At 35.2% G+C, this 71,395-nt stretch overlaps 6 protein-coding genes across 7 annotated transcripts; 4 read left to right on the top strand and 2 right to left on the bottom strand.

Annotated features, from left to right (window-relative positions):
* Window positions 1–12,764: 12,764 nt before the first annotated feature.
* On the bottom strand, window positions 12,765–13,568 carry LOC142610497 (uncharacterized). Its single transcript, XM_075782310.1, has one exon. The coding sequence runs from the start codon at window positions 13,566–13,568 to the stop codon at window positions 12,765–12,767; it is 804 nt and encodes a 267-aa protein (XP_075638425.1).
* Window positions 13,569–36,161: 22,593 nt separating this feature from the next.
* On the top strand, window positions 36,162–39,494 carry LOC142610189 (elongation factor 1-alpha-like). The gene is made up of 3 exons (XM_075781932.1): window positions 36,162–36,298; window positions 37,658–38,139; window positions 38,213–39,494. The coding sequence occupies exons 2-3, from the start codon at window positions 37,678–37,680 to the stop codon at window positions 39,092–39,094; spliced, it is 1,344 nt and encodes a 447-aa protein (XP_075638047.1). The 5' UTR covers window positions 36,162–36,298; window positions 37,658–37,677; the 3' UTR covers window positions 39,095–39,494.
* Window positions 39,495–42,317: 2,823 nt separating this feature from the next.
* Window positions 42,318–48,087, top strand: LOC142610823 (beta-1,4-xylosyltransferase IRX9). Its single transcript, XM_075782763.1, has 3 exons — window positions 42,318–43,238; window positions 45,975–46,203; window positions 47,679–48,087. Exons 1-3 carry the CDS (start codon window positions 42,565–42,567, stop codon window positions 47,847–47,849), a joined length of 1,074 nt encoding a protein of 357 aa, XP_075638878.1. The 5' UTR covers window positions 42,318–42,564; the 3' UTR covers window positions 47,850–48,087.
* Window positions 48,088–53,101: 5,014 nt separating this feature from the next.
* LOC142610644 (protein IQ-DOMAIN 3-like) lies at window positions 53,102–57,727 on the top strand. Its single transcript, XM_075782518.1, has 6 exons — window positions 53,102–53,516; window positions 54,223–54,322; window positions 54,414–54,734; window positions 54,930–55,151; window positions 55,568–55,687; window positions 56,626–57,727. Exons 2-6 carry the CDS (start codon window positions 54,248–54,250, stop codon window positions 57,334–57,336), a joined length of 1,449 nt encoding a protein of 482 aa, XP_075638633.1. The 5' UTR covers window positions 53,102–53,516; window positions 54,223–54,247; the 3' UTR covers window positions 57,337–57,727.
* A 2,684-nt stretch (window positions 57,728–60,411) lies between these two features.
* Window positions 60,412–63,660, top strand: LOC142609568 (mitochondrial import inner membrane translocase subunit TIM14-1-like). The gene is made up of 3 exons (XM_075781183.1): window positions 60,412–60,594; window positions 61,927–62,105; window positions 63,221–63,660. The coding sequence occupies exons 1-3, from the start codon at window positions 60,592–60,594 to the stop codon at window positions 63,375–63,377; spliced, it is 339 nt and encodes a 112-aa protein (XP_075637298.1). The 5' UTR covers window positions 60,412–60,591; the 3' UTR covers window positions 63,378–63,660.
* Window positions 63,661–65,293: 1,633 nt separating this feature from the next.
* Window positions 65,294–70,514, bottom strand: LOC142610572 (uncharacterized). Of its 2 annotated transcripts, none has more exons than XM_075782413.1 (6): window positions 70,063–70,514; window positions 68,425–68,616; window positions 68,094–68,333; window positions 67,152–67,369; window positions 66,539–66,793; window positions 65,294–65,891 (listed from the first exon to the last, which is right to left on the bottom strand). In XM_075782413.1, the coding sequence occupies exons 1-6, from the start codon at window positions 70,460–70,462 to the stop codon at window positions 65,634–65,636; spliced, it is 1,563 nt and encodes a 520-aa protein (XP_075638528.1). In that variant the 5' UTR covers window positions 70,463–70,514; the 3' UTR covers window positions 65,294–65,633. The 2 variants fall into 2 exon arrangements, with proteins under 2 accessions (XP_075638528.1, XP_075638529.1); XM_075782414.1 differs by having other exon boundaries at window positions 68,425–68,610.
* Between the last annotated feature and the right edge of the window lie 881 nt (window positions 70,515–71,395).

The raw sequence follows: 71,395 nt of genomic DNA, 5'->3' as shown, positions 1-71,395 counted from the left end.
TTGGCTCGTCAGGAAAAGTTAAAAACTTAAGTTTGGTTTGAGCTCGTGACAAGCGTAAAAATAATGTTTGAACTTGAGCTTGTGGAAAAGCTAAAAAGTTTGAGCTGAGCTTGGCTTGACTTGGCTTAGCTTGATCAATTAGTTGAGCCAAACTCAAGCTTAATATCAAGCTCAAACTGGAGCTCAGGTCAAGCTTTTGAGTTTAAGATTTAAAAATATTACATTATCAAATGTTTAAATCTCTAAAATTAAGAAAAAGAAAATATTATAATTATTTTATCATGCTTCATTGGCACTTTTAGTAGATGAGATTTTCTTAAACTCCTAGTTAGTCATAACACTAAACAAAGCATTCAACGCTCTACTGTTGAAATTCGCTGCTTTAATCTTGTCATCATCCCAAGATGCAGGTGGATCAGTAGGTTTGGTCCATCCAACAGCCAGCTATACCTTTTCATCCAAAGACTGCAAAAAAGATCCCATATGTACTTTCCAATATGCATAGTTAGTACCATCAAACAAAGGAGGCATAAGCAAGGATTGTCCACGATCCATGACAACAAGGGTCAATGGATCACACAACAAAGATTAAAACCTAATTAAAGATTGTCCACTCTAATACCACTTGTTGGGTTAATATAACTTGACCCCAGTTAATTAATTTAATTACCCAAGTTCATTAATTAGGTCAAATTACATGCAAATCATGGAAGCACCAACAAATCTATAAATAAACTAACTGCAACGAAAATTAAATTGACACGGTAATTTGTTGACAAATGGGGAAAACCTTTCGCAAGGCAAAAACTCCACCGGGTGAATTTAAGGTTGCCACTCCTAAGAATCCACTAATCAATAATCAAGCGGTTACAAGTATGAGGAATCTTACCACTACCCTGGCATATCTTAAAATATCAACCTACAGTTGAACTTTCGCTCCAATACCCAATTGGACTTGATCTTGTAGCAACCTTCTTTCCTTTGGTGCACAAATCTTCAATCTGTGACTAATCCTTATGCATGAATCCCCAAATGTGACTAACTCTAGCAACTTGAATGATTGTTGTTGGCTATAAAGTTCTTCACTTCAAAAACGATAAAGATCAGGAAATACTTAGTTACAAAATCCTATGATGTACAAACGCAATAATTTCTCACAGAGAAAATTAAACTTTCGGTCATTGTATCTGTATGTGACGGCTTTTAAAATAAACCTTATATATGTCTAGAGTTGTGAGAAAAGAAAGCCTAAACAAATACATCAACATAGGCCGAAATTCAGATCTAAAAATCCTGAATTCGTAAAGCTCGATAAATCGAGCTTGTGTCGAGTTGCCCAGTAAATCTTGATAGTAGCTTTTTATCGAGCTATTTGTCGAGCTTCAGTAAACCAACTTTTCTTCACTTTTTTCTTGGATGAATCTTCATGTCTTTAATACAACTACTTGATATGTATCAAACCCAACTTAGATCTACCTAATTTACAAGTAAAGTGTGTTTTGTCAAAAGATTAGTCAATTACATAAAAGATATGACCATAACAAAATAAAATATAAAAAAACTCAAAACTGTACCAAAAATTAATAGCCTTTACACTTATCACAAAAAGATTATATATTAAAAGAAAAAGAATAATAGCACTTTCATGTTGTGAATCCGAAACAAATTAATATAACACCTTAATTTGGGCCTCAAAAAGGAATCATTGGGCATAACATAATTTCTTCCAAAATAATTCATTTTACTCTCCATTTTTTACATGTCAGACATTAGTAGGGATAGTCACCTTGTGATTGTCACTTTAAGTATAAAAACTAAAAATAGCTCTATTTCAAAAGCTTTAAAGAAGAGAATTCATAATAGGTGAGAAATATACTTGATTTTAATAAATGAAGTTTCTAGCCGACCTCAATTGCCGCTCATGTACAAAATTGAAGACTTTGAATAACTTGACTAAAGAGTGACTTTAACTGCAATACTTTGAGATTTGTTTGTAGTGAAAGATGCTAGTGGTGCAATTTTTGTTACAACTTGTCTGCGCGGCGTGTTGTGAGTGGTCGAGAAAAAATGGTGATTCTATGTGGGTTTACTACTCCAACACTCATAACTCATAACATATAGGAGTTGTGAAAAAAGTTGTATCATTTGTTGTGATTCTAGCATTTTTCTTTGTTCATTAGTGGTGACAAGCGTGAACATGAGCTATATTTAGTCCGCTGTGCACAAGCCCTAAAATAACATGAACAAAATTGAAGACTTGGAATAACTGGACTAAAGAGTGACTTCGAATGCAAGACTTTGAGATTTGTTTGTACATAGTGAAAAATGCTAGTGGTACAACTTTTGCCACAACTCGCTTGCATGACAAGTTATGAGTGATCGAGAAAAAATGGTGAGTTTATGTGGGTTCGTTACTCTAGCACTCACAACTCATAATGTAAATGAGTTGTCGAAAAAGTTGTGTCATTTGTTGAGATTCTGGCATTTTTCTTTGTTCATTAATGGTGACAAGCGTGAACATGAGCTATATTTAGTCCACTGTGCACAAGCCCTAAAATAACTTGAACAAAGTTTGCTTACAAACCTGGTTGTAAACAATGGCTACAACATTACTCAATATATTTTTATTAAATAAGAATTTTGACAAATCAACCATTAGATAACGTTTTCTTCATAGACTCTCTATGCTTGCAAAATTTCTAGAAAATCAAAGATTCGTAGATATGTTATCAATTAAATATTTAAATTTCAAGTTTTTGTAATATAAAATTATCTATAAAATATAAGTTCATGGATTGAATATTGAATAACATTCTATTGGCGCAAAATTTCACATGAGTGTTAAAAACATAAAAAACATGAATCCAATTGTTAGATTTTCAAACTAAGTAACCATGTTGATTGTTTAGTGAGAATTATAATCATTAATTACAACAAAATTTGTAACCAAACTTTGTCCAAGTACGTCCCTTTATAGGCCCAATCCTAGCTCAAATTGGCTTAACAAGATCACAAAATCCAGCTACAACCTTACAATCCTACATAAATTGTCATCCTGCCCTTGGAATGTTCTTTTGGGTTTCATCTTACCAAAAAAAAAAAAAAAAGAAGATTAAGAAAAAGAGACAACATCTTTTACCCAAGAAAAAGAAGCCCACAATTTTGTGATAAAAGTTGGCCAATTTAGATGAATTCAAATGTTTTGGTCACACACTAGCATAATCAAATAATAACAGTATACGTTTTCAGTAAAATGATAATAATAATAATAATAATAATAATAATATATGTCGACGCCCCCATGCATGATAAAAACGATACTTATATTAAGATTTAAGCCACACCTAAGAAAATCACAAAGTTTTACAAGTCGACACATTACAAAACAAGAAGTAGAGCTACTAATTTCATATTTAGACAGTTCTTTAAAAAAAAAAAAAAGTAATGAGATTACATTTTATTCAAGGCCTAAGAGCACTAGCATTGGGTGTAAACACCCCCAATTGCTATTTTACAACCAAAACATAAATAAAATAAAAAATGCTCCATTCAGGGATGGGTTTATATAATCTTTTAGAACCTGTGAACAATTGGTTCTCATATATAGGATCAACTGTAGCAGGAAATGTAAAAGAATATATATTATTTTAAATAAAAATATCTGAAGTTTCTTTCTCTTTCAATCACACACCATGATACTCTCAGTCTTCACCTATCATTCTCATTTCTCTTCTTCCTTTCTCTCTCCCCTCTCTTTGTTTTGGTGTCTCTCTCAGATGAGCCTCTCTTACATATCGGCTTCAACGGCGTGGTGGTGGTGTCAATGACAGGTAGGCTAGATTGGCGTTAACGACTAGAAATTAGCCTGTGATGACGGTTACTCCAACGAAAATGTCGTCGTTTGGTGGTCGCGGCATTGAGTATTTGATTTCTTCGTCGATTTGAACGACGAGCGGTGGCTCTTCTTCATTGTCCTCCACTTGATTTCTTCGTCGATTTGAATAGTGAGTAATGCTCTCTTCCTCTCTCAGTCTGTTATGATGAGGATACAGTTGAAATAATTGGGATTTTGTGGTTGATTTTGGGTGGTTATGGGTTGAAACTTGAATCGGTGGCTGCATTCGTGGTGGGTTGCGATTTTGTGGGTTGCTGCTGGGTTTTGGGTGATGTGGTGGTGGCGTGGTTGTGGTGGCATGGAGGTTGTGGGCTGTGGATCACATGGGTTGTGGGTTTTTGGGTTAGTTGATGCTAGGTTATGGGTTTTTTATGGGTTTGTTGAATGGTGGTGGGTTGCTCGGGGTGAGTTTGGTGAATGGTTGTTGATGATGACGAAAAATCACCAATTAGTCACACGGTCCTTACGTGCTCGAAACAACACCTGCACAAAAAAAAAAAGAAGACCTAACAGAGAGCACCGGTGTGGTGCCGGCCAAAAATCCTCCGAATGTCAAGTTAGAACTTTTCACCACTCTAGAGTGTCAGAGCTGGGATGAATTATACGTACCTTGTATTCTGAGGGTTCATGGGTTTTTATAGTAGAGTAGGCATCTGTTTCTTGCGCACCTAGATCTTCATTAATAAGCGTATATTACGGAATCCTTCTTAGTTAGAATTCTATCCGCATTAGAACTCTATGAGTTAGAGTTAATTGTGAGACGCAAGTTATTTCCATTTAGGAGTCCTTGGAGATTAATTAAATCATATGGATATCACGTGACCCTGGATCCGTCCACCTTTTATTCATGCATCTTGGATCCGTCTATTATCAACCTGCCAATCCGTGCATCTTGAATCCGTCTACTATCAACCTGCCAATCTATCAGTGTTGTGTTTACTCAAACGGATTCGTCATCTTTGTCTTTTAATCCTCTTCAGTTGCCCCCTCATTCCATGGATCCGTCACCTATTTTATGTGGACCCATGTAATGACGGTTTGCCTCTATCCTTGAGAAGTGTGTTTTGACTGACAGGCTACCACAGAGTCATTAATGCGTCAGGGACATGTGGCAGACTTTGATTGATTGTTTACTTGGATCGAGGTGTCCCTTCGTCTTCCGCGTCGTTCCCTCTATATATATACTGTCTGTCCCCTTCATTTTTATGTTTTGGAAAAAATTTGGCTGATCAGAGTGCAACCGTCCACTTTACTCGATCCGTCGCCTCAACAAATCGATATTACCATTCTTTTTGTTCTTTCGTCGCCCTTATCGTACCATCAAGCTGTGAGTATTCTTTTCTTTTTCTCAATTTTTCTTCTTTCTTTATTGCGTACGTTGGTCCGTCGTCAATGTAGACCTAGAGTCTTAGGTTTTCTTTATTCGTCATTTGTAGGTGTCAGATGTCTAGTGAGGCGTTAAGTGGTCAGTCGTTTGTCCGCGAGGGAGCGGGCTACGATGAGGTGTTTCCGTCAAGTCAAATAGACCTAGGCACCTCTAGCGAGGAGAGGAAACCGTCAGCCAACTCTCCTTCCAAAATGGAGGATGAGGTGTAGGATGAGGACAGGTCCGGGTATGACTTAAATGATGACCTAGACTGCATAGACCCTCCTATCTAGTTCGTCATAATTCTTGATGGGTTCAGGGAATTCATCATTCTCCCTTTGTGGACGGTGAATGACTTCGTCTCTACCATTAAGCAACCACACTTCAATACACTTAGGGAGAAATACCAGATTCCCGACAACATATCTATTTGTCTACCCTTAAAGTCAGAGAAATGCTATTATAGGGATCTTGAAGACGTTGGGGTGTACGAGCAGATGTTGAAAGCTGGGCTTCACTTTTCGTTGAGTGCTCTTTACCCTCATCTTCTACAATATCTGGGACTGTCCGTCTCCCAGATTTCTCTGAACGCCTGGAGGGTTTTTCTGGGTGTAGAAGTCTTGTACGGGGTGATGTCAAATGGTGCGCGACGGTTGACAGTGGAAGAAATTTTCCATTGTTACCGTCTTTCTGAGATTTCCCAATCAAAAGGGATGTATAGTTTTCTCCCATGGAGCTCGGTACTTAGGTTAATGTGCGAGACCCCGGACTCTAACGAGAACTGGAAGGGTCGTTATTTTTTTCTTTGTGGGGACACTTGGATGAGCCGTCTAGGTGACCATGAGTATATGCCCATTGATACGACATGGGGTATAATGCCTTTGTCTAGTATGTGTCCATCCTTATTAGATTTTGTCCTTATATTTTCGATTTGTGGTTCTAACCGTCTCTTTTTTCAGCTCGCGATCACCCACTGGTTACCGTTGAGCAATTCAGTTTCATGGAGAAAATTTTTAAGACCACTAGACTGTCGGAGAGGACTTGGATAAAGCTTGTCACTTTGGATACCTTTCATTGGTACTGTGAAGGTCCAGAACCCACTATCGCTACCCGTCGATACGACACAAGAATACGTAGACTTAAGTCCTTAGCTAGCTATACTTGTATTATTATTTACCATCATTTTTACCCGTCCACTTTTTGCAGAAATGGAAGATGCCAGGAGAAGGGCAGTGATCAAGCAGCAGGCTGTTGCTAAGAAAAAGCAAGGTGGTGATCTTGCCCCCAAGATGGGCTCAAGTCTCCCGTCCGTTAAGAGGCAACCGTCCGAAAAAATTGACTGTCATAGTAAGAAGCAGAAGATGGTGATGGGGTTGGCTGCTGGTCAAGCTCCCGGTGTGTTTAAGTTGCCCCCAAAGCTGGGCTTAGGCAAGGGTAAGAGTTTAATGGTCAATCCAGACCCCATCAAGGAGAAACCTCCCGTTCTGCTTCGAGAAGATTCCTAGTTTGCCCTTAATCAAGTTACCTCCATCATCAAGGATGAGGACTACGAGGATCTGGGCAATCATGCTACGGAAGCAATGGGGGAGACAACACTGTTCAGTCCTACACAGGTTTGTACTCATCACTATATGTTCCGTCGTATTTTTATCAATTCATACTTACTCTTTGATATCGATGTAGGGGGTCCTAATGGCGAAAGGATTAATGGATCGTTGCCTTGCCCATGAGAAGACATTGGAGCGTGTTCGTGCAAAGTCAAAGGTGACGGTGGAAGAACTAGACGAGTTGAAGGCTTGGAAGCTTCGTCATGAAGAGAAGCTAAAGCTGTCGGAGCAGGTTCGTGGTGATTTGGATAAAGAAGTAGAGTTACTGAGGGATACCTTGAAAGACAAAGAGGATAGTCTCCATTAGGCAAAAGTTGAGGCTATCCAGGAATATCGAGACTCCAATGCCCTTCTGAGCAAACTGGGTACCTCCTTTGCCGACGGTTTCGATGACTGTCTCCGTCAAGTCAAGGCTTCGTTTCTTGACTTGAACCTTGCACACATCACCATCGATCCTAAGGACCAGACTCTTACTCGCCCCGTCGATACCAAAGGTTTCGATGAACTCTTTGGCGAAGACCTCGGTGACAATGAGGTTCAAAAGGATAACACCACAAGGTCTGTTGAGGGTGTTACCCATCAACCATCAGCCCTAGAACCTGAAGATAAGGAGGATAACCCCATCACGCTAGAGTAGTAGCATATATATATTTTTTTATCTTTGTTCAACTTTGGGCTTGTATGGGAGAACAGTTTATTTAACTCTTTTCAACCATTGCCTTTTGTAGGCTTTTTGTAAACATTTATTGCATTTTGACTGCATTTTTCAATACACTTTTGTTCGTCTTTTATCAAGTATTATCCTTACCCGTCCATTTTTGGACCAGATGAATTTCATTCTATATGGGATAACCTGTCCTGTCAAGGATGATTCGTCCAGTATGTGGACTGCTAAAATCATTCACGGGCTGATCCATCCAGTACGGGGAACAACTTTGGTTAAATAGCTCAAACCCGTCCTTTTAAGGACTTGGCTTTAGTTAATGAATCTGTCCATTTCATAGATTCACAGTTAAAGTTTAATCATTTAACCCGTCCATATGGTGTTAAATATGCGTAGCCGTCCTCTTAAAGACTTTTCTTTAAATATGAATGGCCGTTGAGCCCTTCTACCTCATGGACTTGTTGAATTACTATCATCCTATTGGACGAAACCGTCCACTTATGTGGTTTTGACAGGCTGTCGTTTTCATCCACTTCTTTAGACTTGTAGTTGTAACTTTTTATCCATTTTTATGGATTATCAATTCATGGACTTGCTAAATTCCATCCTTCATAGGATGATCCGTCCACTTTATGGACTTAATAAATTCATCCTTCATGGGATAAATCCGTCCATTTGATGGACTTGTTGAATTTCATCCTTCCCTGGATGATCCATCCACTTTATGGACTTAATGAATTCATCGTTCATGGGATGACTCGTCCATTTGAGGGACTTGGTGAATTTCATCCTTCCTAGGAAGATTCGTCCATTTTATGGACTTCGTAAATTCATCCTTCATGGGATGATCCATCCATTTGATGGACTTGGTAGATGAATTTCATCCTTCCTAGGATGATCCGTCCACTTTGTGGACTTAATAAATTCATCCTTCATGGGATGATTCGTCCATTTGATGGACTTAGTAGATGAATTTCATTATTCCTAGGATGATCCGTCCACTTTGTGGACTTAATAAACTCATACTTCATGGGATGATCCGTCCATTTGATGGACTCAGTAGATGAATTTCGTCTTTCCTAGGATGATTCGTCCATTTGATGGACTTAGTAGATGAACGTCAACGGAAAACATTCAATGTGTCTTGAATAAACTCTTATAAGGAGAATATTGTTCATAAAAAACAAGAAAATTGCCATTTAGGCACTAGGTGTATTGTAGAAAATAAAAACTAAAAACTAAAGATGTTTGAAAAAATAAAATGGAAAAGAGTGTGATGTCATCGTCTACTGGTAATACTTCTTTAGGTGCTCTGTGTTCCATGGGTGATTCAACTTCTGCCCTTCCAGTGTCTCTAGGTAATACATTCCCTTCCTATGCCATGAGGTGATCCTGTACGGTCTTTCCTAATTAGGTCCTAGCTTTCCCTGGGAGGCATATTTTGTTGTGCCGGTTACTTTTCTTAAGACAAGATCTCCAACCTGGAAGTCTCTGTGCCTGACCTTAAAATTGTAATGCTTCACCATGAGGTTCTAGTACCGTGTTAATCTTTGCTCGGTCGTTGCTCTGACTTCATCCACCAAATCAATCTGTAAGCGCATGGCTTCATTATTCTTGCTCTCGTTGTGGTCCTCAACCCGGTAGCTCGTAATCCCTACTTCTACTAGGATGATTGCCTCGCTACCATATGCTAGATGAAATGGTGTCTCCCCCGTTGGTGTCTTTGTCGTTGTCCTGTATGCCCATAAAACACTCGGTAATTCATCTGACCATATGCCCTTTGCCCCCTTGAGCCAAGTCTTGATGATTTTGAGCAAGGATCGGTTCATGACTTCAACCTGTTTGTTGGCCTGTGGGTGTACGGGTGATGAGTAGTGGTTCTTGATCCCTAGTTGTGAATAGAAATCTCGGAATGCATTGTTGTTGAATTGCTTCCCGTTATCTGAGACAAACACCCTTGGAATACCATACCTGCAAATGATGTTCTTCCATACGAAACTTTAGATATTCTTCTCTGTGATAGTGGCCAAAGCATCTACTTCCACCCATTTGGTGAAGTAGTCAATGCTGACCACTAGGAACTTTAGCTGTTTTACTGCTGTTGGGAAGGGGCCTATGATATCTAACCCCCATTGTGCGAACGGCCATGGGGCCGTCGTAAGGGTGAGCTCTTTTGTTGGTTGCCAAACCGCTAGCACTTGTCGCAGGCTCTGACGTATGCGTCGGTATCCTTTTGCATTGTTGGCCAGTAATATCCTGCCCGGAGTAGCTTATGCACCAAAAACCTTGATCCAAAGTGGTTTTTGCAAATTCCTTTATGGACCTCCCTCATAACGTAGTCTAACTCTTCAGAGGCGAGGCACCTTAAGTAGGGTCGAGAGAAACCCCTCTTGTATAGAATGTCTTTAATCAATATGAACCAGGCTGCTTTAACCTTCAACTTTCTTACGGCCTTCTTGTTGTTTGGTAGCTCGCGGTTCTTTAGGTAGGTGGCTATCGAGGTCATCCAACAGTGTTCATTGCTTACCTCCTGCACTCTAGTACTGTCTATTAGTGATGAGAGTTGAATGAAGGATAATACCTGGTCGGGGTCGATCATAGGTTCTGCTGAAGCTGCTTTTGCAAACTGGTCGGCACCTTGGTTCTCCTCCCTTGGGATTTGAACCAATTTGATCTAGAGGTTATTTGTTCAACCCTTTACCTTCTCAAGATACCTCTTCATTCTTTCATTCTTGCACTTGTAACTGCCATTAACCTGACTGGTCACGATTTGAGAATTGGAGTATACGACCATACTTTTAGCTCCTGCAGCTATTGCAAGGTCCAGTTCTGCTATTAAGGCTTTGTATTCTGCTTCGTTATTGGTTGTGAAAAATTTTAGATGGATCATGCACTCAATCTTATCTCCTTCTGGGGTGTGAAGAACCACGCCAGCCCCACCTGCGTGTCTGTTGGAGGACCCGTCTGTGTAGAGGCTCCATATGGAAACTTCCTCTGCCCCCTGATCTTCCACTAGTGTGAACTCAGCGATGAAGTCAGCTACTACCTATTCCTTTACAGAAGTTCGTGGTCGGTACAGTATGTTGAATTCACTTAGCTCGACCGTCCATAATGCCATCCATCCTGTAGCTTCAGGGCCATTCATAGCTTTTCACAAAGGCTTATCCGTCAGGACAATTATGGTATGTGCTTGGAAATATGGTTTGAGTTTTCGTGCCGTGGTCACTAACGCAAAGGTTAGCTTTTCCATTTGAGGGTACCTTTCTTCTACTCCTCTGAGCGCTCAACTTATAAAATATACAGGCTTTTGCACCTTATCTTCTTCTCTGACAAGAGCTGTGCTAGCGGTTGCTGGGGAGACGGCCAGGTATGGGAATAGTTCTTCGCCCAGCTTGGACAGGCTGAGTAACGGCGGAGAAGAGAGATATGCTTTCAGATTTTCAAATGCCTGCTGGCATTTGTATGTCCACTCAAAAGACCTCCTCAGTGTGCGGAAGAAAGGGAGGCATTTATCCGTCGCCCTTGACACAAACCTGTTTAGGGCTGCTATGTTGCCATTCAGGCTTTGTACTTCTTTTACCGTCTTTGGCAGAGCCAATTCTATTATTGCCTTTACTTTCTCTAGGTTGACCTCGATACCCCTTTGGGATACCATGAATCCCAAAAACTTTCTTGTCGTTACCCTAAACATGCATTTGTTCGGATTTAATTTCATGTTGTAAGACCAAAGGGTGTCGAAGGTCTCTGCAGGTCGCTCAAGTGGTCGGACGCTTGTATGCTTTTTACCAGCATGTCGTGTACGTAAACTTTCACATTCCTTCCAATCTAGTGCGCGAACATCCTATTCATCAATCTCTGATATGTGGCTTTTGCGTTTTTGAGTCCAAAGGGCATCACTCTGTAGCAAAACAGTCCCTGACTTATAACAAACGAGGTCTTCTCCTGGTCGACTTCATCCAACTTGATTTGGTTGTAGCTGGAAAACATATCCATGAAGCTTAATAGTTCATGCCTTGCTGTTGAGTCCACCAGGGTATCAATGCGTGGGAGCGGGTAACTGTCCTTAGGGCAGGCCTTATTTAGATCTGTGAAATCTACACACATTCTCCACTTTCCATTAGCCTTCCTAACCATCACCACGTTTACCAACCAATCTGTATAGTATACTTCACATATGAAATCCGCTTCTTGTAACTTCTGCACTTCCTCAGCTATGGCTTTGTCTTGCTCCAGGGCAAACACTCACTTTTTTTGTTGGACAGGAGAAAACGAGGGTGATAGATTCAGCCTATGGACTATGACCGATGGGTCGATCCCTGTCATGTTCTCATGACTCCAGGCAAATACGTCCTGATTCTTCCATAAGAATGTTGCGATTACTTGCCGTATTGTTTGGCTGGTCGAAGTACCTATTCTCGTGGTCCGCTCGAACATAGAATCGTCGATGGGTACTTCTTCCAGTTCTTTCACCAGTTTTTCTATTGTCCGCCGTTCTTCTATATTCATAATTTGGAGATGATCGTCCATCTCCATCATCGCTATGTAGCATTCGTGTGCAGCAACTTGATTTCCACGCAACTCTTCTATTCCATACTCAGTAGGGACCTTGATCATTAAATGGTAGGTCGAGGTCACGACCTTCCATGCATTAAGAGTAGGTCGTCCAAGGATAGTATTGTAGGCAGATGAGCAATCGACCACAAGGAAAACCACATCCTTAGTGATCTGCTGGGGGTAGTCACCCACCGTCACAGACAATGTGACAACACCAAGGGGGTAGACCCTTGTCCCTCTAAAGCTGACAAGTAGGCATTTGTCGGAACTAGTTGCTTTCTACCAATCCCCATCTGCTAGAATACGGGGTAGTAGAGGATATCAGCCAAGCTTCCGTTGTCAACCAAAACTCGATGCATATTGTAGTCTCCCGCTCGTATGCTGACGACAAGTGCGTTCGTCATGCGGGTGGTGAAGACGTCGTGCATCCTCTTCCGAAAACCCAACAATCAGTTTATCAATTCGCGCCATTTTTGGTGTAGATCCCGTCAGTTGGACGCTCTAAACCACCCGTAGATATGTTTTGCGGGCTTTTTCAAACAACCTCGTAGTGGCGGTGCCTCCAACAATCATCCTTATGTCTCCTATCGGTGGTTTGGGACGCTCGTTCTCCCGTCGGGGGGCCTGATCTTATGATGGATCCGTCTTCTCTTTGCTGACGAACCTTTGTAGCTTTCCTTATTTGATAAGAGCTTCAATCTGTTGCTTCAGGTTATAGCAGTCAGCCGTATCATGGCCGTGGTCATGATGGAAATGACAATATTTGTCCCTTGACCTTTTGTTAGGATCTCCTATCAGTTTACCGGGAAAGGTTAGGGCTCCTTCATCCTTTATCTGCGTTAGCACTTGGTTGATTGGATCCGTCAGTAGGGTGAAGCTTATGAATTTCCCCGTTGGTGGTTTGGAACATCTGTCCTCTCGCCGTTCTCCGGTCCTGGCCATCTTCTGTCCTCTGTCCAGTCGTGTATCTTCCTGTCTTTCCCTTTTTCTAGGCTTCTCTTCTCGGGCCAGTAGTGTGTCTTCCGCATTCATGTATTTGGTCACCCTGTAAAGCACTTCTGACATCGCCTTTGGGTCGTTCTTATATAGAGAAAATAGGAACTTACCCTTCCGTAACCCGTTGGTGAACGCTGCCACGAGTATTTTGTTGCCCACTTCGTCTATTGAAAGAGTCTCCTTGTTAAAGCAAGCTATGTAAGATCTTAGCGTCTCGTCTTCCCGCTGCCTAATGTTCATCAAACACGCGGTGGATTTCTTATACCTGTGACCCCCGACAACGTGTGACGCGAATTGGGCGCTTAACTCCTTGAAAGTGCCAATGGAGTTGGGTATGTACCACATTCTTGCAGGTCCTTTCAGCGTAGTGGGGAAGGCTTCGCACATGATCTCGTCTAGTACCTCTTGAAGGTGCATTATGGTCTTGAAATACTCCAAGTGGTCTAAGGGGTCCTTGGACCCGTCATAACTTTCCACTTGAGGCATGCGAAATTTTGGGGGAAAGGGGCATGAACCGACGAGTGCTGTGAATGGCGAATCAGTTCATTGGACCAGGTCATCGAGGTCGCTGGATACTCGTCCTCTAAGGGGGTTCATCATAACGTCCATACATTCCCTCATCATCTGCATCTTGGCGGCTATGTAAGGTAGGAGAGTATCAGAGACAGATGGCCGGCTTATGTCTTGCCGTTCTGATCTGTTGGGAGCGTTGCTACCCTCAGGTTCTTCCTGGTTTCTCCTCTTAGCGCTTGTCTCTTCTTGGTCTTCCTCCTGTGTACCAAGGCCTGCATTCTTTTACCGCAACTGCTCCTCCAAATCATGATTCTGCTTGGTTAGGCGTTCGACTGCCGCCGTGAGCGTTTGGACCTATCTCTCCAAGGCCGTGGTGTGCAGTTCATCGCCCTGATTATTGTTGGTTGTTGCCATCGAACGAGTGAGTACCATACTTTTTGTCCGGGAAGCGGCACATATGGCTTATTCCAAGTTTAACATTCTCCACAGACGGCGCCAACTGATGATGATGAAAAATCACCAATTAGTCACACGGTCCTTATGTGCTCGAAATAACACCTGCACAACATAAAAAGAGAAGACCTAACGGAGAGCACCGGTGTGGTGTCAGCCAAAAACCTCCAAAGGTCAAGTTAGAACTTTTCACCACTCTAGAATGCCAAAGCTGGGATGAATTATGCGTACCTTGTATTTTGAGGGTTCATGCGTTTTTATAGTAGAGTCGGCCTCCGTTTTTTGCGCACCAAGATCTTCATTAATAGGCGTATATTACGAAATCGTTCTTAGTTAGAATTCTATCCGCATTAGGACTCTATGAGTTAGAGTTAATCGTGTGACGCAAGTTATTTTCATTTAGGAGTCCTTGGAGATTAATTAAATTAGATGGATATCACGTGACCCTGGATCCGTCCACCTTTTATTCGTGCATCTTGGATCCGTCTACTATCAACCTGCCAATTCGTGTATCTTAAATCCGTCTACTATCAACCTGCCAATCTATCAGCGTCATGTTTACTCAAACGAATCCGTCATCTTCGTCTTTTAATCCTCTTTAGTTGTGGTGGTGGTGGAGGGCTTTTTTTAGGTTTTGATGTTTGTCATGGATAGGGATCGTGATGGTGGTGTTGGTGGTGGTGAGTAGCGGTTCTGAATTGAGTTTTGTTTTTTGTTTTTATTTTGAGTTTGTGGGTATGGATGTGATTTTGGTGGTTGTTAATGGTAGTGGTGATGGATTCTAGGTGGTGGTGGTGGGTTGTGGGGGTGGTGGCTGTTGTGGTTGAGTTTTTTTTTTTTAATTTTTTTTGCTCTAGGGTTTGATTTTGGGATGGGTGGGTACTTGGTTTTGATTGTAGTGGATTGGTTTTTCAATGGTGGTTGTTGGTGGTGGCATTTTTTTTTTTTGGGTAATTTTGGTGGTGACAAACTGGGGTTTGTGCTAAGTTTTGATGGAATGTGGTTGTGTGGGGTTTTCTGGAGAGAGAGAGAGAGAGAGAGAGAGAGAGAGAGAGAGAGAGAGAGAGAGGAAAGTGAGATGAGAGGTAAGAGAGAGAAACATAAATTTGTATATTATTTGATGGCCTAATTTATATTGCTTTTGTTAACGGCTATCCAACACCCGTTAAGTCTGCATGGGCATTATTTAAGTCAGCATGATTTTACTAAAATAACCCTACTTTAATTGGGAAATCAAGAAAAACAACACCACCTTAATGATGTGTGTCAGCCGGCATAGAAAACAACAAATGTTGCATGCTTTTACTTAAATACCCTTTCAAGCATTTTTACCATCTCTTTTTTATCTCTCCCCCATCCTTTGGTTTCTTCATTCATCCTTATCTTTAAATTTTTCCCCCCTTTCCTACACAGCTACAACATGTGTGTCAGGCGCAAATACGAAGGTAATGTCAACCATTTCTTATTATTGATTATTATTATTATTATTATTATTATTATTATTATTATTATTATTATGCTTTAGCCTCCAAAAAATAACTTTTTAAAAAAGAATATGACTCCTAAATTCAAATATTCATGAGATGGAACATTAGATAAAATTATCTAGAAAAAGTAAAAATACATAGATAAAATTAGTGGCAAAGTAAAAAACAAAATTTCAAAATAAACTTATATATTTAATCTCTTATTAACATACATGGCTATGGTTGGATTAGGACAAGTGGCTATACTTATATATGTTTAATCTCTTGTAAAGTTTGGAATTCCATTAACTATTTAAGCACTCTTTTTTCAATATATATTATTACAATTCACGTAATGTGCCTAAATATATTCCAAATTTTTAGATTCATCAAAACCAATTCTCAAAAATAAATCAAACTTAAAATTAAAATAAAGGTAACAAAATAAACTTATATATTTAATCTCTTATTAACATACACGGCTATGGTTGGATTAGGTCAAGTGGTTATAATTATATATGTTTAATCTCTTGTAAAGTTTGGAATTCCATTAACTATTTAAGCACTCTTTTTTCAATATATATTATTACAATTCACATAATGTGCCTAAATATATTCCAAATTTTTAGATTCATCAAAACCAATTCTCAAAAATAAATCAAACTTAAAATTAAAATAAGGGTAACAAAATAAACTTAAAATATGGTGGGTTGCTTTGGGTCAGACAAATTGAAAATTTTGTTAATTCGAACTTGACACAACCTAAGACTTAGATTACATCCTTCCTATATATTTCTTTTACTTTGTTTTTAAATTGTAACTAGGAAAAAGAATCTTGCATTTTCTGTTATTTATGTTCATTTGTTTAACAAATAAACCAAAATTAAGCCAAATTTAAGCTCGACTATTAAACGAGCTAAGCTCAAACATAATAATATGTTTATGAACGAGCTCAAAAAAATGATAAAAGATTTATAGTTAATTATAATTAATAATTCTATTCGTAGTAAAATTCATTGATTTGTGAAGGAGTAAAATACCTCTATGTAAACTAAAAATGTTGTGTTGAAAATAATCCAATGGCCCTTAAAAAATGTTGAAGTGTTGAAAATACCTCTATGTAAACTAAAAATATCAAAAACAAATTTCACTTTAAATTACAAATTTATTCCCTATAGTTGTTAGAAATGAGATAATTCTATTCTTTTGAGCTTAGCTATTGTGTGTCACTATAAAATAAACATTCAAATTTACTATTTGTTTTGTTAGGATAGATGCATCAATTGATGGAATAGGAATTAAATCTTATTTATGCAAATCTTTGTTTTTTTTTTTAATGAATGAACTCATCATTTATGTGATTATTTAACACGCAAAGTTATTACTAGTGTGTTTTTTGTTTTTTTGTTTTTTTGTTTTTCTAAAAATTGTATGATCTTATTAACCATGAGTCCACCGACCTCCCATAATCCTATATAGGGTTTCGACTTGGACAACATTTCTTATTATGTCCATGACATTTGGGGTTTAAATCCCCTGTCCCCTATTGTGACTCAAGTGGGACCCATAAAATAGTAGGGAAAATAAGCAATAAACTGGTTTATAATTGCACCCCAAATGGGCACTTAATCTTTGTAGAGAGTCAAGCCCAAAATTCACAATGTATAGTAAACAAAGGCTAGTGGTGCTTTGTGAAAAGAGAAATCAGAATAAACTAAAATACAAGAAAGTTTAGAAAATATACACAAGTCCAAAATTTCGACCCATTGATACTAAGAAGAGCAAACTAAGAGAGGCAGTGAGAAAAAGTAGAAAAGTTCATCTGTACTAGTACTTCCACCCCTAGACTTTGGAATTGTAAATATTCTTGTTAGCTAACTGGGATTTTGTGTCAAAGTTTCAAGTCTAAGAGAAAAACGTGATCCCCCTTTTGTGGGCTAATGGTGAGTATTTATTCTAAGTTTGGAAGATGCTTGTGATCGGTTTTTTGGTTGAGAAAAAGGCTTTTAGGCGTCGTTTGGTTGAAGGTGAAATAGGAAGGATGGGGAAAAAAAGAGTGAAAATAGGTGAGAGAGGTGTTTGATTAGGAGGGGGAGTGAAAGGAAATTTTGGTAGGGCCCAGGTGTTTTCTCCCCTAGCTCACCAAAATCCTATCTCTCCAATTTTGAGAGAAAACTTTGGGGGTTTTATTTCAGCCAAATCAATTACATTTTCCCCTCTTTCTATAATGTTAAACTTGGAAATCTTAGGTAATCATTGACATTTGACTCTGCTTCAACCAACTTAATAATATTTTCTTATTTTTTTGGTTCACGTTGTTCATAATTTTATTTTCATTTTTTTTTTAAAATTCTATTTCTTATATTCATTGTTCGTACACTTCGTTGTTTGGGTTTTTGTGTGTTTGTGTGCTTATCTCACCTTTTGTCTTCTATCTTTTGTTTTTATCAATTTCTTCCATAGTATCATCCAAATGGACAACCGATAGTGATGCCACAGGGGGAGGCCAGAATTTACCTTCTCGTTCTTTTTTTTTCACCAATTTTGGATCCGACTTCGGCCTTTTAAAATAAAAACTTTAGAAAAAAGCGAAGTGTTCATATATAATTTTTTAAATAAATAAGTGTATAAAAAATTGTGTTTTCTTTTGTTATATTTAATATGAATATAATTGTAAATTTATATCAACTTCATTTTTCATAGTTTTACATCTCTCCACTTTTTCATCTTCCCAACTAAACATATCTGAGAGAAAACAAATTTTTTTTAATTCTCTTACTTTTTTATCCTCTCCCCATTTTCTATCATTCCATTTTTCCATTCCTTTAACCAAATAGACTCTTAAGGGTGTGGGGTTAGGAATCGTCCTCCTTAACCCTTTATCCTACCTCACCCATACTTGAGGGAATGGTCAAGTCCTCAAAAACTTTGCATACCTATACTTATGAAAAGAGAAAAAATAAAATAAAATACTACTTGAATTTGTTATACTAATTTGAATGTGAATTGAATATTTGCTTTGTTTATGGGTGAACTCCTTAACTTTTTTAATTTCTCCCCTTTATTTCTATAACTTCGATAGAATTGCCCCTCTTTATATTAAAAAAAGGCTAAAATATAAAACTTACCTTCTATGTTTCACTGGAATTCATTTCAATCCTTTAATTTTACTTTCGTTCATTTTAGTCCTTTAATTTTCAAGTTTATTCAATTATGATTTTTCCATCGACTTTTGTTTTATGTTGTGGTTAATTTTCCAATTTTTTTTTATAAATTTTTTGTTCAAATTTTTTAAATTTAAGAAATTCAATTGAATTAATGATGAAGAATATTTTCCAGATTTTTTTTTTCAAAAAATTTAAACAAAATTTGATGGAAAATTTTCAATTGAATAAATTTGAAATTTTTCAATTGAATAAATTTGAAATTTAGAGAATTGAAATGAAAGAAAAGAATGTTAGAGGACTGAAATGAATTCTGGAAAAATATAAAGGATAAGTTTTGCATTTTAGCCTAAAAAAAAATTATATAAACAATCTCATTTTTTTGCTTTTAATATTTACTTTTCCCAACATATAACAAAATTTTTTCATTTTTTTTTTGTAATATACTTTATATATATTAATGATGCGAAGAAAATCAATAAACTGGATGCTTTAGGCTTCAAAAGGCTAGCGATTGTTTTGAAGGCCTGAAAAAGAAAGAACAAGTGATCAAAGGTGACTAGGGTGGACCAGCCAATAACCCTTCGATGCCAAAGTTAGTTTCTTTCTCAAGTTCTGGAGTTCCAACTTTTTAGGAATTGTAAAAAACGTACCCTTATCTGGTCTGAATGAGAGTTTATATAGTGCACCTCGAAAACGTTTATTAGATTTGTAACTTCCCCTGTATTTGAGGAGTTCAGAGGGTTCAAGGATAACTTCCATAACCGCTATAGGAGTTATATATTTTCTTAAATAACTGTCATTGGAAGTTAAGTATTCGACAAAAAGTTGTAGCAATGAACTTGGATCTTTCTCATGCCTTGGGATAACAATGTGTGCTTTCATCTCCAGCTCTTGTAGGCTAATTCGTACTTGGGAATTCCCTAAGGGTTAAGGGGTCGTTCGTGAACCTTCCTGGCGAAAGTATCTCGTCCATATGGACGGTCGTCCCTCCTCAGACGACCTTCCTATACGGGAAGTCCTCTATGGATGACCTTCCTATGCGGGATGTCCATTCTACTCTGGACACCTCCTATGGACGAGTTGGAGATAGATTTCTTAGTTCACCATCAGTTGCCCCCTTGTCCAAGGGTCGTCCAGAGCGTCAGGGGATCTACTGACGTCTTTTGGACGCATGTCTTCATATTGGTGATTAAATGTTGTTCCACGTGTCGTAATTCAAATGGCTGAATTTTATTGTTTCAGAATGCGCCACACTTCATGGTTTCATTGGTGAATTGTCACGTCAATTTAAGTTTTCAAGGGAAATGCCATGCGGCGCTTCTCAGTTGGTCATGTATTTTTAGGTACCAATTTTCAATACCTATAAATAGTGGAATTCCTTTCGTACCCTTTACATTTCTCAAATTTTCTTCTTTGATATTCCTCGTCCATCGCCTCGTCTAGAAGTATTCCAGCATCCCTAGTTTTCCTTCGTCTAGAGTCAGGTATCTTCTTCATACTCGTCTTTAGGTTTTCCTTAAGTTTTCGATATGCTGGAATTGTCGTTTTTTTGTCTAGTAATAGTGTTGATAAAGAGATAGATGAGTACCACAACTCAACTAGTTACAGTGATTCTAGTAGTGATAGTAGTAGTGGGGGAAATACCATGGATAAGGAATATAATTCTGGGGTTCCTCTGGAAGTCCTTTAAAAGCAACTTAGGATGAGAGTAGCGTCTGGGTCTGGGGCCGGTCCTTCAAGCGCTCCCCCGTCCACCCCTCAGGACGAGATTGAGACCATATACAACTGTGTTGTGGGAGTCCCTTCTAAGACAGACGATAAGAAGTTAGCGTCTCTTAGGAGTTGGTATCAAATTCCAGACGAGTTGAACCCCAGGTTGGCCATTCGAGAGGAATGGTGTTGCCAGCCTCGTTTTGCTGTAGGAGTTTATGAGGCTTATCTTTTAGGAGGTCTTAGGTTGCCACTTGATGCTTTTGCTAGGGAGTTACCCACTAGATTAGGTTTAGGGTTTGTGGAGAGAGGTTTTTGAAAGGGATTGTCCTCTCATCGTGGATGAATTCCTTTATTGTTATAAACCCTCTGAAATTAACCAATCCCTTGGCTTTTATCAATTCACAGCCAGAGGGAGAGATTGTAGGATAATAAAGTCTTTGGTTACATCTTATAGGAACTGGAAGATAGAGTTTTTCTTTATCTCTGGTTTCTGAGCAGGACACCCTGTTGAGGTCGGCAGGGATCCGTTTGCCCCATATACTGGAGATTTAGGGAACCTTCGTCCTGAAGGTATGCTTATTACCATTGTGTTGTTATTTTTACTATGTATGTCGTTCCATAATTATTCAACCCCCCTTTCTTTTTTGCTGGTGTTAGGGACTAATATGGAACCCTTTTTTCATTTAGGGAATAAAAGTAGTAAAATAAAAAAAGTGCATTTATGCCAATCATATTAGAATCTGAGTATTTTAAAAGGAATATACTTATTTTATCCTCTAAAAAACTATTTTATTTATTTTAACATACTATTTTACAAATCGTCTAACATCTCATTTTTTAATTTTCACATCACAATAAGCATTATTAATTTATTTATTCATCCCTCTCTCTACTACCAAGCAACTCTTCCTTTGCTACCTAGCAAAATCACCCACAACTCATACCAAAAACAATTAAACCATCACTACAAACCCAACAAACCACCAAGGCCCACCACCATAGCCCCAACAAACCATCTAGACCCATCACCATTCACCCAACAAACCATTGAAAACCACCATAGACACGGCAAACCCAACAAACCCATACCAAACCCACCAAATCACCACTATAGCACAGTCGACCATCACAACAAACTACCAAACCCACAAAATCAACTAAAGCCCAAAACTACTGAGACCTAATTTTGTTGACCCAATTACAAATATGCAGATCCAAACCACAATCAACCACCACCACTATTGCTGATCTACAACTCGGAGGACTCGCCACCTCTGCAAACTCAAACCAAGCTTGGCCACTATCGATCTACACCTATGGTGAGAGAGAGAGATAGAGAGGTGAGACATCGAGTGAGAGTCAGAGAATGAGAGGAGAGAGACAATAAATTATATTAAATAATTCACTAAACCTTGCTATAGTGAAATTTTATAAGTTAGATATCGCTTTAGCAAAGTTGTAAAAAATTAGTCTAAATGCAAATTACACCGTATCAATTTGATTGAAATTCATTTTAGTCTTCTAACTTTACATTCATTCAGTTGAATTCTCTAATTTCCAAATTTATTTAATTCAGACTTTTTGTCCAATTCCATTAAAAATTATCATTAAGTATGAAATTAACTAATGAAAAAAAAATTGAAAAAAAAATCTATAAAATATTTTTATGAATTTTATAGATTTTTTTCAAGTGAGAAAATTATTTTTTTAAATGGAAATTTGTTAACAAAATTGGATGGAATGATTGAACTGGATAAATTTGAAATTTAAAGAACTCAATTGAATTAAAATAAAGTTAGATGACTGAAATGAATTTCAATCAAATTTAGAGGGTGCAATTTACATTTTAGCCAAAATTTAAAATTTAAATATATGGGTGTTGAAGCTATTTGGAGGTTGAGTACTATAAAATAACAATTTGGGAGATTTTGCACCCCATATGCTAATGCTCTACCAATCACAACACAACCATACAATACACGCACCATATGAAGCCGATCAAGAAACACACCACATAACATAGAGTTCGGCTGAGAAGGTAGCAACAAAGCCCATTTTTGGGCCCATAGAATAATGGGGTTCGGCCTCACCAATAGCATTTTACTATATCAGATTTTGTTTTTGGGGTCAAGATGAAGACTACTCTGTTATGTTGATTCTAACACTTTTCAGATAAGGGCGACCTGGAGGTGGGCTTATTAGGAAAGCTAACGGAGAGTGGACTAGAAGATACGCTAGAGCGATTGGGATTACTATTGAGTGTTGCAACGGAGCTGTGGGCTATAAGAGACGGCATCAACCTCTGCCTTTCATTAAACTTGCCAGCTGAGTTGGATGCTAAGCTGGTGGTGGATCTATTGAGCAAAACTGCTGCGTCTTTTAATGCCATTGATATAATTATGGCTGACTGTAAAGAGGGCTTTATCCGTATTCCTTTGGTTAAAATTCAACACTGTTATGGAGAAGCTAACAAATGTGTTTGACGTTCTTGCTAGAAGAGGAGCTCTTCTCTCTCAAGTTTTTGTTGTTTATTTAGAAACTCCCGCAGGTCTCTTTTTTGCTCAACTAGCTAACAAATGGTGCTAGCAGGGACGGAGCCAGAACTTAGAGTTAGGGGGGCGGCTCTGCTGTTGGTTGTGTACAATAATTTTGGCCTTCGACTTTGTTGCTACTTAGTCGCTTAGTTACTAGTTGTTTAAAATTTTTTAAAGGGTTAGATTTTTTGTTTTAAATAAAATTGGCTGATTAGGCTTAATTTTTTATTTTTTTTAGTTTTACTATTGATAATTTTTGTTGTTGTACTAATTTTTTTGGACTTGTATATTTCTTTTTAAAATTTTTGACATATAAATATTTTTTAATGGTCTTTAAAATGTGGAAAATGTTTGAACTGCAAACCTTTTTACAAATTGCTAATAATGTAAATGGTAAGCCCAAATGCGAATCAATAAGAATTTGTTACCTTAACCGTCTGTAAAAATGTTATAGAAAAATTTGTGACTATAACAATACTCTTAAAAGAATCAATGATATTTTTAAGGGAGCAAAAGTGTAATTTTCTAAAACAAAATTGCTAAAATTAGTACTTAATATATATAATAATAATAATTTTTTTTTTTTAAAAGGGAGGGGGGCATTGCCCCCCAAGTCCAAACATGGCTCCGTCCATGGGTGCTAGCTGGTTTTTGTTAATGAAAAGCCTCTTTTAGCCCCCCAAAAAATAATAATAATAACATTTTTCAGACAAAGAAGAAAGTGACGAAGTTAGTTCTCAAGTTTCAAACCAGCATTACTACTCGGCCCATATATATTGACTTCTTCTAACTTTTGTTCTGGTCCGTTTGCTCCCAGACGGTATCCTTGTTCACAGTTACCTCTCCTGCCAACCTGCATTCGAGTATTCTATTCCCAATTCAATTTCAACCATAAATGAATGAATGCTTTTTTTGTTTTTAACTTTATATTGGATTTCTAGATTTTTAGTCTACACTCCATCCAAAGCATGTGTCATTACCTACATTCCTCTGGGTCCATAGATTAACTTTGGGTCCCTCTTTTCTAGCCAACATATATATATAGAGGACTATGTATATGCAGCAAGCACCCAACCTAGCCCATCGATCGGTGGTGTTTTATGGTTCATCCAATTATAGGCTTATGCTAGACAATTTGGGTAAATGTAATAAATTCCAATGCTTCCTATTTAGGCTGCCAATAACCCTTGGTATCACAGAGTTTTCGATTACCGTAAAAGAAGTAGAGAAGGTAGCTGTTGAATGCCAATGTTTATTAGATGGTAGGCCTTTTTACCAAATTCCCCAGACCACTGTACCATTTTGATGACTGGTGGAAGGGTTTTATGGCCAACTGCATGCTAGCTATGAAATTATAGCTTTAGCAAAGCACTTGATGCTTTATGCCCTTCTATTCTTTGTCCTGAATCTAGTGGTGAACATCTTTCTCTAGATTATCTGTACTTGCTGTTATTTTCATATGATACTAATTATATCTTTTAGGGTGTGTTTGTTTGGAGGTGGAACATGGTGGATGAAAAAGTTTAGCGAGAAAATGAGAAGAAATTTTTTTTTGAGTGTGTTTGATTGTGTGGAGATGAAGGAAAATAAATGGCAGGGCTCAGTAGTTTTCTCTCTGGACCCACCAAAAAATTTTCTCTCAAACTAAAGAAAAAAATAAGACTGTTTAATAAACAAAAATGTCCATCTTCACTTCCTTTCTTTTTATTTTTTGCTGGGCACGTTACCTCTTATTTATTATTTATTTATTTTTTTGATTTCCTGGGGCTGTGGCTGTGGCTGTGGCTGGGCACACTACCATTTTTTTTTCTTTCCTAGACGTTGCTTTTTCTTTCTTTCTTCTTCTTCTTCTTCTTCTTCTTTTTTTTTTTTTTTTTTTTGGTCTTGTGTGATAGTTGTTTTGCTTCTTTTTTTTTTTTCTTTTCTTTCCTCGACGTTCATGAATTTCTTGTTTGGGACATGATTTTTATTTTTTAATAAATTGGGTGATTGCTTTTTTTATTTTGATTATTTATCATTTTTTTTAATTGGTCATCATTTTTTAACAAGGGTGTATGAATAAATTTATACAAACTTACTTTTTATATCTCTCCACTTTTCCACTCCCAACCAAACAAAAAGGAGAGCAATTAAAATCTTTTCTGTCTTCTCACTTTTCCATCCTCCCACCATTTTCTATCTGTTAGGACATATGTGGATATTGTTAGAGACATATATTATGTAAATTGGCTAATCTTTTGACAAAACGCACCTTACTTGTAATTGGGTAGATCTTAAATGAGTTTAGTACTTCAAGGAACAATTGTTCAAGTCTAGTATTGAAGCCATACAAATCTGTTCAAGAAAAAAACGAATAAGTGTTGTTCATTAAAGCTCGACAGATAATATCTATCGAGGTTTAATGCTTATGCTTGACAGCTGTTCGATAGAAACAATATATATTGAGAATTACGAAATTCATATTTTCAGATCTGTTTTCACGCATATCTTAGTGTATTTGTATAGGGTTTCTTTTCTCACAACCCTAGACATATATAAGAATTATTTTAAGGGCCGTCAAAGGTGATGCAACTCAATACAAATTGATTGTGCATTCAAATTGTGACCGGAGACAGAATTTACCCTAGTTCATCATATTCCTTGTAGAAGCTGCTGCGTTTGTGCGTAGAGAGTTTTGTAACCAAGAAGTTTCTTGATTTTTATCGTTTGGATGAACTGAAGAACTTTGCAGCCAACATCTTTCCCAAGTTGGTGTGTTAGTCACGTACTTAGATTTGTGTATTGAAAAGAGAGATTGTTACTACATTACAAGTCCAATTGTGTATTGAGGTAATGATTCAACTGTAGGTTGGTATTAGGTACTGAGATTCCTTTTACTTGTAACCGCTTGTTTTGATAATAGTGGATTCTCGGGAGTGGTGACCTTAAATTCACCTGATGAGGTTTTGCCTCGGTAGTTTTCCCCATTCGTAAACAAATCACCTGTGTCAAATTTAATTTCTGCTGCATTTAGTTTAATTGGTGATTTGTTTGTACTACCACGCTTATTACATGTAATTGAACCTAATTAATTAATTCACTTGGCTAATTAATTGGTTAATTCACTAAAACAGTCAATACATTATTGGCCTATCAAGTGGTATCAAAGCGCTCACACTCTGATTAGGGTTAATCTTTGTTGTATGATCCATTGACTCCCGTTTGTCATGGATAAAAGACAATCTTTAATTATCCCTTATTTATTGGATGGCACTAACTATGCATACTAGAAAGTATGCATGAGAGCTTTCTTGCAGTCTTTAGATGGAAGGTGTGGCAAGCTGTAGAGATTGGTTGGACTAAGCCAAAGGAAGCACTGGTTGATTGAGATGATGCCAAGATCAAAGTGGCAAACTTCAACAGTAGAGCATTGAATGTTTTATTCAGTGTGGTCACCAATGAGGTGTTCAAGAAGATATCCTCTACTGAAACTGCTAAGGAAGCATGGACCATCTTCCAGACAGCCTATGAAGGGACTAAGGCTGTTAAGGATTCAAAGTTTCAAAGGCTCACTACGATTTTTGAAGAGATTAAGATGGAGGAGGATGAGTTGTTTGATGAGTTTTATGCCAAGCTAAAGGACATAGTCAATTTAGCCTTTATTCTTGGGGAAACCATTCCTGAACCCAAGGTTGTATAACCAAAACAAGCAATCATAAATATTCTCAGGGATTTTCCTTTTTTTTTTTTCTGGTTACATAACTAGTCTATTAGTATATAATGTGAAATGGATTTCTGGTCCACAAACAAGTTGGAATTTCGTTACTCCTGCAAACATATATTATGCATATCTTTGTGTCGGTATATTGGGGTGATGTAACCGAATTTCACAAGATGGTATAATAAAATATAAGCAATTGTTGTGCTCATGTGAATGTATCTTGCTTTTGCTTTTTGTTGTTATAATAAAGTAGAATAATGATGGTAAGTATGACCAAAACAAGCAATCATAAATCTTCTCAGGGATTTTCCTTTCCATGAAGCATACCTACCATCCATGGTGTGTCTGCCACTAAAGGTGCACCCAATTAGATTTCACTATCATAATTAATGAATCAAAGCTAGATCTAGCTAAAAATATCAGACTTGAACCACATCAAACACCTTGTTAGCCCGCCAAAAAGGCAGCAATTGATCAAGTTACCACAGTGAAATCAAGTTTGAAATTATGAACGATTGAAGTTCACTTCACATGGAGAGGTTGTGGTCATTGGTTGATTTAGACCATTACCGAAACAAGTCAATGAAAATTGTATTTACTAAAGATGTTTATGAATGCTTCATTCTTGTAGCGCCTTAGCCATTGTCGTGCATTGCACATGCTAGTGAGTTTGTGATATACCACTATGGCCCCACACGCCTTTGCAGGGCCATTGTTTTGGACTTCTGTAAAGGCCAAGTTTTGACCACTTTTATAGTCTCTCTTCAGACTAACAAAACCACTAGCTAAAAGGGAGGTCCATGCATCAGACGGTCAGCACAAACTTGATCCGTTTAATCTTCGGCTAGATTTTGGATTCTGAGATATGCTCTCCGGTATCCCGAATGATGTGAATTGGATTGAATAAGTTTGTATTTTACGGACTCGTGTTGAGTTTCACTAGTGATTAGATGCAATCTCAATTGTAACTTAACTAGTCTTTTTTTAAAGTATGACATAGACGTAACTAGTGCTTCGTTACATGTTTATCTTCCAATATTACAGGTCCAATACTAGTGAAGTAAAAAAACTCAAAATACTCATTTGAGGAATAGTTGAAAAAGATACTTATAATTGAACATAGCCATAGGTCCATTTGGTGAATGAATAGTCAGTCAACAAACAACAAGAAAGTTTGCTATTTTCAATGGTTGAAAATGTCGAAAAAAGTATTAAAAACCGTCGAAAAAAGTATTTTCGACGGTTTAAGTGACTATTGAGAACCGTCACTAAAAACTATGTCGAAACTTTTTTTCTACACCCTATGTGACCGTCGAAAAATGTAATTCACCTTTATCAACAATTATTAAACGTCGAAATATTATTGAAAATTGTTGAAATGTATGTTTTCTTAAGATAAATTTCAACAATTTGAAATCGTTGAAATAAGTATTAAAAAAAAAAACTAAAGCTGCGAGTGTCTTTCTAGTACTAAGAGGCCCATATAGCAAAATTCCCTTGGGAGGCTTCACTCCAATATTTTCAAAAAGCTATGGACGCCTTAAAGTCAATTCCACCAACACACGAATCTGACCAAGTTGCTTCCTAACACCACCAATATCATCATAACATGATTCAAAATATAAACATAAACACAATTGTGCAATTCCAAATTAAACTCCATTCTCATATAAAAACTAAAACACTGGCTTAATTTTTAATTTTTATGTCAAGCTAAAGGACATAGTCAATTCAGCTTTTGACAAAATGCACTTTACTTGTAATTGGGTAGATCTAGGAGTTTAGTACTTCAAGGAACAAGAGTTCAAGTCTAGTATTGAAACCATGCAAATCTGTCCAAGAAATAAGTGAATAAGTGTCGTTCATTAAAACTCGACAAATAGCTCGACAGATAATATCTATCGAAGTTTAATGCTTATGCTCAACAGCTGCTCGATAGACACAGTATCTATCGAGAATTACAAAATTCAGATTTTCAGATCTGTTTTCACGCATATTCAAGTGTATTTGTGTAGGGTAGGGGTGTGCAAAAAATTGAGGAATCGAAAAAACTGGCTGAACTGACCGAACCGTGTCCAAAATTTCGGTTCAGTTTCGATGCGGTGCGGTGCGGTGCAGTTTTAGTTTCATTTTTAAAAAACTGAAATTTTCAATTTCGGTGTTGGATTTTTTCATCTAGAAACCGATCAAACCGACTGATATATATATATATATATATATATATATATATGTATGTATGTATGTATGTATGTATGTATGTATGTATGTAACTTTAATACATAATTGATCAATGGCTTAGTGGTATGCTCCTTGTGGTTTGGCTAGCTGACCCCAAGTTTGAGCCTTCGTGTGGGACGTGGGTTTTTTTTGCTATTTAATTTTTTAAAACCCTAGTAGTAGCATAAATACGGAAATACCCCTGTTTATTATTCCCTTTTCTTTCCTTCAACCGCTCCCTTCCCCAATTTTTTCTCTGTCTCTCTCTACCCTTCTCGCTTTAATTTTTTCTCTCTTCGGTCCTTCCCCAATTTTCTCTCTGGTCTCTGCCCTTTTCAATTCAGCCGCCTTATTCTTTAACTTTCTTTTCGTTCTCTAAGTCCCATGGACCATGGCCATGCCTTTCTCTTCTCTCTAAGTCACATATCTCTGTTCTTTCTTCAATTCAGATTGAAAAATCACTACAGAGACATGGTGGTAGACTCTTACTATGGTGCAGCAACGGTAAAGTTCTGTCTAGACCCTTTTGCCAATTCAAAATATTTTCAATTTTTTGTTGGAATCTGTGTAAGACTGTAAATTGTTGAACAAATATTGTTGGAAGTTTTTCTTTCTCTGTTGTTCTAATTCGTTCAACAGCTCTCTCTCTCTATTGCTCTATTACTTTGTTTTTTATATGTGATTAAATTTAGGGTTTTGAAAATCTCAATAACCCTTTCTTTGGAAAATAGAAAATCGACCGATACCAACTGAAATCGATATACATCAAAATCGATTGATTTTCAACCATTTCGGTCAGTTTCGGTTGAGAATTTCACAAACAGAAATATTCGGTTTCGGTTGGTCATACCCATACAAACCGACCGAAACCGAACCGAGCACACCCCTAGTATAGGGTTTCTTTTATAGACATATATAAAAATTATTTTAAGGGCCGTAAAAGGTAATGCAAAGTGATGCAACTCAATGCAAATTGATTGTGCATGCAAATTGTGACCGGAGACAAAATTTGGCCTAGTTCATCATATTCCTTGTAGAAGCTGCTGCGTTTGTGCGCCAAGGGTTTTGTAACCAAGGAGCTTCTTGATCTTCATCGTTTGGATGAACTGAAGAACTTTGCAGCCAACATCTTTCTCAAGTTGGTGTGTTAGTCACTTACTTGGATCCGTGCATCGATTGGTTAGTCACGTGCTTGGAGTCGTGCATTGACTGGAGAGATTGTCACTACATTACAAATCCAATTATGTATTGGGGTAAAGGTTCAACTGTAGGTTGGTATAAGGTTCTGGGATTCCTTTTACTTGTAACCGCTTGTTTTGATAATAGTGGATTCTTGAGAGTGGTGACCTTAAATTCACCTGATGGGGTTTTGCCTCGGTAGTTTTCCCCATTCGTAAACAAATCACTTGTGTCAAATTTAATTTCCGCTACATTTAGTTTAATTGGTGATTTGTTTGTGCTACCATGCTTATTGCATGTAATTGAACCCAATTAATTAATTCACTTAGTTAATTAATTGACTAATTCACCAAAATGGTCAATACATTCTTGGCCTATCACTATCCTCCCACTTTTCCACCCCTCCAACCAAATAGACCCTTACTCTTTCCATTAATCTAAGGCAAGATGAAGTTTCTGATGATCATAAACCTATTTCCACAGTTGTCAAAATCATTTCTCCAGAATCTCTACAACAAATTCCTCCCAAGTCAGCCAAATCTCCAAGGAGAGTTAAGCAACCAGCTTCAAGGTAGCCGTTTCAATGATGGATAGCACGGATGGCCACCCAATTAGAAGGTGTCCAATGTCAAAGCCTCAATAATTTGTGTCGTCTTCCCTCAATAAACACTGGAGTTTCTATGTTGAAGTGCTAATAAGCCCAAAGGTGCATATAGATTACACATTGGCACAATGTCATTCCACAACAAGAAAGGATGAAAATCAACAAGGAACATACCTCCCTTAGAAAGGCCGTGCCGTCCAAACCACTTGAGGTGTGTCGTGAGAATTGGACAATGTAGTACAACATGGTAGCATCATCGCCCCAGTTGAACTTACCAAGCCGATCCATATCTCTCAAGTAGAGCATGAATGAATGAACGCAGTTATTCACTTTGCGCAAGTTTGACAGATGCTCGCCTTCTAATTTAGCATAAAGCAATGTCAGCTTGACATTTCCCTTCGACTCCATAAGTGGCATTATTCCAAGAGCTTTCTTGATAGCTCATGGATTTTTGGCAATCTCATAATCCAACTCCAACGGGTGTCCAATCCTAATGCCCTTGATCACAATAAACTCTCCAAAACAGAGTAATTTCGTTAAATTTTGGGAAGTGAAAGGTACCACAATTGATTCTATTTTTCCATTCAAACATAAATCAACTACTCTTTGACAAACATTGCACTTGCATGATTGATACAGTTAATATGTGTTGTCACCTCATTTTGGTTTCGGACATTCACTTAAGGGCAAAATTATAGGACTTGTTTGGTAATGTTATTTTAGTAACGTTATTTGTATTTTTTGAAAATACTTGTGGGTGAAAAAGTGTATGAAAATATGTGTAATGTTGTTTAAATACTGAAAATTGTTGTTTAAACAATAGTAATAAACGACCCTATAATATCTTAAAACACTTCAAAAATAAAGCGCTACATTAATCTAGACCGTTTGATGAACACAGATTTCATTCAAAAATACAATTGATCCTCATAACAATAAAAACAAATTGCTAATCATCCGATAAAAAGAACAACCCACTTCAAATTGTAACCTCTTATATGCATTCTCACATATTATGACATAAACCATGTAATTATGATTACTTAATTTTGATTGGTCTTGTGTTGAGTTTTCCATGAAATTTGAATTTTGGCATCTTTCATCAACTTAAAGCCCAGTTTTAACGTGCTTGAGAATATAAACAAGTTCAAAAACTCTTGAAGAGATGAAAAGGAAGGAAATTTAACCCTCTAATCCATGAGAGAAATTAATGTTATTCTAATGATCAGAGTTTAAACAATAAATATGCACCATGAAAAGTGATTAAAAACGAAGTTTACAATTTTAAGTAAATAGTTAGATACAATCCCCCAATGTCCAAAAACGTTTAAATATCAAAAATTAATTTTGTATATTCTTGCCTGAGATTTAGTTGAGCAAGTGTCTATTAAAAACACTAAAACCATCGGAGGACAATAACTTTTTGTTAGACACTCTCTTAACCCCTGATGTCTAATGAATAATGTCTAAGGAATGACTAACGAAAATACCACAAATGCATTCCCCACTAGTTTTTCCATTGTTTCTTTTTAACTCTATATAAAAGTACAGTTTACACTCTCAAAATAAGGATTGCTTTTAAATCAATCCATCAACTTTCAAAACTTGCAATTTACAGGTTGATATTATAATGATATCAATATGCCCATTTTGTTATGACATGTAACATTTTCACCACTAGTCCATCCAAAAAAGATGTGTTTCTAATTTCTATTCAAAATGTTATTATAATGGATGTTGACGAAAGGGACACTTTTGATATGTATATTCTATATATATCTATCTCTATCTATATTTATATCTATTTTATATTAAAAAAAGAAAAAAAATCTTTATTTATTTCTAATAGAAAATGCTTTTTTTTTTAATATTGTCAGCTAAACATTTAATGCTCATAAATTTTTTTGCTCATTTGTAGAAGTTTCTTATGTTATTATTCTAATATATATGTGTGTGTGGAGGGGGGAGGGGGAGGGGGGGGGGTGATTTCAAATTGTATAAGAATTCGATCCCTACAAAATCTCATTTTTACATTCTCTATTACAATCATGCTATATTATATTTGTATGTAGAATAAATAATGTCATATATAAACAAAATCATAAGAAATCAAAAGTTTTGTAACTAAGTAGAATTATGTATCGTAAGAATCATAATTCGAATTCCCCTTACCCATCCTTATAACCATCAAATTATATTTATATATATATATATATATATATATATATATATATATATAATCCTAAAAAAACCTATATAATAATTATTAAAATCCATAAAGAAGATCATACTTTGACTAGTTGATAATATTGATATAATAGCACGGATATAAATTGCAACTTTTCTTTATCAGACGTGGAAGGAATCTAAATTTGCAAGACTTGATAAAAAATGAAAAAAAGAAAGCTTCAAGTTTCAAACCCTTTGAAACTTTTTATATTTCTTAGGAGATACATATAAAAAAACTAAAGACTAATATTTATAAATTTAAATTTAAAAAAATTCTGGTCTGATTTGGTCTTATTCAGTGCACTAAGGTCCTATTTGGTCCACTTTGGTCATGTTCGGTCCACTCAATTCTATTCAGTCGTCAAATTCTGTCCACTTCGGTTATATTCGGTGCACATTAGTACTACTCGGTCCACTTCGGTCTTATTTGGTCCATTCTGTTCACTTTGGTCTTATTCAGTCCTATCAATCATCTTCAGTCCTATTTGGTCCATGTTAGTCTTATTTAATCCACTTCGGCCCAATTTAGTCCTATTCAGTCTACTTTGGCCTTAATCGGTCCTATTCAGTCTATTTTTCTACTTTGGTCTTCTTTAGTCTTATATGGTCCTAGACGGCCCACTTCGGTTTTATATGATCTATTTTGTCCATTTTGGTCTTATTCGGTCCTATTCAATCAACTTCGGTTCACTTTGGTCCTATTCGGCCCAATTTGGTTCCTATTTCGCCCATTCTGTCCACTTTGGTCTTTTTCGATCTTATTTAGTCCTTTTTGGTCCTATTTTATTCACATTAGTTCATTTGATCTAATTCGGTCCATTTTTGGACACTTCAATGCATTAAGTCTATTTTTTATGAACTTACATAATGGGAAACACATCCAAATTTATTTTTAAAAATATAAAACTCAAACTCATAATGTTTATCATAGAATTTTGGTCCATTTCAATTCGGCTAAATTTAAGTGAAAGTTTTTCTAAACATAAATGCAATGAATATGCAAATTTAATTTTTAAACCAATTACTCATTTATTTAAATCTCGTTAATTTTTTTTTTCTTTTATACAAAAAAAGTCATCACTTTTAAATGAATTGCATGATATTGATTAAACCTTAAGCTATATATATAATTTGGGTTTAGAAGTTGTGGTTGTGCCAAGTGGTTGCTCTCATTAATTAGTAAATTAATTATATATTTTTCGTTAGGATGTATTTCCTTTATTAAGGGATAATATTTAACAACTGTTTAATTAGGTAAAAATTTATCATTTAAATTTCTTTTTTTGAAGAAACAGTAATACTTATTAGAACACATAAACATGAAAGTAGTATATAGAGTTTTTTAAACAAGCTTATAATATATTAAATAACTAGAGTACCACTACTAAAGGGCTTAACCTTTACAGTAGTAACATGGGGTTATAAATTCTATTCAAACTATAAAGTTTATTATAAAAAATTTCTAAACTTGAATCTTACACAATAACTCACATTCTCTTTCTTTAAAAAAAAAAAACATCATTTTAACTAAGGTATAATATTTAACAATAATTTAAAACAAATTTAAATTTTATTCAAACTAAAAGTCTATTATCAAAATTTTATAAACTTAAATCCCACATGACCCATGTTTTTGTTTTCATTTTTTTTCCTCAAGTTGCATGATTCAACAATAATTTAAAGCAAATTTAAATTCTATTCAAACTAAAAGTTTATTATTCAAATTTTCTAAACTTAAATCCCACATGACTCACGTTTTTGTTTTTATTTTTTCCCTCAAGTTGCATGATTTAACAATAATTTAAAACAAATTTAAATTCTATTCAAACTAAAAGTCTTTTCTTAACTAATAAGTAGGGTTGTCCACGGGTTGGGTCGGATCGGGTTTGGGTCTAACCTGCAACTGATCCGATTAAGTCGGGTGAACGGAAATTGGACCTCTGGTCGACTGAAATTCAGGTCGAGCCCGACGACACGGGTCATCGGTTGAGCAAGTCGGATCTGATTCAGGTCTTAAACACAACATAGATTTCAGAACCTAGAACAAAAGAAATCAAAATCCAAAGACAAAATAGAAGAACAAACCAACGAGATAGGTGAACAAACCATTTTGTGGGTTGATTTCGGATTCCAAACCAAAAAACCAAACTAAAACGAAATAAAAACCAGAACAATCTTTTTTAAAAAAAAAAAAAAAAACCTAAAACAAAGAAATCAAAATCCATACCAAAAACCCAGATCTATGACTAAAATTCTAAAACGAAATCAAAACCCAAAAGAATCTTAAAAAAAAAAAAAAAAACAGAACAAAGAAATCAAAATCCAAACCAAACCAAAAACCCATATATATGAGACTAAAACGAAAAATAGAGAGAAGATTAGTACAACATCAATACAATTGGATACGCCCGTTGGGCTTCGGGTTGGACCGGGTTTGGCGGGTGGGTGGGTCAGGCCTAACAGGTTGATGGACAGCCCTACTAATAAGGCATCCTTATAATTAAATCTCACGCAATACATTCCACGTTATTGTATCTATTATTTTTTTCAAAAAGCAACTTATGCTTATGTTTTAATATAATGAATTCATTTTACTTATTGTTCTTTACTTATGAATTTGCATGTAGAATACAATGCCAAAGGAAGCTTACTATAAAGAAGCAAAACAATGAACACTCATTTAAGTTATTGGTTTTTTTTTATGTAAGTTTTTATTTATTTATTTTTATATTCTCAAATTTTGAACTATTTCTTGTATGTTTTGATTTTTGGTTCTGATTATTGTATTTATTTTGTGAATGTGTTGATTCTTTCAATCAGACTATCACTAGGAAAAAATTAGTATTGAAGAACTATTTTGTTTATTATTGTTTGTGCTAACTAGGTGATAGATTAAACATAACCTAAATAGAAATGATCAAGCTTATTATGTATCTCGTATTAAACAATTAACACAAAACACAAAGAGAATTTTAAAATATAAAAATAGATAAACACTAGTAAAGTTTAAAGTCTAAACAATCAAAACTTAAAGTAATTTTATTATTAAAATTATTTACTTATTTTATAATTTATTATTATTTATTTAATAATTTAGTTTTAATTATTTTAAAAACTTTGAGTTTATGAATTTTTATCAAGTAATTTTTTTTTTTTTTAAGTATTATTTATCAAGTCATTTGTACTGAAATAATACTAGTCCTAGTATAAAAAAAAAGCTTAAAGACCTAATAAAAAAAAGAAAAAGTAGAAGGGTTTCAAGTTTCAACGGCTGAGACGGGGAGTTTGGTTTGGCCACAGGATTAGATAATCCAACGGTTAAAGAGAAACCCTAATCGCACCAAGAATAAGAATAAGAGAAAAACTTTACTACTTAAACCAAAGTAGGCCAAATAGCTCTTCCTCTTTCGCTTGCTCTCTTCACTCCCTTCTTAGCTACTGGTATAATCTCTTGCTCTCTCTCTGCTCACAGTTCTGTAATTTCATATTTTTATTTTGTGCTAACTGTGATTATTGATTGTGATTATCTAATAATTGGTTAAAAATATCGATCTGTTTCACAATCTGTGTTTGTTTAATCGACTGCCTAGCTTTTCAGTAATCCATGCCTTAAGTCTTCTAAGTGGGGTTTTTTAGATAATAAAGAAAAGAAAGATTGAAGGGTTTATTTTTATTTTTAGAATTTACCTTGAAGTTTGAGGAGAATTACTATTCTCAAAGTCAAAAGATAAGAAATCTTTAGCTGAATATATTTAGAACAAGGTTTCTCGTAATCTAACGGTTGGATCGCATGTTTTCTATGTTTTTAATACGCTCCATGTCAAATTTCGTTCAAATCGGATGTTATTTAGGTTAATAACTTATAAAACATAATTTTATACCACAAAAATTTGAAATTTAAACATTTGATTAATGACATAGAGGTTGATCTTGAAATGTTGCAAGTATGGAGAATATAATAAGAACATGCAATCCAATGGCTAGATTAACAAAATTTACATCCAATAAAAAGATATAATGAGAGTTTGAAGGTTTTCTCTTTATTTAAAATATTAGGAGAGAAATGGTAGATTTTCTATGCAAAAGAAATCTATAAAGAGATGGTAGATTTTCTATGCAGAAGAAGTCTATTCTCTCCAGTAAAGGTTTTCCTTATCTATTCCGTTGTCGTCCAGCGGTTAGGATATCTGGCTTTCACCAGGAGACCCGGGTTCGATTCCCGGCAACGGAATTATTTTATATGTTGAAGTTCCATTTTTGATTTCCAACACTCATTAGGATCTTCCATATAATTGTTTGTGATTTTAATACTTTGTGTTCATCTACGGTGAACACAAAAATCTTTCTATTTCTCAATAAAAGTTCATACTTATATCAAAAAAGGTTTTCCCTGGTACCTGTTAGATGTTTTAGTATTTGTATTTTAAGTTTGTAAAGCTTTTGTTTTAAAATCTTTTTTGGAGAAACATTTCTTGAACAGAAATTGTTTTTTGTGGATAAATCTGCTTGTTCAAGGATGTTATGAGAGGCAATTTTTATATTGTGTTTAATTATATTATCTTATAGAATTTTTGTTGTTGTTGTTGGTGGTATAATAATGGTAATTGTGCTTTTTTTGGAGTGATATCATGCATTAGATGTTAGTTAGCTAGTAATTGATCTAGGATTTAATCATTTAAATAACCTTGTATTGATTAGAAGTTTAAATTTTATTTGTTTCATTTATTGATATATGATAATTTAATATGTTCCTTGCTTGTTATTTGTTCTGATGAAATAACTTTTTGCTATTTACTTCAGCTTCTTGCTAAGATTTTAGAATGGGTAAGGAGAAGGTTCACATTAGCATTGTGGTCATTGGCCATGTCGACTCTGGAAAGTCGACCACCACTGGACATTTGATTTACAAGCTTGGAGGGATTGACAAGCGTGTAATTGAGAGGTTTGAGAAGGAGGCTGCTGAGATGAACAAAAGGTCATTCAAGTATGCATGGGTTTTGGACAAGCTCAAGGCTGAGCGGGAGCGTGGTATTACCATTGACATTGCACTGTGGAAGTTTGAGACTACTAAATATTACTGCACTGTCATTGATGCTCCTGGACATCGTGATTTTATCAAGAACATGATTACTGGTACCTCACAGGCTGATTGTGCTGTCCTTATTATTGACTCCACTACTGGTGGATTTGAAGCGGGTATTTCCAAGGATGGTCAGACTCGTGAGCATGCCTTGCTTGCCTTCACCCTTGGTGTCAAGCAAATGATCTGTTGTTGCAACAAGGTAGATTTCTTACATTGTAATTTCATACATAGCAATAAGTTCTTTCCTGATTTTTATTTTGTCTTTGTGTTAGATGGATGCAACAACCCCAAAATACTCTAAGGCAAGGTATGATGAAATCGTAAAGGAAGTTTCTTCCTATCTTAAGAAAGTAGGATATAACCCTGACAAGATCCCCTTTGTTCCTATTTCTGGGTTTGAGGGTGATAACATGATTGAGAGGTCAACCAACCTTGACTGGTACAAGGGCCCTACCCTCCTTGAGGCTCTTGACTTGATTTTGGAGCCAAAGAGGCCCTCAGACAAGCCTCTCCGACTCCCACTTCAGGATGTCTACAAGATTGGTGGTATTGGAACTGTCCCTGTGGGGCGTGTTGAAACGGGTGTGCTCAAACCAGGTATTGTTGTTACTTTTGGCCCTACTGGGCTGACAACTGAAGTTAAGTCAGTTGAGATGCATCACGAGTCTCTCCTTGAGGCTTTGCCTGGTGACAATGTTGGTTTCAATGTGAAAAATGTTGCTGTCAAGGATCTCAAACGTGGGTTTGTGGCATCCAACTCAAAGGATGATCCTGCAAAGGAAGCTGCTAACTTCACTGCCCAGGTCATTATCATGAACCATCCTGGCCAGATTGGCAATGGTTATGCACCAGTACTTGACTGCCACACCTGCCACATTGCTGTGAAATTTTCTGAAATTTTGACCAAGATTGATAGGAGGTCAGGCAAGGAGCTTGAGAAGGAGCCCAAATTTTTGAAGAATGGAGATGCTGGTTTTGTTAAGATGATTCCCACCAAGCCTATGGTAGTGGAGACTTTCTCCGAGTACCCACCACTTGGACGATTTGCTGTGAGGGACATGCGTCAAACTGTGGCTGTTGGTGTTGTCAAGAGTGTGGAGAAGAAGGATCCAAGTGGTGCCAAGGTCACCAAGTCTGCTGCTAAAAAGAAATGAGTGTTTTATTTTAGGAAGTCAATAGCAAAAGAAATGGGTTGGTTTTGTGCCTTTTGTTATTGCAGCCTCTTATATAGGGGCCTTGACTGCCTGGTGGTAGTTTTGAGCACCCAGGCCACCTGGGTGGCTTGACCGTCGGTGGCAAAAGCTGCCCCTATCTGGTTGATGCTGTTTTTAGTAGTATAGAGCTTCATAGTTGCAAGTGAGAGAACAAATTGGTATTTAATTTGATTTCCAAATCGTTTGTTTTTAAATGTATTTATGAGACTCAAATATTTTTCGTCTGAAATGTCACCCTTAAGTAGTGGTGATATCTCATATCTGTGGGGACTTTTGTTTTGTTTTTGTTTTTGTTTTTTTTCCTTCCAAAAAAGAAAAAAAAACAATATTGTTTCTCTTACGTTTTTTGGGCTTTGCTGCATTATTTCAATAAGAGGGTTCATACGTTTCTGGGCGCTTTGGGCCTTAAAGAGTAGGGAAGGATACCATTCTGAGGGCAGAACTCTACCCAGTTAAATAGGCACGCGGCTCATGGATACTATGGAAATTGTAGAATTTTCTATTAGGAGACTGTGTTCCTTTGTTAGGAGCTACACGGGGAATGTTTATTTAAGGAACTAGATTGCAAGGTCTACCATAATTTATGTCCTGTAATTCAATAATTTGCGTCCTCTACAAGGTCCATATCTGCTCTAGGCAAGAGTTTTATCGCCGTTTGCCATTTCATTTTGGCAGTCCCCCCTCCCAGCATTTAGACATTGTTTCTATGTTGAGAAGGATTAGAAAGGCGATCATCTGGATCGTGTCCGGTGAAGTGATTCGGGGTCTTCAAACAGTTGCCAATGGCCAATTCGATAGACATCTATTGCACCCTGTTGTCGGGTGGTTGGTTGAACTTCCAAAGGGTGACATCTTGCCATGAATGGAAGTGATGAAACAATCTACGAGCAAATCATATCCACAAATGATAAATCAAATCCTTAGAAACAGATTTGCAAAAAAAATTGTGGTACTGTCTTGAAGCTCGATGTGGGGTTGGGTTTTGGGGGGGTGGGGGGAGGGGGGAGCTTGACCTTGCCTTGCCATCTTTGGTGAGCGCCCAAGGACAATTTAATTAAACGTAATATTGTGTTGCTCGACGCATTTTAGTCACCTTAGCAAGGTGGAAAGGTGAGTGCTAAGGACAATCTAATTAAACGTAATGCTGCGTTGCTTGACGCATTTTTGTCACCTTAGCAAGGTAGAGAGGTCGAGGTGTCGGGCAATGCAATATTATCTTTCACTAGATTGTCCTTGGCACTCACAACAGACAATAAGGTTAAGATTTGCCACATCAAATTTCAAGACCGTCTCATCATCATTTTTTGTAAAGAGTAATACTAGAGAAATTAAAAACTACATAAAGCTTTGAAACTAATATGTTACCAATCACAAAAAAAGTTATTTATTATGTTATTTAAATGACCGATTATATTCCTGACATAATAGTTTATAATATTTTTGTTGTACAATAAGCTATTCTAGAATTCTCCGCAAACTTAAAGAACGGTTGTTTTTATTTTAGTCTCAATTAGACTATAAAATTGACTACTCATTCATATCATGAGCTCAGCACCATCACATCTTATTAATCGTCGTTACTACGCAGATCTATTAGGTGCCGGTTATGTATCACAAAAAAAGAAGAAAACTGGAATCAGTCAGCCATACCAACCGATTGGGGTGCAATTATGCCAGACCAATTGGCTGAGAATAAATAAACACTACACAAAGTCATTAATCACTTAATTTCAACCTTTTGCCAATATTCTATGCTCAACAAATCCTAGTAGTAATATTCTTGCTTTGAATTAGAACATAATTAGTCAACATAGAAAAGTGAATTCTCATAAATGTTTCGAAAGATTAGCAAAAGTTCTCTTGTAAACCATTTAAGTTGGACTCGGTTTCTAAAAATCCTTAACCAAATGCACTTCCATGGTAATTACTATATAGTATATAAACGGTATGCATCTCCACGCAGTTCTTGATGTTCAAGTTTATTTCCAATTTTCCAAACTCTTCATTTATTTATTTTATTTTCTATAGTTGGTGTAATTTTGGACCCACCTTGTGCAAAATTCTTATGGCTCATAAGCAGGTTTACTTCGTGGTTATATGGGTCCGTTCCCAAGTCCTTATCAACCTTGTGAGTAATCAATTTTTTTTTTTGTTTTGAGAAACAACCTTGTGAGTATCATTAATTAGTTTTTTTTTATAAAATTTTAAATCTTAGTATTTATTTTTTATTACCTAATCTTTTTTTGTTGGGGGGATAATTCAATAGTTGCTAGTTGAGGGATGAAAGATTTGAACACTGAATATGTCTCTATTAGAAATATCATGATGTGCCAAACAATTGAGTTACAAGACCATGACAATACATCTTATAAGAATAATAGACTTCATATACTACATAAATTAAAAGTTTATTTCCCTACTTACAAGTCCTACCAATCTAATGCACAAACCATGAGTTATTGACTGTTTCCAAGTAGAATTTGAAGTTCTATACCATGACATATTTAAATCTTAACAAAAATTAGAGCATACTACATGCCTAATTGCCTCATGAATCTTGTTATTATTATTAGAGCATACTACAAAAATTAGAGCATACCATGACATATTATTATTATTATTGTATATGATTCAATAGTTATAATGGTGTTGGAAACATCAAAATGTTTTAGTTGAGTTACAAGGCTTTTGGTGAACATTATGCAAATTTTTTAATGTATCAATTACAATTGGGGAAAGGGAAATTTGAACCTTAAATGTCTTTATTAGATACACGAAAAGATATCAACAAGTTAAATTATAAACTGTTGCCGCAAACCATCACGAAATTGAATGAAAAAAGATTCCTCCTAAAAGGAAATATTTGAGCTTTTTATCTTTTTTTTTTATATAAAAAAATTTTATTCTAATTACTTGTACATAAAAAATTATTGTATCGGTGCTTTTTTTATATTCTATATTCTACATTTCTACTCCACATGACAAAATAGATCATACTTATGGTTTGATATATATTAAACTTCAAACCAGCCAGTTGATGGGTTCCATCCCAACTACTATATGGTTGGTGCAGATAGCAACTCAAGCCCTCATATGTCTTCCTCTCCATCTTCCTTTTACTTCAAGGTATAACTAATGAAAGCAACTCCTTCACCAATGAACCAATTACATAAAAAAACAATTAATCATTTGAGTTTGCCTGTGCCTATCATAGACCCATAACCTTTTTCTGTAACCAATATGACCTTCTCAACATTCAAATATAACTATTGGCCATCGTATACAATGTAGTCTTCATTTTCCATTTCCTATAACAAGAACACCCACCCAAGTCACTGACTGTGACTGCTATTTCCACCCCAAATTTTGTGATTCCAGTCCTTCTTCAGGGTGTAGAAAAAGAAAAAAAAATGGGGTCTTTGGAGAGGTCAAAGAAAAAAGTTCAACTATGGAAAAAAGCTGTAGTCCATTTTTCTTTGTGCTTTGTTATGGGGTTCTTCACAGGCTTTGCTCCAACGGGTAAAGCTTCAATGTTCAATAACCATGTTGCCTCATCAAATAGATCAGAATCTTCACCACAGCCTATTGAAATGTTGCACCAGGCAACAAATATTAATAGAAGTTTGATAGCTGAAGCTCCTGTGACCATTCCTCAGAGGCATAAAGACTTGGAACACACATCACCACCAGAAGAATTACGAGTAGAAGAAGAAAAGCAACCCAAGTTGACACCAAGAAGATTTGTAATAATTGTCACGCCAACAAGCACAAAAGATGAACTTCAAGGCGTTCTTCTAAGGAGATTGGCTAATACCATAGGATTGGTTCCTCCACCATTGCTGTGGATTGTGGTGGAAGCTCAAAGGGATTCAAATGAAGTGTCTGAAATCCTTAGGAAAACAGGTATTATGTACAGGCATTTGGTTTTCAAGGAGAATTTCACGGACCCAGAAGCTGAAATGGACCACCAAAGAAACATTGCGCTTAAGCACATCGAACAACATAGGCTCAGTGGGATCGTTCACTTTGCCGGGCTTTCCAATGTTTATGATATCGACTTCTTCGACCAGCTCAGAGATATTGAGTATGTAACTCTTTACTCTTCTCTTATTATTGGTTCAATTTGCAGTTATTCGCTATAAACTACCATGTTATATAATTTGACATTCCTAAAAACTACAAATTTTTAAGCGGTTTATTTTGGTATTAACATTTTATAAAAAATGAATCATTTTTCCAAAAATAAAAAATAAATAATCTCATTTTTTATAAAAAGTATTTGGTAGTAACCTTAAAATGAGTTAGACAACTATCTTTAGACTTTCCTTATTTAACTTTATTCATTTAAGATAAGGTTGTTTTCTAAAAAAACTTAATAAGGGAAGTTTGTTTTGACATTAACATTTTTTTGGAGAATGAATCATTTTCAAAAAATTATTTTTTGAAAAATTATATTATTTTCTTATGTTTTCTATAAAAAAAAAAAAATTCTTATGTTTGGTAGCATTCTTAAAATGAGTTGGAATATTATTTTTTGACTTTCCTTAATTAGTTTCAAGTGAAATAAAATTGGTTCCTAGAAAATTTAGTGAAAAGCAAGTTACTTCATGTCAAACCAAATAAGTGAATTTAAGTGATAATTTTCTTTTGACCTTTTTTTTATACTACCAAATACAGAAAAAAAAAAAAAAATTTACATTGAAACAAATCTTATAACTCAATTGGTTAGCATTTTCTAAAGTTTTGAAAAGAAATATCCAGGATTCAAATCCTCTTCCAACTATTGAATTATCAAATAAAAAATCTAAAATTTTTTAGATTGACACTCTAATTTAAGATTAGTAAGGTGATTGGAAAGATCAATGCACATTAATTTGTAATGTGATCAACACATTAATCTGTTCATTTTGATACTGATTTATATGGTCCTATGCAATGAGCATTATAAATTTGCCTCAAATATAATGATAATAATAATAACAAATGATATTACAAATGATCCATAATCTATAATGCATAGCTCTACATTTTGAAAATTGAAACTAGGTTTTTTTTTTTTTTTTTTTAATTTTAAACCACGAAAAGTTCCTGATGGGCTGATAGAATGCTATAAACGGATCAGTATAAAAGTACAAAAAAATATTGTTGGTGGGAGAAAGTTTCGAAGTTTCTTTCACAAAAGTTTTCAGACAAATTTCTACATTGTTGAGTAAGTCGAACGCTGCAAAGCTTGCCAGTTTGTTACGAGAATTGTTATAATTTATTATCAATTTGTTTCTTTCACTTTCGCTAATGATGGTGATTAGTACCACACTATCAACATAATAAATAAATATTAAATTTATTTATTTAATAATATCAATATATCAATTTTTAAGATTTATATAATAATTGCATTTTTGGTTATATACTTTTTTTAGAAAAATTGCAAATTACATTCCTAAAGTTTGGGATATTTAGATTTTACATCTTGAAATTTCAGAATTTGGATTTTACCTCTAAAATTTGGGGGTGTTTAGATTTTACACCCCAACGTTTCAGAATTTAGATTTTACCCTCTAAATTTTAGGGGTGTTTAGATTTAACTCCCTAAAGTTTGGGAGTGTTTGAATTTTACACCCTAAAGTTTCAAAATTTGTGGGTATAAAATCCAAATTCTGAAATGTTAGGATGTAAAATCAAAACACTCCAAACTTTAGGGGGTAAAATCCAAATTTTAAAACTTCTAATAAAAATCTAAACACCTCCAAACTTTAGAGGTGTAATTTTCAATTTATTCCTTTTTTTTCTTCTTTACATTAGATGTTCATTTGCTAATGTATTACATAACAGGAGGTAACTCTATCCTTTCTATGAAATTTTTCATTCTGTGGCCAAAGGGTATCATTGTTTTTAATTTCCTAATCAACAGTTTAGTAAATTTTCCTGGTGTAGGCAGGATTTGGTTATGCCTACTTTTCTCATTTACAAATAGCTCTGATTCCTAGAGCTACATGCTTCCAAATATTATTGGATGACATGCATAGTTGGTAAGGAAAAAAATAATCAATAATAAATTTCCAAAACCTTTTGATTTTAACAATATTTTTTGTTCCAACCAGTTATTTTACCTTGACAAATTAGTAGGAAGTTAGTTGAATGATTAAGATCGTTAATCTAATTCTCCCCAATTGCCTTTTCTCAACGGGGAAGATATGTAGCTTTCTGTCATACTTCAGTTCAGGTAGTATTTTGATTCAGTTGAGGAATATTCTATGGCACATGGGAAGATTTTGACCCTAGCTTTCTAGCTTATAGGAAAGATTTTTTATTTTTGTAGGTAGAGGGGTTTATTATGAATATTCTTTTTTGAACTTGTGAAAAATTTTCTATCAGCCTTTTAAAAGAATGATACAGCTTGTGTCTAGTGCCTTTTTGTATTGGATCTGATACGATTTAGATAATTGTCCAGTTTTAGACATGTATCCAAATCGTATCGTGCCTAGTGCAAAAATGCATTGGACACAAGCTTCATCCTTAAAAGAAAAATCTTTTTTTTTTTTTTTTCTAGTTTTCAAATTGCAATTATTTATTTAATTAGCATTTTGTTTCAATTGGAATACTAACATCAAGTTCAAATCCCCAATTTTTGTAACCATTGAATTATAATTTATTTTTTCTACATTCATGGCCCCACAATTGCTACCTTAAAATGAAAATAATAATAATAATTGCAATACAGGATTTGGTTCAGATCAGTTGGGTGAGATTTTGTGATTTGTCATTGTCTTAATTCTTATAGACTCATAGTAATCCTCTTTCATTGTCGGATAAATTGCAGTGTGTTTGGGACTTGGCCAATAGCTTTACTCTCAGCAAACAGGAATAAAGTGATGATAGAAGGACCAGTTTGTGATTCTTCACAAGTTATAGGATGGCATCTAAAGAAAATGAACAATGAATCAGATACAAGGCCCCCAATTCATATTTCAAGTTTTGGGTTCAATAGCTCCATTCTCTGGGACCCTGAGAGATGGGGTCGCCCTTCAGCTGGGCAAAAATACTCCCAGGTATCTCAATCTTAACCAAACACTGCAATTTAGTATTGTTATACAATGAGATGAAGATTTGAACCCTGAATGTTTTCGTTATAAACACCAAGAAATTCCAATCAGTTAAGTTACAAGACTCTTGGTAGGAAATAGAGTGTTAAGCCTTGAAAGTTTCATGATTTAATTAAATATATAAAAAACTATAATTAAAAAACATTTTAAAGTTAGACTTTAGAGTAGTTTTTGACAAATTCTAGTCAATAACGAAATCATAAAGAGATTTTAGATGGGATGTGAGAAATGACCAAAGATACATAATAAAAATACTTTTTGTCATTCTTAAATCCAATTAAGTCAATTAAACTCTCTTAAAAAAAAGTCAATTAAGAGTCGGTATTTAATTAATATTAATAATATGATTATTACTATATTGTTTGTATTAGTCACTGTTATTACTAATTATTATTTTATATTACTCTCTCTCTCTCTCTCAAAATGATTGGGCATTGGGTGTCACTTTGATAAACAAAGATCGAACTAATATTTTTTATTAAAACAATGTACTAGAGATCTTTATTCTTTAATGATTTTCTTTAATAGATCTTTAATGCTAAAGTTAAGGTTTGGAATCTCCAAATTGTTGGTTCGGGTGACAAATTTTGTTATAGAGTTTTGAAGTGGCTTAGCTCTTTAGGGTTGTCTAACACAATCCAAGGCCCTAAAATTGGTTCTTTTATATTTAAAGTAATTTACCTATACAAATACATTTATGTATTAGCATCATTTTCTTCACAATAAACTACAAAGTTAATATTTTCATAATATTTTTTCTTTAAAAAAAATAATTTTATAATAAAGCCTAGGTAACAAATTTTAACAGTAAATATCATTTATTTAAATAAAAAATTAATAAAAACTTATTACTTAAAATTTATTGCAAAAATATTATCAAAATACCCATAACTCTTTTTTTTATATTTTTTATTTCTTTTTTCAAAGGAGGCGTGGGATTCTCCCGCACCTTCCAATGACACATCATGCAAACTTGTTCAGTACTTTTAAAATTTCCTTTTCAGATTTTTTTTTTAATTTAAAATAAAAAAGCAATGAATAATTGAATATACAATAAAAAAAAGGTAATGTGTTTATGAAGCTAATCATAACTTTATTGGGTGTAACTGGGTCCTACTGTACCAGCTGCTAATAAGATGTGCTTTGAGTTTTGTTCTGGTTTGGCCAACCTCCAGCGTTAGGTAAAGAGATGATAATTAAAGCCTTGATTGTTCAATTAAATAATTATTACTCAATATGTTCATGAAAATATAAAATTAAGGAATAGATTTATTATTATATCATGTAACTCCATGCCATTATTAAGCAATTACTTTTTTTATATTATATATAGATAATAATCAATTACTAATAGAACTAAAACAAAGAATATGTGTGTTTGTGAGTAAAATATTGATTTTTTTTTTGTCAATGTGTGACAGAATTCAATGAGATTCGTCAAACAAGTAGTTCTTGAAGATGATACCAAATTGAAAGGAATCCCACCAGATGATTGCTCCAAAATCATGCTTTGGAATCTTTATTTTCCAAGTGAGACATCACCAATTAATCATCTTCAAACCACTGCACTAGATGATACTCAGAGGAAATAAGAGAGATCAAGAAATTGTTAAAAAGAGAAAAAAAGAAAAAGAAAAGGAAAGGTGAGATTAAGAGGAGATTTTAAACTGTGGAGAAATTGCGATTATATACATAGATGTCAATTTTTTTTTTTTCCTTTTTGTCATGTATTTTTGTTAAAAATTTATAAATTCTTTGTAATAGTATATTTTGGGAGTAGTCTTTGCATATGAGTGTGACTCAAATCTAAAGCATAAATCATTACAATCAAATGTTCTTTGAATTTTTTTTTTTCATTGCTGGTGAACCAAACTAAATTTGCTTACAATGCAAGTTAAATCGAATTATGAAGAAGCATGACCTGAGGTTAGGCAGTGAAATAAGTTAGAAATTTTTTTTTTTTTTTTTCCTTTCAGTGAAAAGGAAAATGCATTAAAGAAACAAAATAGTAAGTAGCACAAAGTCTAGGGTACAAAAATCTAAAGCGTTAATTATAAGTTGGTACAAATTAAAGCACGTGAAGGAGGAGATAAATAAAACACAAAAATATCTCTAATCGAACTTCCTTCTTTTGCCAAAAGATCCACACAATGATTCCTTTCACGAAGATATTATGCAAATGAGCCTCGTGAAAAGACTAGAGTAGTGCAATAAAAAAACAGAGCACTATAAGGGTAAGTAATTTCAGCTAAAGAACGATGTGATGTAATGATGCTAACAACAGAATTAGTGTCTATTTTGATGAGCAACTTCCGAATGTTAAGCATGGGAGAACCACAAAGGCAAAAAATTGAGCATTTCCATGTTTAATAGCATCTTCAACAATCTCTCTAATGGCTTGTTTGGATGTTTAAAAAATGAGGGGGAGTAGAGTAGAGGGAAGGGGAGTAATTCAATTACCTTGTTTGGGAGTTTTTTAAGGAAGGAGGTGGAGGGGTTTCAAGGGGTTTCAACTACCTCCAACCCCCTCATTTTTAATTCCCCCAAATTGGAGAGATTTGGAGGTAGAGTAGAGCACATAAAATTATTGATAAAGTAAATTACCTAATTTACCCTTATTATATTTATAAAATTACAATGTTAAAAACAAGGAGAATGGCTAATTACTCCCTTCCCCCTTACTAATTATAAAAATATCCAAACAAGGTGAAGGGTAATCATTCTCCTCTACTCTCCTCTCCACTACTCCCCTCCCCTCTACTCTCCTCTACTCTCTTCCCTCTCTAAACTCCCAAACAGGCCATAAAGGTCTATTAGAAATTACTTTCAATTCTTAATTGGATTTGATTAATGTGAGGTCGGTGTAAGCCTTGGATTGAAGACTGAGCTATGCAGGCATTTCAGTTGACCTAGCCATCAATTTTCAAATCCCTGCTTCTAGCTAGTCAGACATTGTAGCCATCTTCAAAGGCAGTGCCCATTAGCTCACTTCACGTGCCTATATGTACCACATTCACTCGTTAAATATGGTTCCTTTTTCTTGGTAGAATGTCTATCAAGTTGCAATGACTTATCACTATTTGGTTATTGTCAATGTCCTCATTGCAATGCCATCTCTTCTTTGAAATTTCACCACTCACAATAACCTATTTTTAGAGGGGGTGATAATTTGTGTTTATAGGTGTTGGAGAACGTTTTTGCTAAAGACCCTACAAACCCACACAAAGTGAGGCCCAATGACTTTCAAGCCTCTTATCTCTATTTGTAATATTTTGGGCCTGTTTGGTAAGAGTTTTTTAATAACATTGTTGTTATTTTGTGGAAATACATGTGGATGAAAAGTATGTGAAAATACTTGTAATGTTGTTTAAATACTGAAAACTGTTGTTTAAACAATAGTATCAAATACCTCCTTTATTTTCATACATGACCTAAGTCAATGTATTTTTTTTATAGAGAAATTAAAGGTATGTAGTATGGAGGGCAAAGAGTGAACATGGTTAAAGTTGAACTTCCCCTAAATAAAAAAATAAATAAAATCATACTTAAAGTATATATATACCCACATTAATTCGATAATTGGAATAATGAATTTGAATCCTGAATGATTTCGTTAGAAATATAAAAAAGTAATATAAAACTCTTTGCAAGCATAGCTAAAATTAGTTATGTTTTACTTTTACCTAGTTTTATTTTTACTTTTTAAAAATTAAAAAAGTTAGATTTACAGAGTTAAGATTTTTTGCATAAGATCATTACTCAGAAAAATGAGCCGTATTGAGCTTAGTTGAGCTTAGTTAAAGGTGTGTGCCCATATGAGGAATTTGATTGAATGCCACCGGATAGCAAACTCTTCTGTCTGCTCTTCAGGGTCGGTGAGTCCTTGTTTTTCCTTGAAATTAAACAAATAAACAATCATGTCGGTGGTCATCATAAATATGAAATATCCCATTTTACCTACTACTACTTCTTTTGTAGTTTACATGTGCAAGTAATAATGGTGGCAATAGACATCTTACATTTGTGGTACCATTAAAGTTAGTAAAAACACATATAGCTCAAAGTCTAGTAGCACTTTTCTCCTTTTTATCTAGGATTAGATTAGCCATCCTATCACTCTCAAAAAAAAAAAAAGAAGAAGAAGATTAGCCACCCTATTCTCAACCAAAAAAAAAAATTAGCCACCTCCACCTAAAACTTGTTTTTATTTTCTATTTTTTTAAAAAAATAGAGTTTAATTTATAGCGTCCGCTATTAATAATTGTCTTTTATCATTAGATCAAAACGTTAATTGGTTTTTGTTATAGACAATGATAGAACTCAAACCTCTTATTTGACGAAAAAAAACTTTACTAGTTTTTTTTTTTTTAAGAATTTAAAACTTTACTAATTGAGTTAACGAGAACCCACTTTATTTTTCTTATAATAAAAAAACTGAATAAAAATTTTATGAAAATAGGGAATTACTCACGGAACCAAATGAGGGGGAACCAGAAAAAAGTTCAATAATATATTTTGTTGACCTTGTTGTTATTGGGTTGCTACAAAACCATGTCTTATTACAGACAAGCCGAACTACTTTATAATCAGGAACAAGCATCTAGGCCCTTATTTTCAAACCTGCTCCAATAATTGATCGGTTGTCAGATTCAAAACACTTAACGGCTATGCCTTAAAATTTTGGATATATATTATCAGTACCCAACCGCACCACTCTATTTGTTAATTAATCAGCTTATAATATGATTTTCATACCAATATCCAGAGAGGAGAAAAAAAAAACAGCAACAATGAAATGCAACCTGGTAGAGGGATTGGAATGTGTTAATTTTGATTATTATAAAAATAGAAGATTTTGTTAGCTTGATGACCAATTAAGTGGGCAATGTTGTACCAAAAAAAAAAATGGATTTGAACAAGTTGCAATAAGTAATACTCAAGAGGAAAATTCAAAATTACAGTGGTCATCAAGTTTAATTTTAGGTTAAATTCAATGAGCAAGAACCAAAATCCTTCTCCACCTGTCCTATCACCATAAACATACAAATGGATTATAGGGATGACTGATGAGGATGGATCCCACAAAATTACAAAATAGCCAAAGAATGGATAAGATAGTTGAGTTCCCTTCAGACAAGGGAAGAATAACAAAAAAGACATTTAAGACAGAATCGACCGAATGTCATCTTCTATACCTAATTATTGTTATACCTAATTTGTTACACTTATAGTTTATGAGTGTAACAAATTATATTTTATAGTTAGTTACTAAGAGCATTGTAGCTCAATTTTTTTATTTTTTAGGATACTAAGTATTTTTAACACACACATGGGGAGTAAAGATGTCTTAAAGAAATTGATAATGGTGTATATCCAAAAAAGTCTAACTCTTAGATATGCAGTACATACTTTAAATCTTTTTAACTCATACTGAATTGCAACACAATTGATTAACACCTTTTGGTATTTTCAATGGAAATATCTATGATTCAAATCTCTCCTCCCATTGTAGTTATTGAATTATAAAATAAAATATTTAAAAAATAACCTTGTAGTTTTTAAAATAAAAAATTAAATTTTGGAATTTATTTTTTATATAAGATAGAAATTCTACTTTAACTTAATTTAAGTGTATATGTGTGCGATTGCCCTTCCACACCGCACAAATTCTTATACTTATAGAGTAACTATTATACCAAGGGTGCGTTGTGGCAAATTTTAGGATTTCAAAAGGTAATAATTAAACATTATAGTTTCAAAACCAATCAATTAAATGCTAGGGATATGTTCTATAGGCTCGTACCTCCGTATTCTTTATCACTAAAATTATGTTTGAAATTTAATTAAACTCTAAATTTTTAAATAGTAACAAATTAAACATTCTAGTTATCAAAAGTAATAAATTAAATCCTGAGATTTTAAAGGGTAATAAATCAAACCTTCAATCATTTAATTAAACTATGAAATTTCAAAAAATAACTAATTAAAAAGAATAATTGTTAAAATAAAAAATTAAACCTAATATTTTAATAATGAAAACATATTAAACATCAAATCATTTAAGTGGAAAAAAATTATGCTTAAGATTTAATTTAATTATGATGTTCTAAAAAGTACCAAATTAAATTGTATAGCTTCAAAAGTAATAAACTAAACACTAAGATTTTAAAATGTAATAAATTAAACCTAGTCTCATTAAAGTGTAAAAAAATTATGTTTGAGATTAGGTGAGGCCATCATGCCCATGTATGTGAAAATGCAGTACACAAAAGACTTTGTGAATATTCTGTGTCATTGAGGAGTAAAGAGTTCAAGGAGCAGTAAAACTTTTACAGGCGGCAAAGGAAAAGAGAGAGTATTACCGGATTAAAGAGCAGTGAGTGTCTGGAAGCGAAAATTATATCTTGCAGTGAGTGTCTGGAAGCGAAAATTATATCTTGCACCCGGCATATATGCCGGGTGCAGGATATACCAGCTCGTCTGGAAGACTAGTGTAGCCGCCGAGATAACAGTGAAGTGTGTAGTATTAGAATTATTATCCGTATTGAGTTTTAGCTAACTCAATTAGTTTAAGTTTTTGATGGTTGAATAAAAGATCTGGAGTTCAATCCATTCCTACACCAAAAACTGATTAGTGTTTTAGTCTGATGATAAAGAACTATCATTAAGAACAGACATCATAAATCAAAACCTTCTCTTAAAAAAAGAATTATTATCCGTAAAACTTTTACTTGCAGTAAAAGAGAAAAATAAAGGCATTACCAACAAAATTAGAGAGAGGTGAGAGTTGGGAAAACTAGGATAAGGAGTATAATATTTCACGACAGCTGTGGCGTGGCAAAGTGCTTAGAATTATTTGAAGACAGACTTTTACCCGCAGTAAAGGAAAAGGCAAGGGAATTACCAAAAAGATTAGAGAGAAGTGAGTGTCCGGAGGATGAGTAGGACTGGGAGTATCTGATCCCTTTCACCAAAGAAAAACAGCTAGTGTTTGTTAATGAAGTGGGGTCACCCTTTAAGCAAAACCAGCTGGTCTGGTCTAGTTTCCCTCATATTCCCTAATCATTCATTTTTTTTCTTCCCAAGATCTCATTTTTTCCCTTCTTTCTTGTAAACAAGGAGGGGTTAGGAGAATCCGTTCTTTTTTGTTTGTTTTGTGGATGAAGGAAGCAAAGAAAGAAAGAAAGTGAGAGATAGAATAGAGGGCCTCCTGTTGAATAAAGAGAAGCTCTTTGAGATCTGCCATTTTGTTCACTCAGGTACTTTTGCTTTCTCTTTTCCATGGACCCCAATTGAGCAATAGTGACAATTTACTTCATTTTGTCCTGCAATGCATTTTTTTTTTTTCCTTTTCCTTTTATTATGCTTTTTTGAGATTTTGTGTGTAGATGTTTCTGTTTTGGATAATGGGTTTTGCTGGTTTTGTCTTAAAAATATTGCAACTTCAACGTTTGAGTGATGCAGCATTTTGATTGGAAGCTGTTAGACATGTTGAATTTGGATTCTTTTCCTTTTGCTTTTTGAGGAAAATGCAAGAAGAGAAAATATAGAAAGAGAATGTGCTGTAGATTTAGTGTCATTTCTAGGATATAAAAACGCCTTAAACGGTCAAACCTTTGTCTTACTGTGCTAAATTAACTTTTTTTTTACCTTAGTGGAGTGGGAATTTAATGTTATGGTGAATCAACTCAATTTAGAACATAAGATTCACGAAATTGTTGTCCTTTTCTTCTAAGATTTAGAGTTTTTCTTTTTGTTTCGTCTAGATTTCTATTCATTAATTTGAATTCAAGTGTTTTGCTTATTTGGAAGGATTGTGCCTAATGCCACTCTTTCCTTACTCTCTTAGATTTTACATATCCAAAAAAAGACATTCATCGTGCTTTGGAATTTGTTAAATTACTTATCCAAAAGGGAATTTAATTGTCTTTAAAATTTTCAAACTTTTGAATGGTTTCCATGAAGGATTGAATTAAGGAATGAGAAGAAGATGGGGAGGAAGGGAAATTGGTTTTCTTCTGTAAAGAAAGCTCTCAGCCCAGAGTCCAAGGAGAAGACAGTCCAGGTTTGGAGAAATCCCATTATAGTCAATTTGATTTTCTGGAAATTTTGTAAAATTAATTGGGTTTCTCATAGTGTCAATAACTGTTTTGCAGAAATCAAATAAATCAAAGAAGAAATGGTTTGGAAAGCAAAAACACTTGGATTTAGAATCTACCTCTGCAGAAACTGTCACAGTTCCCCCTCTTCCTCAGCACGAAGAGGTGAACTTAAACAATGTGGAGAATGAACAGAGCGAACATGCCTACTCTGTTGCAGAAGCCACTGCTGTGGCTGCTGAGGCTGCTGTGGCTGCTGATGCTGCTGCTCATGCAGCTGCCGAGGTTGTTCAACTCACCACAGTTACTCGGTTTGCTGGCAAATCGAAGGAGGAAGTAGCAGCAATCAAAATTCAAACAGCATTTCGAGGATACCTAGTATGTGTTACACCGATTTTTTGTCTTTTTCCCTTTGTTGCCTTTCTTTTTTTCCTCTCTCTCTTTCTTTTATTATTGCAGCTGTTTGGTTCAATACAAGCTCCAATATAAGTGGATTTTTCATGCCATGTCCACCAGTGGCAAACCTAGTGGGTTTCTCAAGATGTAATTGCAATTTTGATTGATTATTTTCAGGCAAGAAGGGCATTGCGGGCATTAAGGGGGCTAGTCAGGCTGAAATCATTGATGGAAGGGCCTGTTGTGAAACGCCAAGCTGCAAAAACCCTCAGATGTATGCAAACTCTAGCTCGTGTGCAATGTCAGATCCGTTCCAGGAGGGTCAGGATGTCAGAGGAGAATCAGGCTCTCCAGAGACAACTCCTACAGAAACAAGCGAAAGAGCTAGAGTGCTTGCGGGTGCTTCTCTTTAATTTTGTTGAACTCTAGAAATTTTACCAATCACTTATAGCATGTTTTCTAATCTAATTAATTGCCACTGACTTCTGTAATTATATTTGTATGGACATGAAAATCTCAGGGGTTCTTATGGAGATTAGAAATCTGGAAGATAGATTTAGTTTGGGACCATATCCCTGAAAACTTGTTCTATATATTAGCAATTGAGAGTAGGTTCAAAATTATCCACAAAAAGAACATCAAAAGCATGTGGAATTTCATTCCAGTGCTGACATAGACTGTACTAATGGCTTTACCACTTAAGTAGTATAGTTCTGTTTCCTCAATGAATCCTTCTTTTTATTGTTATGTGAATACTTTTTTGTTTTAGAAATACCTCATTTAGCTGCCTTTAACTTCTTTAGATATTATAACAGATTGGAGAGGAATGGGATGACAGCATACAGTCAAAGGAACAAATTGAAGCAAGTCTACTTAGCAAGCATGAGGCAACTGTAAGGAGAGAAAGAGCACTGGCTTATGCTTTCTCTCATCAGGTGATCTATGTTTCTTATTACATTACATACTTCAGCTCCCCTAAAAGATGATATAAATATAAAAATGAAAGGACAATGATCATAAAATGCATGGTGTAAGGCAAGAAGAAGAATGAGAGGGAATTAACTTATGCATTTGATTTGAAAGTAATGTTTTAAAAGTGGCTAATGAGACATGGCTCAAATGGCACTTCCTTCTCTCACAAGCGTGGGCGGAGAGTGAGGTTGTGGGTTCAAAACCCATTAAGTTCATATATGACTTACCAATAATATCTATATTACGTCTTAGTGACCAATATTGCTTTTTATTTCATATTGTAATAGATTCTTGAGACCTCTTGTATTATGAAGCCTTAGAAGACACCTGGCTACTGTTTTTTGTGAGAGGTTCCTGTTCATAGAGTGAATAAAGCGAACACTGATGGCATTAGATTGCATAAATATTTTTATAGATCACTGTCAGGACTCAGAATGCATGAAGGTCTTTACCATATATTTTCTTTTTATCCTTCCTCTTTGTGTTTGTGGATGGATAGAGATGCAAATTTGGTTAGTTCACAAACTTTTCTGATATAGTGCATGTTCAATTGGATAACTTGGTGACTTGTAATTGAGGTTGAATGTTCTAACTTGATGTCTATAAAGTCAAAATGTTAGCTGATCTAGGCAGAAAAAGCACTAGTTGGTGACCTTTTGCATGTTTATCCAGTCCAGTTAGTAAAATTGAGCTGCAATTAGTTGTCAGTAATATATTTGCAGATTATTAACCTTATTTGAAAACACTATGATGCATATCACCTATTATGTACCATACCTTCACATGTGATCTGTGCTTACTATTTGCTAGTCCAATAGTCTTTCGATCTCCAACTTAAGTTTTCTGAATGTTGAATGAACCAATATCTGAGTCTTGACCCCTTCAATGAATCACTCAACAGCAAACCTTGAAGAATTCTTCAAAATCTGTAAACCCAATGTTTATGGATCCAACTAATCCCTCCTGGGGTTGGAGCTGGTTGGAACGATGGATGGCAGCCCGCCCATGGGAGAATCGTGGTTTGATGGAGAAGGAATTGAACAATGACCACTCATCTGTAAAGAGTGCAAGCTACAGCCTTACTGGTGGAGAAATCAGTAAGTCTTATGCTCGCTACCAGCTCAATGCTGAGAATAATTCCCCAACAGCCAGTCAAAAGACTCAAAACCCAGGCCATCCTAGCTTCCAGTCCCCTTCAACTCCTTCTAAGTCAGCTTCTTCAAAAGTAGCTAAAAAAGTGAAGGCAGCTAGCCCAATGGGTGGCTGGGGCCCGGAAGATGACTCGAAAAGCATGGTCAGTTTGCAGTCAGAGCAGCAGTTCCGAAGGCATAGTATTGCTGGGTCATCAGTGAGAGATGATGAGAGCCTGGCAAGCTCTCCAGCAGTTCCAAGTTATATGGTACCCACTAAGTCTGCAAGAGCCAAGTCTAGGGGGCAAAGTCCATTGGGGGTGGAGAAGAACGGGACGCCAGAAAAGGGGTCTTTGGGGCCTACAAAGAAACGGCTATCATTCCCACCCTCACCAGCCAAGCCAAGGCGACATTCAGGTCCACCAAAGGTGGACATCAGTCTTAAATCAGAACACAACACGAGCAATGGGGTGGCCGGTTGATCATTTCTAGTCCATGAGGAATCAAGGGAAAGAAATCAAAATGGATTTGGACAGTTTCTGGAGGAAAGGAAAAATAAAGGGTCTATTTGATTTGTGAATTCATTATGTTCTTAAAAGCTTTAATTCATTATTGCTTTGTAGGTGCTCCATATTGGGGTTGATATTCATCTCCATTGGCAGTCATGCATTTTATTCGTTCCTAAATTTTTTATTTTTTTAAATTTATTTTATTGGGTTCTCTATGTAGTGATGATAACAAAACCTATCTGAACCCAATTCTGCCTCTTGAATATTTTCGTCATGAAAAACGGTTGATGGTCTGTTAAATGTATTAATTCCACGAATTGATGTAATGGATATTCAATTTCTTATTTACTCATTTGTTCGTGCTTATAGCTGCTGTCTTTATTGATTTATTTCTTTGTTGTAAATTTAGAGCTAAATAAACCAGAAGTTACCATTGATGACTAATTTCTCCAGATGTATCTCCTAGTTACCACCATAACATTTTAAAAGCACAATTTTTTTGTGGCAATTTTTTTTTAGAGAGTTTTAACATATGTTATCTGCTCCTGATGATAACTCTTTATTATTAGACTAAGACACTAATCAGTTTTTGATATAGACAGATATTGAACCTCAGATATCTTATACAATCATAAAAAACTTTACCTATTGAATTAAATGGAATCCACTTATTTGTGCGAATTATGAATGTACATGACGAGGATAATCTCTTTGTACTCTCTTCTTTTTTTTTGGGTGAAGGAAGAAAGGATGAGATTCAACTCAATGTAAATGTGAGATTTGTGAAGATTTATTACTAAAATAAGGGAATTAGGGCTATTAGCCTATTACAAGTACATATTTCTTCATGCCCATATTATCTTTCCCTTCACTAAGAATTATGTGGCTGGAGGAAAAATTAATTTGTGGCATCTGTCAATTACACTGACACACCATCTCATTTTTTATATGCATAAGTGCGTAAATTTATTCTCTCAAACAAAAAAAAAAGGCGTAAATTTATATATAATGCCGAAGTTTGAATATGAGAACTTCATTAAACCCTGTTCTCACAATAGTCTGGGAAGAAGAATAAATTTTCTTTTTTTGGCTGGAAAATAGATGGATTGCTTCATATATATATCTACTGAAATATCTATTTTTAATTTAATTATAGATTAGAATATAAAATGAATGTAAAATCATAAACCCTAGCCACTGACAATTACCTCCCCATGCCCAAATGCAAGGGTGAACGCGCAAGCCTCGGTTGAGCTTGGGGAAGGTTGGAATATTTATGTAGTATATTTAACCAACACAAAAATAAAAAAAGTAAAATCTAACAAGTATTTCAATCAACCCGGTGCATAGAGCAAAGAATAGCTTTTTAATATGAAAAAAAGAATTTATCTTATGAGATAGTTTTATGAGATATTTCTCTCACAATATGCGTGGGTCTCATATGTTATTGTGGATGGCTCAACCGAATAGAACGAATGTTTTGGACTGAGTTCCCCAATTTACTTGTATTATGGGTTAGGAATATCCAACAATGGGAGGTCCCAAAGATGGCAATGCAATTTTTATAGGAGGCAAACAAAAAATTTTCTTTTTGTTTGTCTTCCTTTTTTGTATTCCTACCCTCCCTGAGAATATCACAATCTCTCTCTCCGAGATGTGTTTCTCCTCACTACTCTTGTGTTTCTCTCCCCTAATTTTTTCTTTCAACCCCTTTCCCTCTATCCATTAGTTTTTATTTATAGACTTCCTTTAGTGGGATCGTCATGACGAGAGGGTTGTTTCCCATGTTGGTGGGTCTCCTTGAGCTATGTTCCTAACCAAATGGGACTTATTACTTGTGACTCTCTTGAAACTTGAAACTTGCACCAGACGACCAGACGTTAATTGATGCTCAGCGGGTGGACTCTCCCAAGACATTATCCCTTGATCTTGGTATAATAGAAGATGTTTGGTCAAGCTGTGAGCTTGGACCAAGCCCGCCTAGGGAATGGGCTAGGTGCTTGGTTAATAAGTAAAGCAGAAATGGCCCATTTAGAAATCTTGTCATGGGCTTCGTGCAGGCCGTTATCCATGGCCTGTACAATTATTATTATTATTATTTTGTATGAATAAAGATAATTATATAGATAGAAAAAAAAAATGACCCAACCCATCTCAATCTTCTGAAAAAAAAAGGAAAAAAAAAAGTGAGAGTAGTAATTCATAAAAAAGTGAGAGATAATAAGACTTTTATTTTTACTAGCCTTTGAATACACGCTCATGTCGTGCTCAGAGACTTCTATTTAAAATTGTTGGGTAGAAGTTTGGAATTGTGTTTGTGACTAAAATGCGGGTGTAAGGATTTTTTTTTTTTTTGTTGCAATAACAGTAGATGTGTTTTTTTTTTTTTTTAATTTATTAGTACGACAGGTGTATTTTTACAAACAAACGTGTATTTGTTTTAATTTAATTTTTTTTATAAATAGATAAAACAATTTGAAAACTATTAGAAAAACAAGAGACAATGTTTTAGTGGGAGTTAAAGATGTATTTTTACTGGGTTACCCTTTATTTATTTATTTTTTTCGAGTTTCAACCTATGACATCTGTTTCTCAAAAAAAAAAAAAACCTATGGCATTCAATCTTAACAATAAGTTTTTATCATCAGATCAAGATACCAATCAGTTTTTGGTGTAGGAAGGAATTGAACCCCATATCTTTTATTCAACCGTCAAAGATTTTTTCAGTTTAGCAAACAAAAAAAATTAAACCAAAAAAATGTCTAGTCTAAATAAGAGAAACCCCTTAAATAATAGGATAAATAAAATCATAAAACAAAACTATAGAGTATGTATAACTCAAAGAACCATAAATACTTAGGGTCCGTTTGGTAATGTTATTCTAGTAACGATGTTTAAGTACGATAGAAATACAGGTAAAAAAGTGTTGTTTAGATACATAATATGTTGTTTAAACAACGAAAAACAGACCCTAAATGTATCTGTAAACATTCTTTAAAATAAAAAATAAAAAATCTATAAAAGTATAGTACGAAGAATTGGCTAATTGGCACTCGGTTTCTAGACTGGACTGGAGTCTCTGAGAAGTCACAAAACCAAAAACCCTATAAAGCGAGTGCTCACATTTTAACATTTTTAACATTATAATAATAATCAAATCAAATCAAATACCAAACATCCTGCGATTCTTCATTTCTGCTTCTCACTCTTCTTTACATCACGCCAAAAATGGTGAGTCCTCTCTCTCTCTCTCTCTCCCCTTTTATCTGCTTTATATATTTACATATTTTGCGTAATTTTTTTTTTATTGGTTGTTTTTGGGCAAATGGAAATTACCATTATACTAATTTCTTAGGGCAAACGATAAGGATTCCGAGATCAGGGTTTTTTTTTTTTCCTAACAGATTAGGGTTTGGGGTTTTAGCTTAACCCTCCGTTTGGATTCCGAGAAACGATTCCGTTTGGACTCAGCTAACAAAATGGTCGTCTAAACTTAACTATGCCTGATGTATTGAAAAACTTTTTTTATTTATTCATTAAATTCATTCAAAATTATTATTATTTTTCTTTCTTTGTTTGTTTATTGGATTGAGAAATTGAGGTGATCATCAGGTCTGACTATCAAAATTATATGAAAAGTTGAAAACTAATGAAGCCCAAGTGTTGAAAAACGTAACTCTGTCTTTTAAGGGTTTCCTTTTTTTTTTTTTGGGAACTCTTTATAAGTTTGTAATATACGAGTATGTTGATATTTTGGGCTCATTTTAAGGGATCATAAAGTTTAAGAGTGATTTTATATTGATGCTTAAATTGTCCTTGGACTTCAAATAATGTTTTTGCATTGAGGGATGTGGGCTATTAAAGCGAACGAAAAGAGAGGAAGAGTTATGTTTCTTGTTCGTTTTGACGATGATACTTCAATCCTGTGAACATATTCCAGTTTAAAGTTCCCCAAAGTTGCAGTGTCTTTGTTGCTTGCTTCCAAGGCAATATTTATAGCTTCATAGGAAAAAATATATAATTATTTTGTGGCCAAAACTGCTCAGTCTGCACCTTTCCAACATTCTCGACCCACTCTTATGATTTCGATTGGTGTAATTTCTTTAGCTTCCATCAATTACTTAGCTGTTCCCCCACATTCCTATGCAAAATCTGAGCCTCTTTATCCTTATGCCACTTTGCAACATCTTGGAGACCACTAATCTATCCTTGTTTCGAAGATAACCTAGAGGCCACACCCCTACTTTGACCCCCATATATGTGCCTCATTTGTTAAACAACCCAAGTAGCTTTAGGATTTGCTAAGAGTTCTCAAGTGCTCTGCCTTCCCTCTAGACCCCAATCCTCCCACCTTTGTTATTGTTGCCGTGTGATGTATTTGGAAATTCTGGAAAAACAAAGATTCCCACTTAGACAAGATGTGATTGATTTATTATGCTTTTTCTATGAAGAGTTTCCTGTTTTATGCTAATATTATTCATTATACATGTTGCTTAGCCTTCATGATTTACATTTGGCACTTTTAACTCTTGACTAAAAAGCCTAAATATAAAATCTGCACAGGCTGCTCCATTTATAGCTGGATTTGCAGTTGCAGCTGCTGCTTATGCTGGTAGATATGGAATTATAGCTTGGCAGGCATTCAAGGCAAGACCACCAAGACCTAAATTTCGCAAATTTTATGATGGTGGTTTTCAGTCTACAATGACTAGGAGGGAAGCAGCTCTAATTCTTGGAGTCAGGTATATTTTAGCTATTTTGCTCCAATATATGTTCTGTGTCATGTTTGATGAGTTGACATATTTTGAAATAGAGTATAAACTGAAAGTCCATGTTTCTTGATGAGCTTTAAAGCACATATGATGTTATACCTTTCTTTTAGCTTTGGTGTTATCCTTTATATTGTCTTTTTCGAATAGAGTGAATAATAAAGGTCCTTCCTTGGGGTGAGAAACTCATTGAACCACATTTTAGGATGGTAAATATTAATGGTAGGGGCTAAATTGTGGTGGTTGTTCATTGCAGTCTCAAGTAGAGCTGCATACAAGCAAGTTTACTGAGCATTCAGTTGTCTAGTGTGGACTTCAATTATGTCTAATGTTTTTCCAGCTCAGCCCAAGCTTGAGTGATACTTGAGTTGAAATTGCTAGGCTGTCTTGACTCTGGTGTTTTCTCTGCCTGATTACTTCTACAAATCAAAGCACACAATAATCTTATGTCACGATCTCATCTTTAGTAGTCTTTGAACTTACCATTACCTTATTTACTGAAACCATTCATGAGAGTGATTTTTAAGACGAATGAACACTTAGAACAGTATTTTGAAAAAGGGCAAAATTAGCTACTGATAAACAGAACTTGAGTATCTTGTCACTGACCTCTTGAAGCGCGCTAGGGGAGCTACTTTGACTGTTTTTAGGTAATCTGATTCTAGTTTGCATGTTATGAGGTGGATTACTCCCCTCCCCTCCATTCCACTCGCACGCACACACAAAAATCCCCACCCCTGGCTTTTTCCCCCTTAATAACTCAACATCCCTTTGGCCTTGCCTCTTGTCACGCTGGTCGCTAATTATTCAGGAAGTTCATTCCTTGGAAGTTGGAAGATTGTATGGATTTCATTCACTAAAGAATATTAATATACATACCACTCTGTCCAAAACACTAGGTGTGAGCATGTTGAAGAATGCATTGTCCTAATGGCAAAGTCAACTACTGGTTTTCACAAATTTCTAGACCATAACGTAATTAGTGATGCAAACATGTGGTTCTTTCTCTCCTATACATTTAACATGAAGGCATTATGAGTTCTTTTGTATTTTTTATTGTTGATCCTCTCTACCTATTTGTTTCACAGGGAAGGTACTCCACTAGACAAGGTTAAGGAAGCACATAGGAGGGTAATGGTAGCAAATCACCCAGATGCTGGTGGTAGCCATTATCTTGCGTCTAAAATTAATGAAGCAAAAGATATGATGCTTGGAAAAATCAAGAGTGGCGGCTCGGCATTTTGATGGCACTACCCCTTTCCATACATACAAGGCAATTCTGAAAAAGTTCTGGTGAGTTTTAAGAGTCGTACATGCTCCAGTTAGACAGTGTTACAAGTTTTTGCAGATGACCCTCTTGGTTCTATTGTATTCATGCAAAACATTTAGAGTACAAAAATCAGAATATTGAGGACCTTTTCTTAGTTGATTCTTGATAGCCCTCTAGTTGGGCACAATTTGAAAATATTTTAAAACATTTTGTTATATGAATCCAGCTATTACACGGGAAATGCTATTTTGCAATTCAGCTTGGGTGTCCGTGGTATGTTTATACTGATGGCAATAATTATGCAGTCAACACCTAATTCTCTTAGGATTCTCTCCTCTCCCGTTATATGTTTTTACTGCAAAAAGAAATAGCTAGTTATGCTAATGGGTGTTTGGGTGTTGCAATCACGGTGAAGAAATGTATGACAATTGGCAGTCCTGTAGTTGAGTAGCCTTGTAGGTCTGGAATCGACACATTTACATACATCTACAATGGAAATGGCTGGCTTACAATTCCGGTAGCACCAAACCACCTACTAATTGACTCGGTAGCTTTCTTCACTTTGACATTCAGTTCTACCATGGCTGCAAAACTTTCTGTCCAGGGATCTGACATGCAGAATTTTCACTACTTCACTACTACCAATATAGAACACAATATCGATATTTGTTTGGCTGCAAGAAACCTTCTGGAACGTGTTGGCAAAACTATGGACTTCCATACCTTTGCAGAATGATGCAGGCTTCTAATGAAAACAAAATTTATCAAGATGGGGTTGTTTAGAAATGGTAAATCGAGTTTGGACAAAATTTAAGGAAATTTTCTCTACAAAATCACCTTTAAATAAATTCCACACCACAAAATACTCTCAATGACAACTTTTCTCTCTTCACTGCCCTGTCATTGATCTTTGATTGTTCAGTTGTTGTCTTTGCTAGATGACAAACCAATTCTCAGACTTTAATATAATTTCTGATTTGGGGTCCATTCTCCATGTGAGACTCTCATTTGATGTAAAAGTAAGTTTTCATTCTTCTCTCTCTCCTAATCATTTGGGGTCTATTGAATGAGTATTTTGTTCATGATTTTTGGGTGTGAATCAAATAAAAGATACTGTTTCCTAACTCATTATTAGAGGTGCAATCATATGGAACAGTAGTATATCTAAGTTGCTCGTGTATACAGCAAAATGATTCCTTCCAACCCCACATTTGAATATGGAACAGCGTTTCCCATTCGGCTGTCGACAGTATGAAACCAGAAGAACAGGCGTACTCCTTCAACACACAATTTTGGGCCCTCAAGTACTTCGTTCACTTTCCCTAAAAAAAACCCTTTCCTTTCGGCCATTCCAGGTACAATTGTTAATGGCCACAGCCCACGTGATACGTTAAGATCAATTAGGGCATCAATTAGGACCTGTTTGTTTTCCATCTCAAACTCACATTTTTACATTTTAAACAACATTACACACGTTTTCACACTTTTTCACCCTCACGTATTTCAAAAAACTACAAAAATCTCAAACTATTCTACTGAACACTCCCTTAATCTTTGAAGCTCACTTCTGCCCTCTGGACATGGTAATGTTGCCATGGTTATCCGGACCAGCCTAAAGCATGTACCCACTTCAGATGGATTGAGTATAGTTTAAACTGATTATAGGAGCAAGAGCAACCCGACAACAATCAGATGGTAGGGACCAATTTTGGTTGATTGTTTGCTGCTCAGTTCAAGGTTAAAGATAATTTAACTTAGAAATTGTTACAACTAATTAAAATGACAATACCACTACAGCAGAAAACAATAGGATTTTAGTAAAATTACTGCCTTCATGCTTTTCGACATCTCTCATCACAAGTGCTTATGGTCAAATTACAAATTGGGAAAGTAACTAAAATCTCTTCTTTCATGATCCATGAGCAGTGCAGCTAGGTATGGTATTTACACCAGAATTTCATGAAAAAAACTAATATATTGCTAATAAGATATCATTAATAACCATACCACTGCAGCAGAAAGCAAAGGGATATCAGTAAAATGGCTGCCTCTGCTTTTCTACACCTCTCATCGTGTAAGTGTTTATCGTCAAAAAATACAAATTGGGATGAGATCTAAAATCTCTTTCTTTCATGCTCTCCCTCAGCAGAGGAGCAAGCTGTGGTATATACACCAGAATTTCTTGTAAAATCTAATATATTAGTTATTTTGTGATAAGGTATCATTACTAATCATTCTGTTGTAGAACCAGCTCTGGTTGACACCACTTCTGTATCTCCATTAAATGGAGTTTGATCCATTTCGACCTTCCTGTCAATTGGACCTTTAGAGACTCCAAAAAGAGTGGAAAATATCCGTCTATGACATTCATCACAGAAAAAGAAATAGGAAAAATGGCCTTCGTTTGGGAGCTTGTGCACAATGGCCCCTGGTAAAATCCGGCCTATATAGTCAGTCATTGATGGTGGGACTGCCTGATCATCCATTCCCTACTCAGCATTCATAAACAAAACAAAATCAATCAAAATCTTAAAGCAAGAAGTATAAGAATTTAAATAGCTAAGCAAGTATTCTTTAAAAAAAAAAAAAGGTTATGTAAGTATTCTTTTGATATAAATAAAACTTAAAAAATGTCTTATCCTGGCTACTCTTACAATAAATCAACGGTGGAAAACCAGTCAGTAAAACCACTTGGAAAGAGGAATTGAATGTTTTATATTATTCTTTTGTGGAATTTCCAGAACACGACTTTCGCTGTTTAGGTATCTCTTTAAAGAAAAGGGCACAGTTCCTGATTCATTATCATCAAATCCCTTAAAAGAAATGTTACAAAGTGTTTGGCATTATTGAATTGAATTGCTTTATTCCAAATGGCTGTGCAATGATGTGTTTAAAATTATTGTTAACCTTCTGAATAGATCCATAGACTGTTGGGACAGCCAAGGCATAATACATACATGTCTATTATTTGTGAAGTACTTATTCAGAGTGTCCTTATGAAGAAGGTCAACCAACAATAGATTATAATTGATTTTCAAAACCAAAGAGTTATACTAAAAGCATCAAAGTATTTTGTTTAAAAATAATGAACCAAAATTAAAGCAGAAACAAAGCAACTAAAAAGCAAGAGGTAAACCTGCCATATATGTATTGGGCCTAGGAACCCTGCCAATTCACATTCTGCCTCACTGTACAAGGACTTGAGCCAAGAAAGAACACCTTTTCTCTTACACTTCCTGTGCACCTGAAGATCTGCTAATCTAAAACCCCAATCTGATACCTGTAGCACAGCTTCCTCTATGAATGGTTTTGTAGTTCCCTGGCGGATTGACTCCTCCACATCCCTATGCCAAAATTCTTCAAATTTTGGCTCTTCAATCAAAATTTCATCCTGTACACATCAAGATTTTGTCATACAAACCATCAAAAAAATATCAAACCCTGCTTTACGATAGGAACTACAGCTTATGAAGGCTGCCACTTGAGATTGTCAAATATAGAAATATTGTTTTGAGTTGTCTCTAAAATTTTTAATTGAAACAGGACTAAGTCATTCATTTTATAATTTTACAAAAAGTTCAGTTTTGGGAGACACTGTTAATGAATTCATAGAGCATGCTAAAATGAAGGCAAAATTTGTGTACCAGCAACAAACATGGATCCCACCCCAATTCCTTACGTATATATTTTTAAGTTCATATTTGTGGACACAAGAAGTTCTACAGATTTAATCAAAGATGATGACTCACCTTCTTTCCTAGTGACAAAAACAATCTATTATCAATTCGATCATGCTTTCCAGAAAGAAAGCTTCGGCGATAGAAATAGGACAGAAACTTCGGAAATCTATGAGCTAAGAAATACAATAATCTTCTTCTTGGCACCCACTTTTCCCAAATTCTTTTTATCTCTTCTTTTGTCATGCCTGGTGCATATGGGTTAATCATTGGGGCCAACATGGCCGCACCTGCATATTCAGTGATGACGCATCACAAGTCAAATTATATTTGATTTTACCTACTTATTGTGTTTCCATTAAAAAGAATGGACAAGTGCTAATATAAGAGGGTAGACAACAAATATTATCAAGCTGAATGCCAATTATTTGTTAAAACATATCAATTGGTAGAACCATTAATACTCTACACTTCAATGCATAACCTCCATCAAACAATCAATTCATATGCATTGACAAAAGTGAAACTATAAGTTTATTGACAGAATAATATTAACATAACCAAATCACAGACATAGATAATTCAAATATATAAATTCAGTATGTCATGAGCCCAGAAACCTTGCTATAAGAGTTGGACTAAACTAGCAAGGGTTGGGAAAGGCCTCTCTTCATACTTCAACCAATGTGTCCATGCTGTTCAGAAATTTCTTTGTAACTATAAAAAAAAAACACTAGGCTTCATCACGTTTATCATATAGCCCAGACCACATCAGCTTTATGTGCGTGTCCTTACTGGATACACAAGTTTAACTAGACATTCATTTCTTGATATATGTCAAACATGAACAAACAATCCTAAGGGAAAAGTTTTACCATAATCATCAGCATATGAAGGGTAAGGACATAGAACTTCAAATTGTAAGAATCAATAATAAAACTGAATTCACAAATATCACAAAACCAAACAAAATTAAAAATAATGATAAATGTAAACAAGAAAGGGTTGATATACCTGCAATTCTATCTGGAATGTATCTGAGAGCAGCCCAAGCATGCATGGATCCACTTGAGTGGCCCAGCACCCAGAACTTGCCACTAATACCAACTGCATTAGCTAGGTGCAACATATCAAATGCTGATGAGTTCAGATTTCTGTTGGGATGAGGATCACTCTCCCCAAAACCAGGAAGATCATATGAGACCAAGCGAACACCAAACTCTTCAAGCAATGACATTTTAATTCCCGGTATACCTTTCATACATAAATTATTTAGAAAATAAATGTCAAGTTTCCATTAGTTTGGATACCACCTCGGCAGATAAAAGATTTATTAGTCTTTTACCTGCAAGTCGTGAGGAAAGAAAAGAATGTGGAGCAATTAGGGAAAATCTAGCTCTGTCAGCTGGGACACCTTGCTCACAATAAGCCATGTGTCTACCATCTGGAAGTAGTATGCGGTTAGCACTAGGAGGATGTATTAGCACCATCTTTACTGGTGTGACCAAGCTGTCATCTTTGGTATTTAAACCTATAGCTGCACATGGTTTTAACAATGTCAATTAATAAACTTTACCTATCATATACCACAAAAGAAAAAAGAACAGAAATAAGATTGAATGCACAATTGGGGCATTCAAGTTCTCATTTCTCAAAAGTTTTATACTTTGTAAGAACACTAATTAGTAATTCAGGGAAAACTTTGTAGGACCATTGAGAATAGAAAACAGAGAAACGAATAGAGCAGCACAGACGAAGGATAAACATAGGATGCAGAGCCATCAACTTAGGCTAAATTCCACCACATACGTAACTCCAAGACATAGTTAGCCACATAAAGCACATATGATCCAAATGAATTCAGTGATGAACCAGAACTATGGATGCTATCACTGCCACATTTCTTTACATATGCATATATCCAAGGATGTCATTATGATTACACATAAAGTTATCTTATCTACAGTTGCTACTATGGCACCAGAATGTAGTACTTAGATTTCAAGATAAACAGTGACAGAGCGACTAATTGAGAAACATAATCACAACCATCACACTTTCATGGAGCAGATATGAATTAAGTACTAAAACCTTATTGACAAATAGAATGGAGTCTGCTCGCTATATGCCCAAAAAACAAAATCCAATTTTAATATTGGTTATTGAACAATAGTATAAATTGTATTTTTCGATTAGAGCTTGTATTCAAATCAGATTGTTCTCTACACATTTTCCATGTGCCTTTTATAATTAGTTAGTTTGTTAACTAGTTGGTTAGTCTTGTTTAGTTAGTTTTAGTTGTGTAATTAACATACAATCAATAATACCAAGAAGTTTTTTCCCCTTATTTTCTGCTTCTAAAAACAATTTTCTATTTTTGAAACTAAAAAACTTGTTTGGCAATCCAAAATGGACAAAAAACAAAAACTGTTCTTAAAACTCAATTTATGAAGGAAACTAAAAACATGCAAAAAGCTGTTTTCAGTTTCTAATTTTTAAAAGTCAATAAAAATACGCATTTAATTTAATGAATTAGTCTCATTTAATGAGTTAGCATTAGAGTTGAAATCCTAGTAACAACATATTTTAGTATTTTCTATTTTTTTCTTCAAAAAACTTTTTTTTTTAATTTCATCTGCCCAAACATGTTATTTATTTCAAAAATAAAAGAAAATTGTTTTTTTTTTATTTATATCCCAAAAATAAGTTTTTGAAAATAGAAAACAAACCATTACCTACATAACCTCATTTATCAATCTCTCTATCTTTCAAGAACATAATTGATCAAAATCACGAATCCCGAACCACAAACTCATACTGACAAATAAGGCAAGTGATTTTTCACAAATTTGACCAAACATAAACAACAATAAATGACCAAATTACATACAGATCTTAATAATTAGCACTACACTAATTTGATTAAACAAATCAAAATACTCGAATTCTTAGCATAATGCATTTGAAATTCATGTCACCTCACCTGCAAGTGCAAGAACAAAAACGAAGAATATGACCGACCACGAGTGAGCCGGGTGGCGATCCTCGGGCAAAAACTCATTCAAGTACTTCAACCTGCCGGAGACCTTAGCACACGGCTTCTGAAGCTTCCGACCGACGTAGGAATCCTCGCTCAGCAGGCTCTGCTGAACAATGTCCTTACACCCTCTTCCAAATTCCACCACTATTTCACCCCAAGCCATAGCGAACCCCTTCACCTGATCCTTCAAGCTCTCCGGCTCAACCGCACGGCTCCTAGACTCGCCGGACACGACGTACGCCGATGAAACTCCGATCGGCTCTCCGGCGTACCGTATCCCCGTGTCGTCCACCAAGCTCGCCAGCTCTTCCCGCCACGTGTTCGATCCTCTCATTTCTGACATTTTCGCTGAAAAAAAAAAAAAAAAATACAAAGCTCTCTCTCTCTCTCTCACACTTCAGAGTTCACAGCCATATATATATCAGAGAGAGAGAGAGAGAGAGTGTGAGTAATAATGACTGAGGCAGAAGAAAACAGAGCACGAAGTTCAACTTTCTAAGCGTGAAATTCAAGCTTGATTTGTTAAATCCAAAAAGAGATAAAACCCTAACCGACCACCGTTCAAAACCAAACAGAAACTGTCGAAAAAGAAAGTTTATAGTACTAAAAAAAAAAACACTTACAAATACAAAGTAGGAAAAAGGAAAAAGCAGCAGTTGCTATATTATCATATATTTTTCTTTCACTTTATGACGCTGAAACCGTTGGGTCTGAATGTGCAAAACTTAGCATTTTATGATGTTTATGCTTTGTACAAACTTTATTATAGGAATTTGACTAATCTTCTTCGCCATTATTGGACTTTACTAGCACTCAGAAGTGAGCTGGGAGTTTATATGTTTTTTTTTGGGTTTGGGTTTGGTACGAGAGAGACTTGAAGATGAGTGGTAGCCGTGGATGAGGTCATGTTTGAACGGTCTGGATGGGAGCCACGTGGGTCAACTACTTCTGAGCCGTGCAATAAACGGCTGAGGCGGTGCGTGATGTACATTTTGTTGCTGACGAGGATCTTTGTCAGTGATATGCGGTGCGTGCATGTGACTTGGGAATGTTCTTTTTATTTCTTTTACTTTCTATTATTGGTTTTTTAAATGGGATTTGACGTGTTTCGTAAAAAAATTTAGAATTCTAAATAGGAGGCTATTATTTGTTAGTAGTTGTTACGGATAGAGGAAAAAAATAATAAATTAAGAAGTAAATTTAAATTAGAATTAAATAAAAATTAATTATTTAAATTTTGTTGTAAAATATTGTAAAAGTAGCGTTTCAGTTTTGT

The sequence above is a fragment of the Castanea sativa genome, chromosome 9, assembly GCF_040712315.1.
Source record: "Castanea sativa cultivar Marrone di Chiusa Pesio chromosome 9, ASM4071231v1".
Classification (NCBI taxonomy): domain Eukaryota; kingdom Viridiplantae; phylum Streptophyta; class Magnoliopsida; order Fagales; family Fagaceae; genus Castanea; species Castanea sativa.
This window is presented reverse-complemented; position numbering and strand designations above follow the sequence as displayed.

What these genes read in the sequence shown, in the direction of transcription:
- LOC142610572 (XM_075782413.1), bottom strand. Translation starts at nt 70,462, where the DNA reads ATGTCAGAAATGAGAGGATCGAACACGTGGCGGGAAGAGCTGGCGAGC. An exon ending in TTTTGTTCTTGCACTTGCAG is followed by an intron (nt 68,617 to 70,062) that starts GTGAGGTGACAT and finishes AACCATGTGCAG; the next exon opens with CTATAGGTTTAAATACCAAA. An exon ending in GCCCAATACATATATGGCAG is followed by an intron (nt 65,892 to 66,538) that starts GTTTACCTCTTG and finishes AATGCTGAGTAG; the next exon opens with GGAATGGATGATCAGGCAGT.
- LOC142610644 (XM_075782518.1), top strand. Translation starts at nt 54,248, where the DNA reads ATGGGGAGGAAGGGAAATTGGTTTTCTTCTGTAAAGAAAGCTCTCAGC. An exon ending in CAGCATTTCGAGGATACCTA is followed by an intron (nt 54,735 to 54,929) that starts GTATGTGTTACA and finishes GATTATTTTCAG; the next exon opens with GCAAGAAGGGCATTGCGGGC. An exon ending in CTTATGCTTTCTCTCATCAG is followed by an intron (nt 55,688 to 56,625) that starts GTGATCTATGTT and finishes ATCACTCAACAG; the next exon opens with CAAACCTTGAAGAATTCTTC.
- LOC142610497 (XM_075782310.1), bottom strand. Translation starts at nt 13,568, where the DNA reads ATGCCTCAAGTGGAAAGTTATGACGGGTCCAAGGACCCCTTAGACCAC.
- LOC142610189 (XM_075781932.1), top strand. Translation starts at nt 37,678, where the DNA reads ATGGGTAAGGAGAAGGTTCACATTAGCATTGTGGTCATTGGCCATGTC. An exon ending in TGATCTGTTGTTGCAACAAG is followed by an intron (nt 38,140 to 38,212) that starts GTAGATTTCTTA and finishes TCTTTGTGTTAG; the next exon opens with ATGGATGCAACAACCCCAAA.
- LOC142610823 (XM_075782763.1), top strand. Translation starts at nt 42,565, where the DNA reads ATGGGGTCTTTGGAGAGGTCAAAGAAAAAAGTTCAACTATGGAAAAAA. An exon ending in GACCAGCTCAGAGATATTGA is followed by an intron (nt 43,239 to 45,974) that starts GTATGTAACTCT and finishes GATAAATTGCAG; the next exon opens with TGTGTTTGGGACTTGGCCAA. An exon ending in CTGGGCAAAAATACTCCCAG is followed by an intron (nt 46,204 to 47,678) that starts GTATCTCAATCT and finishes AATGTGTGACAG; the next exon opens with AATTCAATGAGATTCGTCAA.
- LOC142609568 (XM_075781183.1), top strand. An exon ending in GCTCTAATTCTTGGAGTCAG is followed by an intron (nt 62,106 to 63,220) that starts GTATATTTTAGC and finishes TTTGTTTCACAG; the next exon opens with GGAAGGTACTCCACTAGACA.